The 72,089-nt window shown below is 33.5% G+C and overlaps 1 protein-coding gene, 1 long non-coding RNA gene and 3 other non-coding genes across 5 annotated transcripts; 3 read left to right on the plus strand and 2 right to left on the minus strand.

Annotated features, from left to right (window-relative positions):
* The first annotated feature begins 9,486 nt into the window (after positions 1–9,486).
* LOC121213391 (small nucleolar RNA R71) lies at positions 9,487–9,593 on the plus strand. Its single transcript, XR_005908772.1, has one exon. It is a non-coding gene; the product is annotated as a small nucleolar RNA R71 (small nucleolar RNA).
* A 5,526-nt stretch (positions 9,594–15,119) lies between these two features.
* Positions 15,120–16,815, plus strand: LOC107893103 (benzyl alcohol O-benzoyltransferase). Its single transcript, XM_016818029.2, has 2 exons — positions 15,120–15,638; positions 15,790–16,815. The coding sequence occupies exons 1-2, from the start codon at positions 15,189–15,191 to the stop codon at positions 16,723–16,725; spliced, it is 1,386 nt and encodes a 461-aa protein (XP_016673518.1). The 5' UTR covers positions 15,120–15,188; the 3' UTR covers positions 16,726–16,815.
* Positions 16,816–18,627: 1,812 nt separating this feature from the next.
* Positions 18,628–30,522, plus strand: LOC107893104 (uncharacterized). Its single transcript, XR_001682718.2, has 6 exons — positions 18,628–19,040; positions 19,139–19,206; positions 19,290–19,341; positions 19,757–19,843; positions 29,919–29,997; positions 30,427–30,522. It is a non-coding gene; the product is annotated as an uncharacterized lncRNA (long non-coding RNA).
* An 18,568-nt stretch (positions 30,523–49,090) lies between these two features.
* LOC121213061 (small nucleolar RNA R71) lies at positions 49,091–49,197 on the minus strand. The gene has a single exon (XR_005908430.1). It is a non-coding gene; the product is annotated as a small nucleolar RNA R71 (small nucleolar RNA).
* A 5,263-nt stretch (positions 49,198–54,460) lies between these two features.
* LOC121212962 (small nucleolar RNA R71) lies at positions 54,461–54,567 on the minus strand. Its single transcript, XR_005908332.1, has one exon. It is a non-coding gene; the product is annotated as a small nucleolar RNA R71 (small nucleolar RNA).
* Between the last annotated feature and the right edge of the window lie 17,522 nt (positions 54,568–72,089).

The following is a 72,089-nucleotide window of genomic DNA, read 5'->3' on the forward strand; positions in this document are numbered from 1 at the left end:
TAAAAAAGGTTCGACATGTTCTTAGGAAGAATAAAAAATAAAAAGTATGTTGGGCTGAGTAACCGGGGTTTGGTGCTTGGCTATCATCACTCTTTGCATCAAAAGGTTCAACATACATACGTACATAAATAATAAAAAAATAAAAAAAAGAGAAGAGAAAAAGAAAAATATATATGTAAATAAATAAAATTTGGGACTAAAGGAAGAAACAAAGAGGGTGTCTTGGTAGGTTTAGTAATCCACCTAATTTCCATGGAATAATTCAAATCGATTTTAATTTCTGTGTGTATTAATTGAAAAACTTTTTCTATTTTACCTAAAGCAAGCTAAGGGCTCTCTTTATTTTTCATATGCATTTTTAACTAATTCTTATAAAACTTTGGAGTGGTATTTCTTTTATGGCAGGATCTAACTTTCACGGTGGACAGGAACCATACTTGAGGGCAAGCATGGGCTAAGTAGGGGGAATTTGATAATGCTCCAGAATAACATATTTTTATGTATTAATCATGTGTTTATTCTGAGCTTGATCCTACTAATTTGATCTATTTATGTATTTTTATCGATTAGGGACTGATTTGGAGGCAAAAATAAAATTAAGGGACAAAAGTGCAAATTTGGAGACACAATGGGCTGATATACGACACAGGAATAAGATTGTGCCAAAAGTACGAGCATGGAAGACACAAGGACTAAAAACGCAAAAAGAAGAGATTTTATTTTATAAGACTCCATTTTATTTATATTAGGATAACTAATATTAAGATAATTATTAGGATTATTTAATTTTAGTATTTTATTTTAATTATCTTTAATTATATTTAATTAAATGTATTTATCTTTTTAGAATTTAAGTTAAATTAGACTATCTCCCTAGCACTATAAATAGGGGGTGAAGTGACTCTATTTGGTGTTCATCTTTTTCTGTAAACACTCTCCCCCTGAAAGTCTAGGCTTTTGTTTCTTCATATTTTCTTTCAATAAAATTCCCTTTTCCATTTTTATATTTATTTCTTTTTTCACCATTATCATGAGCCACTAAAACCTATCTAGCCGAAAGTTGTCAATATTCTCCAAAAAGAGTTCTTGAGGCCTAGAATCCGTACTTAGCCTTTTCGCCAAGTATTCATCATTTCTCCGCACTACGGGCTGATGCTTCCGTCCATGGCCCTTTAGAAGTAAGCTTTTCAGCATATGCAAAGGCGACCGTTTTGTATGTTTTGAAAGGATTGCATAGTCGGTTCGTTAACTTACTGCGTCAGAGGTTGGCGAGCCAAAGAGACGAAATGGCATGGTATTCGCCATTGAGAAGCATTGATCTAGCATAAATTACTGGCTAGAGTCAGGTTCCCTAAAAATCGTAAGTCTAATCTTCGGAGCTGGTGGTCGTAGGCGTCCTCTTCCACTATAACTGGCTTACTTGAGTTGAGAAGGGTCATTTAAAAGCCGAGGATCGAACCCAAGGTGGAATGAGACAACTGGAGGCTGGAATGAGACAACTGGAGGCTGGAATCTACCAATAAAAATTTCTTTTCCTTCAACTCTCTTTATTATTTTTATTATTTTCGTAATCACAATTTTAGTCAACTTTAGATTCTGTTTTTTATTTTTTCCAAATCAAATCTTTAATTCTGTTATTTTTTTATTTTTTTATCACGCAGGTTTTCTTGGGCACGATTCTGCCTAGGATTTCGAGAAACAAGCATTCGTATAACCCGATCCCTGAGGATTCGACCCTACTTCCCCTTTACTGTTCTTTTTCATTATTTTATAGGGAATAGGATATTTTTGGTGCTCTCAATCACCGCATCAACAACATTGATGCTGCTCTACAGCAGATTTGTCAGCACCTCCACATCTCATCGCCAGTCCCACCTCGCGAACCATCCAGCGATGAAGATGTTTAGAAATATTTATTTATTATTTTATGTCTTTAATTTTTATCGAAACAACTTTTTATTTTTTAGATTTTAGAATTTTATTTTTTATTATTAATTTTGGTTATTTCTTTTTGAGTAATTATTCTTCCTAATATCCACTAAAAAGTTCCTGATTTTATCACAGTTATATAGAGCTCTTAAGCTCATCATCACGTAGGAACTAAAACTCCACCGAGAAAGGTTCTCCATGACTGCCATGTCCTGCTCGACCACGACCATAGCTACCACTAGATATAATATTCTTTTGGCGCAGGACTTATGGACTAATGAACCTCTACGACCGCCGGAGTATCCTCCTCCACTCTCGAACCGATTACTCTCCAAAACTCTAGTTCGAGGAATTCATCAGACAGGAAGTTTCACTTCTCTCCCTATCTCATTTTTATTTTATAATACCTATCTTTGTACATTGAGGGCAATGTACATCTTAAGTGTGGGGGGAGGAAATCATTTCATTATCAGAAAAATCCTTGAATAACTGTCTTGTTCTCTTAAAAAACTCTCATATTATATTTAGGATAAATTTTAATTGATTTATTATTTTGATTGATATATCTTGAATTAAAACATAGGGATTTATGCTTTGATTGTTTAAACTTTAAGACATTAGAGAATCAAGCATGATAAGTTGATTTTTAAGAATTTAAAATCTTAGGCTGTTTCCCCAAAGTTTAGATATTACTTTGAATTGGAATTCACAAGTTTTTAACATCAAAAAGCCATAATTTTTGTGAGATTTTTAAGCCTTTTGAGCATCTTGTAATTATTTCATGCTCACTTTTATTATTGCTTTGAGTGCGTCAGTATTGAACTGTTATTCTAAAACTTGCTTGATTATGCATGTCGAAACCACACCATTTGATTTGATATATCAAAATGATTAAGGCACTTAGGATTAACCCACTCATGCCATGAAAAGCCTACCTCCACGATTAACCCTTAGTAAGCCCATTTGAGCCTAACAAGCCATTCCTTGTCTTAACCTCAATATTAACCCTTAACCCATTATTGATGAAATCCCCTAAATTAATTTGATCCCTATTTTTGTTGATATTTGAGTTAAAGAAATTGTTTAGCTACGTCTTGTTTGTAATAAGTTAGTTTTTGAATATTGAACTTGTTTATAAAAAAAAACAACCTATGTATACATATCTGTAATTTCATATTCTAAGAGAAGCTCTGTTGTACGCAAGTAAAGATTAACTCTTTTTCTAGTTAGGCAATTTTTCAATTCAATCTCGATTCTAACCCTTTCTTTCAGCTTGTGACCACACCCCCTAACCAAACCTCACTACAACCTTCTAAAGACCTTTTGATTGATGTATCATCTTAAATTATAGTGGTGGAGATTTGATTTTCATGCAAGCCTATGGTAATGACTTTTCATTATTGACTATTGAGTGCTTTATTTATTGTCCTTAAACCCCTCAAGTGATTTGAGTTAATCTTTAGTAAGGATGTGAAACTCTGTGATATTCCGAATCAACAGTAATTACTTAAATGATGAGAGACACCTATGTTTGCATGATTAAATACTCAACTCAGAATGTTTGAGACTTTGATGTTCTTTTAGTTGAATCCTCAATGTATGATTATTTATGGATTAATTTGAGATATTACCGATAGAAATTATAAGTTGAGAAGAATTTATTTTGATTATGAGTTAAGAATTTTGCTTGAGGACAAGCAAATGCTTAAGTATGGGGGTATTTGCTAAACCGTAAATTATACATATTTTTACCCCATGTTTAATGCATTTTATGGATGATTTCTCATTAGAATTGGTGAATTCGATGCTCCTAATGCTTTAATTTCATGTTTTATACTTAGGAGAGCATAGGAGATCGAAAGGAACGAGAAACGGGCCAAAAACAGAGAAAATGGGCCAAAGTACGAACTCAACACGGCCTGAACTTCCTCACCCAGGAAGCCCACACGGCCGTGTCAATTTGGCAGAATCGAAGCACGATTCACACGGGCGGACCACACGGCCGTGTCAATTTGGCAGGCTCGAACATGGCCTAAAGTAATCGCACACGGGCGAGTCCCTGCCAAGCCCAAGTTGGGTCCAATTCAGAAAAGGCCACTTTTGAGGGCTCATAGGCATTCCAAAGCATATAAATACACCCTAGAGGAGGAAGAAAAGGGAGACGGAGAAGGGGGAGTAAGGAATTACTCCAAGAAAGTCGATTGATCCATCTCGGAAGCTGGATTCATAGTCAAGACTGAAGATCTCTCCTCAATTTCCCTTCAGAAGTTTTGAGTTTTCTTTATGTTTTGTATTCTTTATTCTTATGAGATGTTTTCTTATTTAGTTATGAACTAAAACCCCTAAATACCTAAGGGGAATGAAACCTAAGACGAATCTTGTTATTATTTTCTGAATCGTATGATAAATATTTAACTTGTTCTTAATTATGTGTTCTTAATTCTTGCTTTGATATCCCAGGATACTGATTCAAGACATATTCTTATTCAGAGGAGGAATAGACCCTGTCTAAGAGTACTTTTGTCATAATTAAGCGGAGTTGATTGCGCGCTTAGACATACGGTGACAAGATTTTGCTGGATTAGGGTGAAACCTAATAAAGGGATCCATAGATCGAGTTAATGCAACCCTAGAATGTTAATTAGAGAAAAGTCTCAGTTATTCAATCTAGGGATTAGACGTTATTAGTCTTGAATAGGGATAATAACATAACTTAGGGATCTCTACAGAACAAGTTGAATGAATAAATTGTCTGATTCGGAGCCAGAATAACAAGTAAAGTCTAGGTGGATTTTTCCTTAGGTATTGTCTTAAGTCAATCGATTTTCCCCAAAAGTAATTCCCCAATTCTTTTCTCTATTCATTCTTAGTTTAGATAATTACTTAATTAAAACAAAACCTCTTTATTCTTAGGCTAGATAATAAAAAGACAATCATTACTAGTACTTTTAGTTCCTTTGGGTTCGACAATCCGGTCTTGCTAAAACTATACTACTGATCGATAGGTACACTTTCCTACATCGCTATAATAGTTAGTTCAAGAATGAGTAATTATAAATATTTAAAACCTATCACGAAATAACGCGATCAAGCTCTTTATAACTGTGATAGAATTAGGAACTTTTTTAGGAAATATATAAAGAAGAATAATTACTCGTAATGAAATAGCCGAAATTAAAAATTGTAAAATAATAATTATAAAAACTAATAAAAATAAGCTTAAAGAAAAATAAAAAGTAGTCTTGAAATATAATAAAGGTAAAAACATAAAATGATAAATAAAAGTTTTTAAACATCTTCATCGCTAGATGGTTGGCGAGGTGGGGGTGGCGATGAGATGTGAAGGTGCTAACAAATCTGCTGAAGTGTAGCATCAATGTGATCAAAACGCTGAAAACACTGCTGCTCAAATCATGTAAGGCACTTAGAGATGTCAGAATATGAAGCTGCCATATGAACTGGACGATGAGGAGGTGGTGGCTAAGTCGGTGGATCCTCGTGACGTAGAGGGACATCATCAGTAATGTTCTCTGGGCCCTTTTCCTCGGTGGACTGGGTTAGGCAGTACTGCAGAGGGTATGTGCCACGTCGTTTCTCGATTATCCTCATACTTAGCATGCTCGAGATGCCCTATGGGGACATCTGGCCGATGAGAGTGAGGGAGGATGATTGGGCTGCTGTGTTGAGGAGTCCGAAGTACCGAGCCAGTCAAGTCATATAGGGCCCGATAGAGATGACCCTTCTCTTGTGCCACTTCGTCTGGTGGCAAATGACTAAGACAATAAAGTAGGCGAGGTCGATGACGTGCCCATTTGCCATACTCCATAAGAAATAGGCGTCGTGGGTAATGACGATGTCGGTGCTCTCTCGTCTCCTTGTCAGAGTGTGAGCCAAGATGGCGTGTAGATACCTCAAGGATGGAGAAAGTGCCGATGCCTTAGAGCGGCTAGGATCGTAGGTGGCTGAGGCAGGGACGAGGTCCCTCCCGCATTTCGAGAGGAAGTAGTGGATGTGGCGGTGGAGGGTGTCGAGTTCATTATCGTCTATGAACTCCTTCGTGTACAGTCCTAGTGCAATCTCGAACTCGGATACACTCAACTGGCGTACTAGGCCACCGAGGCAGAACTGGATCATTCCAGGATTGTCGAAGTTGGTCATGATGGTCTGAAGATGGAACGTCAAGCTGAGTTCTAATGTGAACTCGAGATACGTCAGCTCGACGATCTCAAAGAAGAGCCCCCACGGTTCAGTCGTCAGGAGGGCTCAGACCACGTCAGATAATTGAATCTATTCAAGTGCGGTCCAGTCAATGCAGCGGCCCACACCTAGGGGTCGGACCCGTAATATCTGATATAATTCCTCCTGGGGTCCCAATGGAACCTGGAGAAACGGGTGCCTAATTTCCGTGGTAGGACCCGAGGATGACGCTGCTCCTTTCTTCTTCTTCAAGGCAGGAACAACAGTCTTCTTACCACGTGAGGATGACATTGTACTTGCATTGAAAAATCGAAATTCAATCAATATGCCCCAAGAAGAGTATGGAAAATCAAGACTAGATATGAATATTGTACGAGATGCTACAAACTAAAACAACTAAATATATCAAGTTATAGGATTATGGGAATAATGAATGAATGCATGTGGGTTAGTATACATTTCATGGAAACAAGGAAAAATGGAGTATAGCATAATGTAGTAACTAAAATGAAAATTTTTTTATAAAACAAGCATAAATATTTTAATATTCTAACTATGAATATTAATTCAAAATAGTTTAATAGAACAGAGAAATCATGAAATAATTAAAATATTTAAAGAAAATAGAGAGAAAAGAGTAAACAAATGCAAAAGGAAGGAGCTTGGGGCATCGAAATAGGTGTTGTAGGCGACGCATAGGCGTGGGGGATAGGGCGTGTGGAGTTGCAGCGGCTAGGGTTATGGATTTTTGGGGAGGGAGATGATGAATAGTGAGAGGTTTATATAGATTTTAGGGTACGCGGTCGTGGGACAAGCCCGTGTGGCCTAATTTTTACCTGTGTGTTTCGCGAATTTTGAATTTGGGCGCGTCTGACATTCAGCCCACGCCTGTGTTCTTTGGGCGTGTTGGTGCACACGGCCGTGTTGCATGGTCGTGTTTTTCTTCGTTCGCTTCTCCCACGCCCGTGTTTCTTTTTAACAGTGTCGACCACGGGTGGATGGCACGGGCGTGTCACACGCCCGTGTTACATTATCAATTTTAACCATGGTTTTAAGGCACGGGCATGTCTCACGCCCGTGTTGTTTTAGTAGTTTCACCCACGTCTATGTCGCACAGCCATGGCAACTTATCGCATCCTATGTTAGGGAAAAATCTTGTCTTGTTTTCACACGGTCGCATCGCACGGTCGTGTCTCATCCTATGGTGTGAGCATGGTCTAAGGCATGCCCGTGTGCCTGGCTGTGTGGATGGGAAAACCTTATGTTTCAAGTCTCAGTTAGTAGGTTAGATGTGAAAAACTAGAATTTAAATAAGTCATTATTGTTAGTGCTCGGGTTGCCTCTCGAGAAGCGCTTATTTATAGTCTTAAGCTGGACTTACCTCTCTTCTGCATGGTCAATGTGGTGCGAGGAGTTTACACCCCTTATCCCTGCTATCAACTTTATCAATGTAAGGTTTAATACGGGTATTGTTTACCTTAAAAGTGCCAAATTTGGGATGAACTACCTCGATTGTACCATATGAGAAAATACTGAGTACCGTAAGAGGAATTTCTTCATTAGGTTTAGAAGTGGTAATGCGAGGATCTACTGCATCTAGTAATACTTTGTCTCCAGACTTAAGTTAATTTGGTGAGGTATTGAGCTCATCTTGGCTCGGTTTCAATTTATCGGGTGTTCTCAGTTTTTGTGTCTACCATTCATCTAAATCCTCGATTTGTAGCCTTTGTTCTTTATAAATAGGTCCTTTGTTGTTGTTTGAACACGGCTCATATGCGTTCTTCTTAACTATTTCCTGCATAGAGGATTTCACCACATGATCACTACTAGTAGAATGATTTATACAACCACATTCAATTTTCAATGTGTTACTCGAATTACGAGCTTGAAGGGTGATTGTTTCGTCTCCCACACGAAGTGTGAGTTCACCTGTGCCAACATCAATAATGGTTCTAGAAGTCGCTAAAAAAGGGTCGTCCTAAAATTAAAGGTGCGTTACTATCCTCTTTTATGTATAGAACAACAAAGTCTACTAGGTATATAAATTTATCGATCTTAACAAGAACATCTTCAATGATACCCCTAGGAAATCTAATGGTTTTATCAGCCAGTTGAATGCTCATCCTAGTTTGTTTGGGTTTCCCAAGACCTAGCTGTTTAAACATTTTATAAGGCATAACATTAATGCTTGCCCCTAAGTCAACCAATGCATTATAAACATCTAAACTACCAATTAAACAGGGAATCATAAAACTCCCTGGATCCTTCAATTTATTGGGTAGCTTATTCTGTAATATGGCTGAGCAAACTGCATTCAATTCCACAGGCGACGCCTCATTCAACTTTCGTTTATTTGTCAAAAGCTCCTTTAAAAACTTAATTGTGTTTGGCATCTGTGAAAGGGCTTCAATAAACGGTAAGTTAATATGTAGTTTCTTTAAAAGTTTAAGGAATTTACCAAATTGGTCATTTAATCAGTCTTTTCTTGTCGCACTGGGGTATGGGACATAAGGTTTATATTCTATACTCACCGACTTTGGGTCATCTTGGCCTACCTCATTCTTACCTTTGCTTATCACCGTTTCTGGCCTTGGTTTTGCAGCTAACCCTTCCTCATCTTGAACGGCAATTGTGTTGAGTTGTTCCCTTGGGTTAGATTCAGTGTTGCTTGGTAGGCTACCTTGTGGTCATTTGAAAATCAACTTGGCGAACTGTCCAACCTGAGTTTCGAGCCCCTGGATTGATGCTTGCTGATTTTTGAGTGTCGTCTTGGTGTTCTGAACACGAGTTTCTGACACCAAGATGAATTTGGTTAGCATCTCCTCAAGGTTTGGCTTTTTCTCCTGCTGGTAAGGTGGTTGTTGAAAACCTGGAGGATGTTGTGACCTTTGATTTCCTTGACCACCCCACGAAAAATTGGGATGGTTCTTCCAACCTGCATTATAAGTGTTATACGGGTTATTTTGGGGTCTAGAGTTATTGTTACCCATATATTGGACTTGTTCCTCCTCGATACTAGGGCTGAAAGGTTGATATTCTGTGCATGCTCCTCCTCCATTCGAATCGCACCTCATCACTGGATGTACCTTAGTAGAACCACACAAACCGTCAATCTTTTTATTTAAGAGTTATACTTGGTTGGATAGGATAGTAACCGCGTCGAGGTTGAAAACACCGGCTGCTTTTATTGGATTTGTCCTCATAACTTGCCACTAAAAGTTATTCAGTGACATCTCAATAAATTCGTAAGCCGCCTTAGGTGTCTTCTCATTGATGGTTCTGCCAACGATTGCGTCAATCATCTGTTGAGTCGAAGAATTCAGGCCATTATGAAACGTTTGAACCTATAGCCAAAGCGGTAACCCATGGTAAGGGTACTTTCTCAAAAGGTCCTTGTATCTCTCCCATGCGTCGTAGAGTATTTCTAAATCCATCTGTACAAAAGAAGAGATATCATTTCCTAATTTGGCTATTTTAGCTGGCGGGAAATATTTTAATAAAAACTTTTCGGTCATTTGTTCCCAAGTAGTGATTGACCATCGTGGTAACGAGTTCAACCATTGTTTAGCCTTATTCTTTAACGAAAAAGGGAATAAACAAAGGCGAATAGCGTCATCAGAAACGCCATTGATTTTAAAATGTCGCAAAACTCTAAGAAATTTGCCAAGTGAGCTTTGGGATCTTCGTCCTACAAACCATCAAACTGAACAAACTGTTACATCATTTGAATTCTGTTAGGTTTTAGTTCAAAATTATTTGCAGCAACAGCAGGCCTAACTATGCTCGATTCAGTTCCTGTTAAAGAGGGTTTAGCATAATCATACATAGTGCATGGAGTAGGATTCTGATTTATTGGATCAGCAGCAATTGCAGGAGGTAGCGGATTTTCTTGGTTTTTAGCCATCTCTTTGGTTGTGGTTGAAGTATCGTCTTTTTGCTCATCCTATGTGTATCTTAGGCTTCGCCTACGAGTACTAGTGTTACTTCCTTTTTATTATCTAGCCTAAAAATTAAGAGGTTTGGTTATCTAAACTAATTACAAACTAAGAATGCACAAAAAGAAAACTTGGGAAAATACTTTCGGGAAAATTCGATTGATTGAAACAATACCTAAGGAAAAATCCACCTAGACTTTACTTGTTATTTGACTCTGAATCAGACGATTTATTCATTTGACTTGATCCGTAAAAATCTCTAAATTATATTATTATCCCTCTTGAGACTGATAACGTCTAACCCTAGGTTGAATAATTAAAATCTCTTTCTAATTAACACCTAGAATTGAATTATATTATTATCCCTCGATCTTCAGTCTTGATGATGAATTTGGCTCTTGAGATGGACCAATCGGCTTTCCTTGAGTAATTCCTTGTTCCCTACTCTGCGTTCCCCTTCTTTTCCTCCTCTAGGGTGTTTTTATAGGCTTTAGGATGCTTAGAAGCCCTCAAAAGCTCCCTTTTCTGAATTGGACTCAACTTGGGCTCGACAATGACACGCCTGTGTGACACGCCCGTGTGCGAGTACTCCAGCCTGTGGTCAAAGCAGTTAAATAGGCACAGGCGTGTGGCCTACCCGTGTAAGTGTGCTTCGATCCTGCCAAATTTACACGGCCGTGTGACATTCTCGTGTGAGAAAGTCCAGGCCGTGTTGTTTTCCTATGTTGGCCTGTTTTTCTCTGTTTTTGGCCCGTTTCTCGGCCCTTTTACTCTCCTATGCTCACCTAAGTGTAAAACATGAAATGAAAGGATTAGGAGCATCGAATTCACTAAATCTAAGGAGAAATCATCCATAAAATGTGCTAAGCATGGAATAAAAATATGTATAAATTACAGTTTATCACTAATTCACATCAAGTCCCTGAAACTTTTATCATTTTGACAATTTAGTCCTTAAACATTAAAATCATCAAAAGCTACTTTACAAAATAGTTCTATTTAACAACAAAATTTAATAATCTACCATAAAAATTCAATAATATCCAAAACTCATCAATAACACAATTCCTAATCTTTTGCCATTTTGAAAACGGAGATATAAGTTAGTTGGACCTAGTTACAACAATCTCAAAAATATAAAAATTACAATAAACATGTTAAAATCAACTTACCAATTTGAAGAGCAAGCTTGGCCGAAGCTTCCTCCAAGTCTAAAAATGGTGTTTAGGCCTCAGGAAGAAGAATCAAGAAGATAACACATTAATTTGACTTTTATTTTAGTTATAAATTACTTATTTACCTAAATATAAATTTAACCTTTACATTATGAATTATAAAATAAATAAAATATGTCCATATTTGTCCATCATATGAGAATAAGGTGTAATTACAATCTAAGGAAGGTTTAATTCCATAATTGGTCCTTCAATTATTTTAAATTTTAACTAAACAAACTTAATTTTCAATTTAATCCTTACTAATTAGGACTAAAAGAGCAAATAGCCCAAAAGTTAGTGGATTTAATCATATCCACCACCGCTTGGACTTTTTGACCATAGTTTAATTACCATTTTGGTCATTTTAGCATTTTAAATCTATAGCGATTAACTTTTACCTCTTTTACAATTTAATCCTTTTACCTTAATTAAGCAATCAATCATCAAAATTACCAAACCAAACTTCAATTCCCCTATAATATGACTCTATACATATTTAATAAAAATATTTACAACACTAAATTACGGAGATGAGGTCCTAATACCTTGTTTTCAATAACCACTTGACTTTTGAACCAAACCACTTATACTAACTTTTAATTCAATTAGTTAAATTCATCAAATAAAAATTAAATATAAAAAATTATTATTGAATTGTATAATTTAAATACTAATTATACGAACTTACTTGTAGGATTTATGGTTCCGAAACCACTGTCTCTGATACCACTGAAAAACATGTATTACAAATCGAGTTGACAATGACTTCGTCATGTACTTACTCTCTAACCTGAGCTACAAGCCGAACACGATGGTCTCTTTGGCTACCTCTTATAAGACTTCATTGCCTAAACATAGAAGGATAACAATATGGGCTTTCTCTTGTAATAGCCCAATTCTAATGCACTTATAAAATAATAAGATAACTATCACATATAAAGATGTAAATTATTTGGAGTAACTAATGTCATTATAAAAGTAAATGACCAAATTATGTTAAATTAAAATATAAAGATTAAATATCAAATATCAAATATTAACATAGTAGACAAATCGAGACTGCGATTTTACTATTATCTTATAATGGCTAAAAAGGGGGGAAAGGGTCATGCCATTAGTTAGCCCGAATAATTAGCAATGTTAATAGTTTTTTTGTTAGAATAGTAATTTTTTTATATCCATGTAAAAAGTTAATCATAGTAACCAACAATATTAACAATTTGGAGTAAACATTATTGAAAAAAAAATTAAATTATTGTATAAATTCAAGTATAAAGATTAGGTTTTAACTTTAGATACAGTAGAAGGACAAAAAATGATATTTGATCATTTTTCTATAAAATGCAAAAAATGGTAAAAGTTCAAGTATAAAGATTAAATCTTGATTTTAGATATAGTACAAAGACAAAAAATGATATTTAACCATTTTTTTAATAAGTCATAGATATTAGTATATTTCGACTTTTTCAGGAATATGATCCTATAAGTTTCAAAAATTATCAAAATGATCTAATTTCAAGATTAATTTTGGGAATGATCTGATTTCTACAATAGAGTTGGGTGCCGCCACTTTCCCAGGTGGCACCACCCTAAATATATATAAAAAATTATGTTTATATAGTTTAAATAAGATTTTTATATAGTTTTTTAAGTTTATTGTTTTTAAAAGATTAAAAAAAATGAGAAGAGTTTATTTTTGGTATTCTTAAATCTTTTAAGGTTATTTAAATTTAATTTTAAAAATAAACAGACTTAACATGCAAATAGATCAAAAGTTTAATTAAGTGCTGTCATGCTCTCATGTAGCACTCTTTTTTCAGCCAATCTAAAAAGATTAATTACTTCATCAAATCCCTGAACATTTTATCCCTGCATGCTTCAATCCAGTGTCATCAATTTATTAGGCGACACCATAAAAATTATTTTTTGGGAGAGAGAATTTTTACGGTGATGTTACCTGGGCACTCTATGTAAAAATTAAGTCATTCCTATAATTTATTTTAAAATTGAATCATTTTCATAATTTTTTAAACTTATAAAGTCAAATTCTTAAAAAAAAAAAGCCATATTTTCCCCCATTTTCGCCTAGGGAAATCCTTTGATATTTTTTTCTTAAAATTATACAAGTAATAATGATTTATATCAAAAGTAATTAATATCAATAATAAAATATTAATAAATTTCATTCAAACATTTTTCATCATTTGTAATTTTTATTATTTTTAGTAATACTTTATCCCCAATTCATTTACAGTCAACATATTGCAATTAAATTCACAACAATTTTTGAAATAAAAAATATCAAAAAAAAATTTATTAAATCAAACAACAAATGATAGTGAAAAATATCAGAAATAAATTGTTTTAAGTCAAATAATGATTATCATCTTTTTAATATGGTTAAATTTAAAATTTAAAATTTAATATCTATTTTTTAATTTGATATAATTTGATTCCTCTATATAATATTATTAGTTAATCGAAATAGTTTATACCCTTAATTATTCTAGTCAAAATGTTGAGTTCAATTTTCTTTTCTAGTAAAAAAAAACACACTAATAATATTATATTAACATGTTAAATGGTTTTGCAAAATTTCATTATGTGTTTCCACTTCTATTGTGCTTATGATAATATTTTTGTTTATTGTAAGCCCTTCTAAGCTTATTGCTAATTATGAACTCTTTGTTTATTCTCCTTAGATTTTGTAATAATATTGAAGAAAATGTTTTTAATACTTCTGGAAGTTTTTCTTTTCACCTTTTCTTTTTATTGGTAAAACTATCAGCAACTCCAGTTTTTAACAGTAAAAACAGAAAAAAAATCAATTTACTCATTAATCTAATACACCAAGATTAATTTACTCATTTTTTTAATAAATAGAGAAAAATGCAATCTGACTCCTAGTACAAGTGTTTCTATAGTACTTTTATATCCTGTTTTTGGCCATTGATAAACTTGCATGATGATTTACTCCTAAATAATGAAGAAGAGTTTTTGGAGGTACACTGGTGTGTACTTGTGTATTTTGTTTGTTTTTTCTTGTATGTATCCATTACTGTTGTGCTTGTGATGACTGATAACATTATTGTCTATTAGACTTTGTGGTCCTTTATTGCTTTCAATTTAAGATACCATGTTCTGCACATATTTTATTTGACAAGGTTGTATTATATGCGTCCAAAGACATTTATGATTGCCTCTCTTGAGTCTCGATTGACTGTAATTGATCCGTTTTCGTGCTGCCATTAGTGTGTTTTTGCGAAGTTGTGATAATGGTGCCTTGTGTAAATGTTTGTGTAAATGTGTGTGTTAGAAAGGTGTTTTAAAAAGAACTTCATATAATTATGTTAACATGTGGGTATATCTTGTGTATGCGCTCGTGCATGATAATCCCAAATATGAACATAATATATCGAAACTGCAAATTTAACATTTTATTATAATGATAAAAAATGCTGCGGCATTAAATAGACCAAATATTTAGCAAACTTGATTTTCTTTTGCAATATTTAGCACGCTTGATAGTTAGGGCAAACATTAATTTAACATTTTTATGGAAATAAATGAATCTTTACCTTTCGTACTGGGATTGAATTCATGAATGTATTAATGACGGATGGCTCTGAATACGGTCCAAAAAGCCCTTTCAGAATAGCCACTAAAATTTTGTGGTCGAGGTTCCACTAAATTTTGCATGTGAATCATGAATCCAACAAGAAATAAATTCACATTAAAATTGGGTTTCTTTTGTTCAATTTTATCTCTTTCTTCATTACAATTTACATATACGATGTAAAATAAACTTCAAATTTGTACACTTTGGTTCCTATATAAATTAAACATTTCAGACACTTCATTAAGACCAAACACTTGCTATTCTTTTTCTATTATCTCACATCCTTGTGTCATGGCAGCACCTTCCAGCATTCCCCTTAAGTTCACTGTCCGACGTTGTGAACCACAACTTGTTGCTCCTGCTAAGCCTACGCCATATGAACAAAAACTGTTATCGGACATTGATGATCAAGCGAGTTTGCGGTTTCAAGTTCCGCTAATCAACTTTTATCAATATGAACCTTCCATGGAAGGAAAAGATCCAGCTGAGGTTATTAGAGAGGCACTTGCACAAACCCTAGTGTGTTATTATCCATTTGCAGGTAGATTAAGAGAAGGGGCTAATGGTAAGCTTATGGTGGATTGCACCGGTGAGGGTGTGATGTTTATAAAAGCCGATGCTGATGTTACACTTGAACAGTTTGGTGAACCACTTCGCCCACCATTCCCTTGCTTCGATGAGCTCCTTTATAATGTTCCTGGTTCTGAAGGGATGCTAAATTGCCCATTGTTGTTGATTCAGGTAATTATGTTCTAATTAATTATGCTATATGACAATATGTATGTGAGAGTTTTTCTTTTTTAATTCAACAATCTTCTTATTTCTATTGTTGCATTTTTCTGGGTTTATGATTCTTTCTAAATTTTAATTAGGAATGCTTATTGCTTAGTAGGTAACACAGTTGAAATGCGGTGGTTTCATCTTCGCTCTCCGTCTCAACCATGTCATGAGTGATGGTACTGGCCTAGCACAATTCCTGTTTGCCCTGGGTGAAATGGCACGAGGCGTAATCACTCACTTGATCTCACCCGTTTGGGAAAGACATCTCTTAGATGCTCGACACCCAGCACGAATGACATTTACCCACCGCGAGTATGATGAAGTGGAAGCCCGTGTCACCACCCCCATTACCATCTTGCCATTTGACAATCCGATTCAACGTTCCTTTTCCTTTGGCTTTGCAGAAGTTTCACTTCTTCGTAGCCTCCTACCTCCGCACCTTCGCCGTTGTACCACATTTGAACTCATAACGGCTTGTTTATGGCGTTGTAGAACCCTTGCTATAAATCTTGACCCTGATGAAGAGGTACGCATGTTATGCATTGTTAATGCACGTTCTAAATTCAATCCCTCATTCCCATCGGGATATTATGGGAATGTGTTTGTCTTCCCAGCAGCAATAACAACAGTTAAAAGTCTCCGTGAGAAACCATTAGAGTATGCAGTGGAATTAATAAAACAAGCGAAAGCAAGTGTGACAGAGGAATATGTGAAATCCGTGGCAGCTTTAATGGTGGCTCGGGGTAAACGAATCCATTTCCCGAATGTTATCGGTACATACATTTTATCAGATTTAACAAAGGCCGGATTGGAAGATATAGATTTCGGATGGGGTAAGGCTGTGTTTGGAGGGCCAATAATAGCGGTTGGGGTGATAAGCTTTTTAATGCCAACCAAGAATAAGAAAGGAGAAGTTGGAAGTGTGGCATCAATTTGTTTGCCAGCTCCAGCGATGGAAAGGTTTGCTAAGGAATTGGAGAACATGTTGAAGCAGCAGCCAAGTGAGGGTAAAAAGATTAAATCAAAATCAATTTCTTCTGCTTTGTAAAAGATATGATAGTGCGTACGTATTAGTGTAAGGGTGTTTAAAACAAGTAGGGATGAGAAAATAAAGGGAAAAATAGAAAATCGAATTTAATTGCAGCATTTAGTTTATTTCAATTCGATTTTTGTTAAATTTGCTCCCAAGTAATAACGAAATAAATTTGATTTGATTTAGAAGTTAAAAATCACCTTCCAAGTCGAGAAGCATTAATGGAGGATATGTTACACAGAAATTAAAAATAATAATTATTCAAATTCAATTTTTATTTAATTTTAATTATTTTTATTTTTAATAATATAAAAATATATTTTATATCTAAATTAATGAAGAAAAAGCTTTAAAAATTTTATTAATAACAAATAAATAAAAACGAAATTCTGCAATGAAAAAATCATGGAAGTCTGTCGTTAAAGATTTGACCAAACATGGAATACCCTAAAGAGATAAATAGCATTAAGAAGAGCAAAACGTTTTGCAAGAGACCGAAAGCATAGAATGTATTCAACTTATTCACTATCTATCTATCAAATATAAATTAATTTTGTTGATTCATTACATACTTTCTATGAATGTCAAGTGCATTAGCTTCACAAAAGCAATCAACTAGACGTTGTACTTGTTATAACACTTATGCTACCTTTAATCGAACTATTATTTTTTAGACATATTTTAGTATATAAGTTAGCAATAAACTAATTTAATTAGTAATATTTAGCCTTCCCTATGACTTGTATTTAGCAAAGAGAAAGAAAAATATTTACTTATTTTAAAGAGGCTTTATTTTCACTACAGAAAATTAAGTTTTTAGCGATGTTTGTAGTGGCGTTTGGACAAAAAATGTCACAAAAAGTAAACAATAATGACATTTTTTCATAAATGCTGCTAAAGATAAAGTAATAGCAACATTTTGCAAAATATCCTTTCATTTTTTGCTAGGCTTAGACCCGCTCTCCTTTGCTTCTCAAATGAGCTTTTGCAATAAAAAATACTTTTCCCTTAAAAGCATTAAAAAACAGACATCATTTCAAAAAAAATTTTAACTTAAAATAAATGCTTTTTTACATATGAAAAAGTAGAAAATTTTAACTTTTTTCTCAACCAAAAGTGCTTTTGGCTGATATTTACTTTTTTAACCTTATTTTTTCTTTTTTCAAATAGAGATTAGAAGACCCATTTTTTTCCCTTTTTTCTTTTGTCTAAACTTTACTTTTCCTCTGGATCTTTGTTCCTCTTCTCCACCGGTGAGTTTATCTTTTCTTCTTCTTCTTACAATGTCATTTGAGTGAAAATAATTGTTAACTACAAGGCAAAAGATTTTAATTTTTCTAACATGAAATTGCTCATATTATTTAGTAATTAATTTCAAATTTCAATTGCAACTTTTGTCTAGAAAAATTATTTAGCTAGAAAAATCAATTGGCATTGTAAATATGAGAGAAAGAAATAAACAAGCATAATTTAGCCAGATGAAGTGTGTATTAACAGATATACTTAAAATCTAGTTGGACTGTCACGTAGAATTACCGTTAAAGAGATAATAATAACATAAGTAACTAAAAACGTAAAATTACCATCAATATCTAATTACAAATATTTAATGATTATATTTAAATATAGTTTATATATTCTAATTAAATTTAATAAATAATTAATATTAATTAGTTAGAATTATTTAAAATTAATATTATATATTAAAATATTAACAATAAGTTATAATAAATTATTTTTTATATTATTGCTAAAATATGATAATATAAACTAATTTAAATATTATTTAAACGCATTTTTATTACTTTATAATATCATCTCTAAAATAAATATTTTATTTCTTAAAAGTATTTTTTAAGAATTATTTAATACTAAACACTCACATTTTAAACTAAATTTTTTAAAAGCAAACACTTTTTAGGAACATTGCCAAAATTGCCTTTAATTTTATCCCCAGATCCCTTATTTTTTTTCCCCTAGAATTTCTAATTTTCTCTTCCTCCTCTTCGATTGAGCAAAAAAATTTTCTCCAAATCCCTTTTTTTTTCCTAGCCTATATATTCGGGTTTCTTATTTGGGAACCTCGTTGATATTTCCCAAGTTTTTGGTGCTGCGATTGCTGTCAATACTAACATTTTTGTGCATTGTTGCGTCACTGAAGCTTTAAATTTCTGATAAGCTGAACCCTTTAGCGTTTCTGGGTTCTGCCATTTTGTCACCAATGTCACATGCTTGTAACTTACTTAGCGTTTGATGCCTGGCCGCATAGATGGTATTTATGATCGGTTTTTGGATACCCTTGCTGTTCATGGATTTTCTTTCTGTGCAAGGTTTCAGTTTTTTTTTCCTGTTCTGTTCTATTCACGGCTTTTTCCCCAGTACCTTTGTTTTAATGTTTCATCACTAACAGTTCTTTTTAACTAAGCAGGAATCGGGTACCAGAAATGAGGTATTAATTGGACAGCGGATCAAAGTATCGTCTGCCGTTGATAGCTGGTAAGTCAAAGGAATAGATCTTTCTGCAAGTTTTGCAATATATGCCGGTTTTAGTTTCATTTTATTTTATCTTTATTTTTCAGTTTCTATTCAGGCACCGTGGATGACTTCAACCCAGAAAACAACACTCACAAGGTAACTGCTTGCACATATTGTTAGTCAATGGAGTATTTGTTCTGTAATATAAATTTTAGATGCTCCTTGGGAACTACGTGAGAAATTCAGTTTAACTGGAGTTGTTGGTTTTATTTATTTGGTTGTCTCTAATGTCTTCAAGAAGTAATAAGGTTTTCTTGATTTTGAATTGAATATTCATTCTCATATTTTCTTTTTTCAGTTTATTTATATTTTCTTTCTGAAAGAGTTTGTTTTACTATTGTTGACTTTCTTAATTAGCTATAAAATGTGATATAAGTGCATTAACGAACTTCCACACCACACACAGAAAGAAAAAGGAAAGAAACTCTAATGAAAGAGTGTCATACTCTGCTTGGCTAAGGGTAAAACAATCCAACTCTTTTGATTAAATTTGTTTCCATGCAATTGACAGATTACATGTGATAGTGGGGAAGTTGAAATATTATGCTTGGACAGTGAGAGCTGGGAGACGATAAGTAACTGTTCTTTGATGGAGAGGGTAAGTGAGAAAGCTACAGTCTTTCTTTTGAGCTTTGAACTGTTGACTTAACCATACGTTTGTGTTTTGAAGATCTAAAGGAATTGGATTGTGTCCGGTCCCATAAATATGCCAGTCGAGTTAGAATTATATTTGCTCTTGCCTCTGAATAGAGAACTCAAATTAGTTCTAAATTCTATTATTCTGACTCTATTAATTGACGGTAAATTAGCCAACTTGGGAGGAGGGCTGGGTGTTGCAGTAGGACCTGGATATGGTGGCTGCCTTAAATGGCTGATTACCAGCAAACCAAGAAGTTATTGGCAAAATAATATTGTATCCCTGAAAATTAGAAACAGCATCAAAAATAAAGAATGTTCACAAAATATGGTGGAATATATTAAAAAGAAGAAAAGGTAAATCATATGGGAGATATAAAGGAATTAGATTTGAATGACAAATCTAAAGAAATTTTATCACAAGTTAATAATAAATTAAAACAGGTTAATAATAATAATAATAATAATATAGAATCAGATATAGATTTAGGTCCTTTGTATTATGGTAATAGTAATATAATTTTAACCTTATCTTATGAAGAAGAAACTTCTTCAAAAGAGTCATCTTCTACCATTAATAAAAATAAAAAATTTGAAAAACAAAGAAGAAAAATTATTACTCAACAAAAATGTGATTTTCAATCTTATAAAGAACTAATAGAACATTGGAAAATCAGATTTACTAAAAGTATTGATAAAAATGAGAGAATAGAATACTTAAAATTAATAGAAGAACTTTATGAAAAACATAAAGATCTATTTACACAGTTTAATTATCATTATATGTTAAATTATGATACTACAAAAAGTAGTAGTTCTAGTAATTCTGATAATCAAGAAGATTTAAATGTAATTAGTTATAAATCTGATGAAGAAAATACTTCAACAGATGAGGATGAAAATATAGAAATTCCAGAACCAATGGATACTGATCAAATAGATCTTTATGGTAAAAGAAAACTAGAACCAGATATTCAAAAAGATGATTATCTGAGAGCCTTAAATAAAGACTTTGAGACAATTGAAAATACAACTAGGATTTTTGGTAATCAAACCGAAAATATAGCTACTAATGAAATTAAAACCGAATATACAGGAGAATCTTCTAATCAAAAACCAAGTCAAACTATACCTATACCACATAGGATAGATGATTTAAATAAAAGAAATGTGGCTCAAGGTGGAATATATTTAGACTTAACTAATATTTCAATATCAGACTATGAAAAAACTATAGACGATTGGGCACAGTCAATGACAATAGTTGTAAATAACAACGGTACTTGGTCAAAAGAAAATTTTCTAAATGATTTTGTAGGAACTTTTCAAGGACATGTTTTACAATTTCTAAGACGGTGGGAAGAATCAGAAGTAGGAAAAGTCCAAAAAGAACAACTAATTAATCAAATAGGTACTCTTAAAGATCTTTTAAAAGGATTAACAAATATTCTAAAAACAGAATTTTGTGGTTATTTTGATAAAAAAGATCAAGATCAAGATAGTATAGTCAGTTATACTTTGTCAAAAATTAAACTATGTGATATAAGATATTTAGAAGAATTTTCTAAAAAATTTCTTCATGAATATCAAAAGTTAAAAAATGAAAATATAGAATTTTGGAAAAACCAATACTTTCATAAATTATCCCCACCATGGGACAAAATATGTGTCCTATTTAGATAAACATAGTAAAGAAGCAGGCATAGCAAAAGAAAATATAGATTCTATAGGAAATAGGATTAATTTTGCAAAAGAAAGAATAAGTTTACATTGTTTATAGACTAAAGCTGCTAAACAAGTAAAAAATAAAATAAGTTATAGGCACTGTACAAAAATTCTAGAAAATGAATAGGAATTTGGATGTAAAACAATACGTCCTAATACTTATAAAAAACATAGAAAGAAAAATAGAAAATATAAATTTATTAGATGGAAACCAGGAAATAAAAAATATACTGGTAATAATAAGAAAAAAAAATTGTTAGAAGAAATACTTCTAAAAACAAATATGTAAATGTTTTATATGTGATGAAGAAGGTCATATAGCACCAAATTGTCTTAATAAAGGAAAAAGTGCTAAAAAATGATTAAAAGTCTTGAAGAACAAGATTTAGAAATCTGTTATGAAGAGGAAATAAATCTTGAAGAAATATTATATGAATTAATATCAGAAACAGATTCTGATTCAGATGAAGAAGAATATATATTTATGTTTAATGTAGGTAGTAGTTCTAAAAATTAATTAGAAGAAATCCCTAAATCTAAACAACAAGATATTTATCCTTCTTGAATATTGTCAAGATTCCACGTTTCTATTTCGTCCAAGTGTAGAGATTCTGGTGATAGTCTTAGTGAATTCCAAGTCTCCCACATGTTCTTCATTTCCTCGATTATCTCTGAAGGAAAATCTTCTATTTCCATATCTGCTATTTTCTTTAGAAGTTGTACGGATTCTTCATCTCTTATTTAGAAAAGGATATGATATACCTACAATAGAAGTGTTTCTGATAAGGATAAAGACAAAATAAAGACCATGTGAAGATTCAAGAAGACTTTCAAGATTGGCAGTAAATTAAAAATCAAGGCATCCATGTACAAACAAAGATATGATGGGACAACTGACAATATACGTGGAAGCAACAATAAATACATCCTTATCAGAAACACTTTTCGGGATTGAAGAAAAATTAAATAGAGCTTTGAAATTCTACTATAAATAGCAATGTAAGAAGCCTAAACAAGGCATCGAAAAAATAGCTTAGAAATCTTTTCTTTTATTTTCAGTATTCTCTCTTTGTAAACACTCTCTCTTTTGTAAAACCCTTCTTTTTACTTTTAATAAAATAACTATCTTCCGCACTTATTAGTTAGAAATTGGTATCAGATGATTTTTCATTAGTAGCTATATTTATAAATATAAACAGTATTGTAAAGAAATTTTATCACAAGTTAATAATAAATTAGAACAGGTTATTAACAATAATAATATAGAATCAGATATAGGTTTTGGCCCTTTGTATTACGGTAATAGTAATATAATTTTAACCTTATCTAATGAAGAAGGTCATATAGCACCAAACTGTCCTAATAAAGGAAAAAGTGCTAAAAAATGATTAAAAGTCTTGAAGAACAAGATTTAGAAATCTGTTATGAAGAGGAAATAAATCCTGGAGAAATATTATATGAGTTAATATCAGAAACAGATTCTGATTCAGATGAAGAAGAATATATATTTATGTTTAATGTAGGTAGTAGTTCTAAAAATAAATTAGAAGAAATCCTTAAATCTGAACAACAAGATATAAAATTAAGAAATTTGATTGGAGAAGAAAAAGACTTTTCTGATGAAATGATAGAAAAAATAAATAAAAATCATATTTCTAAAGAAGAAATATATAAAATATCTAAGTTTAAAATATGGAGTCAACAACACATAGAAAAAATTAGTGGTAATACAGTCGCTAAGGATACTAGAGGAGGATTAACAGAAATTCCATTATTTACTAAAGAAAAAATTAAGAGAATTAAAAAGAAATACCCTCAAGTTAGATATATACATTTAGGTATAATTATGATAACAATTAGAGCCTTATTTAGAAAAGGACATGATATACCTATAATAGCAGTTTTATTAGATAAAAGATTTGAAAACTCAATAAAAGCACTTATTGGTGGTATTCAGTCTAATTTACACACTGGTGTAATAGGATTTAAGGTTAAACCAAACTATTTTACATCCATTACAGATCCTCTAATAGAAGAGTGTTTATGTTTAAGAATTCAGACAAAAAATTCTGAAATTAGTGATTTAGCAGAAGATTTAGCAATAAGTTGGACTTCTATTAATGAATATACCAACACGGCAGAAGTAGAAATTAAAGAAATTAATAATAAAATAATTGAGTTATTTGAACCCACTACAGAAATACAACCAAAATTATTACATCTAAAAGATCTGTCAATACCAAAAGATTAGATGATTGATAGAATAAGTGGTGCTAGTACTTCAAAACCAGTAAGTACTATAGAATATATGTGATCTGGAGATAGACTATACTTTAAAAATAATGCTATAACAAATACAAATGATAATTTAGTTTTACACTCTAATTCTCAGATAGAGGAAGAAGAAGATAATATTAGTACAAATTCAACAACACCAATAGGTATGAAAAACATATGATAAAGCTAATGGTTTATCACTATTATGTTATATTTGAGCTCTGATATCAATATCTAACTAATAAGTGCAGAAGATAGTTATTTTATTAAAAGTAAAAGGAAGGGTTTTACAAAAGATAGAGTGTTTACAAAGAGAGAATACTGAAAGTAAAAAAAAAGATTTCTAAGCTATTTTTCAATGCATTGTTTAGGCTTTTTACATTGCTATTTATAGCAGAATTTCAAAGCTCTATTTAATTTTTCTTCAATCCCGAACAATGTTTCCGATAAGGATGTATTTATTGTTGCTTCTACGTATATTGTCAGTTGTCCCATCATATCTTTGTTTATACATTGATGCCTTGATTTTCAATTTACTACCAATCTTGAAAGTCTTCTTGAATCTCCACGTGGTCTTTATTTTGTCTTTATCCTTCTTGAATATTGTCAAGGTTCCACGTTTCTATTTTGTCCAAGTGTAAAGATCCTGGTGATAGTCTTGGTGAATTCCAAGTCTCCCACGTGTTCTTGATTTCCTCAATTATCTCTGAAGGAAAATCGTCTATTTCTATATATGCTATTTTCTTTAGCAGTTGTACGGATTCTTCATCTCTTATTTTCTGTACTATGCCAGCGTCATCAGCTCCTATTCTTTTTCCATCAGTGGATAATTTGTATGTTTGTTGATGAAGTACATGTTAAGCTGTTGACATTAAATCAATTCCGGCTTGGATTTGAAAATATTTTGGATTATTGTAACACTTGTCAATGGTTTTTGTCAAGTGTTTTTTATCTTCTTTGGCTGCTGATAAATAAGGATTATCAATCATTCGTTGAATAATCCAAATTTGATATGGTTGATAAAATCGCTCTTTTTCAGCAATGCGAATAAGACTACTTATTTGGATATAAAAACAGTAATAAAAATCATCTTCATGTACTAAAAGTGATAATATAGCTTTTATAATAACAGGAAAATTTTTTAATAGATGAAAAGAAAAATTTTGTACTACTACTTCTTTAACAAAACCCCATTCAATACTATTTATATCAAATGGTTCATGATCTAGTCTTAATTTTATAGTAGGAATTTCTTCTCCTAACTCATTTAGAAAAACATATGCTTGTAAAAAGCATTCAGAAAGGATTTTTAAATTGAGCCTGCTGGTTGCAGATAGTTCTATTGATTTTTTCAAAAATTTCTCCTGGCAATATTTTCTTAGCTTTGTTATATAAACATATTTTGAACATTCTATTCATAATGGGACTATTTGTTCCTTTATGAATAAAATATTGGAATATATCAATAAGATTATTTATCTCATTGATATTTATATACTCTATTTCGAGTTCTTCCCAATCTCTGTATAAAATAGCTTTTAATAATAAAGCATGTGCTTTATTTTCTTTAGTTATTTTTTCAACTAAAAATTGCGAAAGCTTTGTAAGAGCTCGTCTAAAATTTGCTCTTTGTTCTAAAATATGAGTTTTCCATATTTCATTAATGTATTTATAAGTTTCACTTGGTAAACCTGGATTATAAAAATCTTTTATCTCTGGAATTTGTTGTTGTTTCAACAAATTTTCTGCTCCTTTTATAACTTCAGAATAACTAGGTTGAAATGCTAAATTCGGATCTTGAGACTAAGGAGATTGGCTTACTGTTCTTGCATGGTATTGGCTTACCATTCTTGATGCATATGATGAAGGAGATCCAGTTGGTTGTCTTACCGTTGGATAAGGAATATAATATCCATGATTAGGATAGTATGATGTTAATATAGGAGTAAATCCTTGATTAGGATTTATTTTCTTTCCTTTGTTGGGTTTTTTATGGACAGTAGTCCATTCCCTGACTTGTTTTAGAGGTTTTTTACCTCTATCCATAAGGCCTGCTAAGATAATCAGCAATAATATTATCAGTGCCTTTTATATATAAAACTTCAATATTAAAACTACTTAATTCATTGTACCATCTAATTTTTCTAGGTACATTTTCTAAACTATTATTAGTAAGAAATTGTTTAACTACCTGATTGTCAGTTTTGATAATAAAATTTTCAGATGCTAGATATATAAGAAAGGTTTTTATTGCTTTTTTAATAGCTAATAATTCTTTTTCATATATAGCATAATTAATTTCAATTGGTTTAAATTTTCCGGAACTATATTCACATATTAGTTCTTCATTTTTTGCTGTTTTAGCCTTTAAAATACATCCCCAATAATTTTGTGATGCATCTGTTTCTAAAATTAATCTATCACATTATTTTGGTAAATAAACTTTTGGGGTATAATTTATTTCTGATTTTTTATTTTTAATAATTTCCGAGTCTCTTTTAGACCAATTAAAAATTTTATCTTTTTTTTTAATTTTTCATATAAGTCACCTATTTTTTGAGATAAGTTAGGAAAGAAGTTTCTTCCATAAATAACTATTCCTAAAAATTGTTGAAGTTGTTTTTGATCTTTAATTTCTTCAGGAAATTCTTTTATTTTTACTATAATATGATCTTGTAGTTTAAGACCATCAGCAGATAAATTTAATCCTAAGAATTCTATTTCCGTTTTTCTAATTCTATTTTCTTAGGACTCAGAATAATTTCATGTTTTATGAATTCTTGAGAGATAATATTTAAATGTTTTCTATATTTTTCTAGTGTTTCTGAAAATATTAAAATATCATCTATATAAACTACACAAAATTTTTTATATTTATTGAATATAGAATCTATCCATCTTTGGAAGATTTGAAGTGCATTAAATAACCCAAATGGCATTACTCTCCATTGATAATGACCATTAGGTGCACTAAAGGCTGTTAGTGGTTTAGATTCATCAGTTAGCATTATTTGCCAAAATCCTGATTTACAATCAAATTTACTAAAATATTTTGCTTGTTTAGCTTGATTAATCAAAACATCTTTTCTTGGTATAAAGTATCCATCAAAAATAGTATTTTGGTTTAGTCTTTCATAATTAATTACCATCCTAGCTTTTCCTCTTTTTATTTCAGCATGGTTTCTTACCATAAAGGCCGGACTTGAGTGTGGACTATTAGTTTTTTCTATTAATCCTTTTTCTAATAATTCATTGATTTGTATATCAAATTCATCTATATCTTGTTTAGTATAGATCATAGGTTTGATTCTAATAATTTTATTAGGATTTTTTAATTTTATTTCACAATATCTTGGACTATTTTTCCATAATTTTAATGGTTCTTCACTAAAATTATCTTCTAGAATTTTAAACAACCAATGATTTGTTTCTAGTTGTTTAATTTGTTCCTTTCTTATTGGTCTAAATCCTTTATCACATATAAATTTATGATTTTCTATTAAATGTATTTCTACAGAAGTTTTTTCTGTTGACAATATTACTAAATTTTTATCTATAGAAAACGGTAAATGATGATATATAAAATTATTTCCTAATAATATGTCTCCATGCATTTTAGGAAAACACAATATTTTAGGAATTACAAATCTTACATTATTTATGTAAATTTGTATTTTTCTAGCCTTAAATTGAATTATGGTTTCTTTACCGTCTATTCCTATAGCTCTAATTGGGTTTTTCATTAATTCTTATTTTTCTACAAGAATGGCATTTTCTCTACAGCTACTTGTGGTAGCTCCAGTATCTAATAAGGCATGCAAAGAATATGTTTTATATTCTCTAAATTGAAATGTAATTTCTATATATGTATAATATTTCCTAGGTTGGAAATTTGAAAATGTAATAATATCATTTTTTTCCCATTTTCATTTGTTGAATAATAGTAGCAGATTGTATTTCTTCCATTCTAGTATTTCTAGAATTTCTACTAGGTTCAGTTGGAAAAATAGGTATTTGAACTGTTTTCATACCTATTGGTGTTGTTGAATTTGTACTAATATTATCTTCTTCTTCCTCTATCTGAGAATTAGAAGGTAAAACTAAATTATCATTTGTATTTGTTATAGCATTATTTTTAAAGTATAGTCTATCTCCAGATAACATATATTCTATAGTACTTACTGGTTTTGAAGTATTGGCACCACTTATTCTATCAATCATCCAATCTTTTGGTATTGACAGATCTTTTAGATGTAATAATTTTGGTTGTATTTCTGTAGTAAATTTATTAGGTTCAAATAACTCAATTATTTTATTATTAATTTCTTTAATTTCTACTTCTGCCGTGTTGGTATATTCATTAATAGAAGTCCAACTTATTGCCAAATCTTCTGCTAAATCACTAATTTCAGAATTTTTTGTCTGAATTCTTAAACATAAACACTTTTCTGTTAAAGGATCTGTAATGGATATAAAATAGTTTGGTTTAACCTTAAATCCTATTACACCAGTGTGTAAATTAGACTGAATACCACCAATAAGTGCTTTTATTGGATTTTCAAATCTTTTATCTAATAAAACTGCTATTATAGGTATATCATGTCCTTTTTCTAAATAAGACTCTAATTGTTATCATAATTATACCTAAATGTATATATCTAACTTGAGGGTATTTCTTTTTAATTCTCTTAATTTTTTCTTTAGTAAATAATGGAATTTCTGTTAATCCTCCTCTAGTATCCTTAGCGATTGTATTACCACTAATTTTTTTTATGTGTCGTTGACTCCATATTTTAAACTTAGATATTTTATATATTTCTTCTTTAGAAATATGATTTTTATTTATTTTTTCTATCATTTCATCAAAAAAGTGTTTTTCTTCTCCAATCAAATTTCCTAATTTTATATCTTGTTGTTTAGATTTAGGGATTTCTTCTAATTGATTTTTAGAACTACTACTTACATTAAACATAAATATATATTCTTCTTCATCTGAATCAGAATCTGTTTCTGATATTAACTCATATAATATTTCTTCAAGATTTATTTCCTCTTCATAACAGATTTCTAAATCTTGTTCTTCAAGACTTTTAATCATTTTTTAACATTTTTTTATTAGAACAGTTTGGTGCTATATGACCTTTTTCATCACATATAAAACATTTACATATCTGTTTTTTAGATTTTTTAGAAGTTTTTCTTCTAACAAATATTTTCTTTTTCTTATTATTACCAGTATATTTTTTATTTCTTGGTTTCCATCTAATAAATTTATATTTTCTATTTTTCTTTCTATGTTTTTTATAAGTATTAGGATGTATTGTTTTACATCCAAATTCCTATTCATTTTCTAGAATTTTTGTACAGTGACTATAACTTAATTTATTTTTTACTTGTTTAGCAGCTTTAGTCTCTAAACAATGTAAAGTTATTCTTTCTTTTGCAAAATTAATCCTATTTATTATAGAATCTATATTTTCTTTTGCTATGCCTGCTTCTTTACTATGTTTATCTAAATAGGACACATATTTTTTTATACATATTTCGTCCCATGGTGGGGGTAATTTATGAAAGTATTGGTTTTTCCAAAATTCTATATTTTCATTTTTTAACTTTTGATATTCATGAAGAAATTTTTTAGAAAATTCTTCTAAATATCTTATATCACATAGTTTAATTTTTGACAAAGTATATCTGGCTATACTATTTTGATCTTTTTTATCAAAATAACCACAAAATTCTGTTTTTAAAATATTTGTTAATCCTTTTAAAAGATCTTTAGGAGTACCTTTTTGTTTAATTAGTTGGTTAATTATCATACAAGAAATATTATATGAGTTAATCCTAATGTAAATAACATTAGGTGCACTTATTTGTGGTATCAGATAATTTCCATATGACTTTATTGCTGTCGAACCCTACATGATTTTTCATCCAAGCATATGATTTTTGCAGCATCACTTTCTGATCATTTTTTTTTGAGGAAACACTTTCTGATCCTTCATTGTTTGTCTTTCTCTGTGACTTGATCCTAGTAATCTTGTTCTGTCCATTTTTTGCATGAAAGGAGGTTCAACCATCAGATGAGCAAAACACCTTGCATTTGCGGCAATGGTGAGTTGATCTGTAAAACAAATCGACTATAATGACATGCATCTTGCTTTTTCCACCTCTATGAAATTAGTATTGGACATATTGCTTGTATCATTTCCTTTTGTTAAGTTTATATACTTCATCATGCAAATCAATCTAGTTATTCGGTACTCCAATTGTTACTGTTGTTTAGCAATGCCTCAACTTTGTTACTTTTCTCCTTTCGTTGAACTTTGTTTTTGGCACGAGATAGAAAATATAGTCTTTGGATTTTAGGGAAATAAACTTTTTAGTATTTGAATTTGATTTTAATTTCAAATTAGTACTTATGTTTTTTTCTTTTGTTCATATTGGTACTTGAATTTGACTTCCATTACAAATCAAAACTTATGGATTTTATTCCTCATTGCTGTTTTCTGCTTTCCTTTTGTTGCATTCTGGTCTCAATAGTGTCAAAGACACAGTTGATAAGTTAAGAAGTGATGCCAGGCAAGAGTCTAAGACAAAATTAAATCTGGAGGATAGTAAGCTTCCTTGCACAGGTAATTTATCTGTTGCATTTATTATCTATTTTCCTTTTCTTTTTTCTCATTTGCAACTCTTACCTGTTCTTTACGTGTGTCGGTCATTAAAGGGCTTTTGTGATATTTTAAATTTATAGAAACGTTATTTAATTTCTATAGATTTTAATTATTATTGAGGCTTCAAATGACAATTAGTCATTTTTAATATGTAGTGTTCGGTGGTGGAGTGGGTGAGAGTGTATGGTCTACGTTTGTTTTAATTAAAGTAATATTAAATATTAAATAATAATAATAAAAAGATGGAAAAAAGAGGCTTCTTCTTTCTTTTAACCGTATGAACAAAAGAAAAAGGAGAGACAATTTGCATGTTGAAGGAAAACTAAGGATTTAGTTTGTTTAAGAGTTGTATCCTCAAGCTCGGTAATTTTTTTTCTAAGCTCTCCTCTATCTTTAACTTTGTTGTAAAGAAAAATGATGATGGATTGTGGGTGGTAGGCGTAACTGTGGGTTGTAGAGAAGAAAAACTCTTTGATTAGTTGTAAAATTTTTCTTTGATGTTAGTAAAATTTGGTTATTTTTTATTATATTATGGTTGACTATGTTTAGCTAACAAGGAGGCAAAAGGTCTAAGCAGCCAGGGGAATGCCAGAATTGTGTAGATAGATTTGATCTTGGGGAATTTTCTTGTGAGTTTTCTTTAAAGTCGTTTTGTTATTTTTATGCTAAAATAAAAAAAATATTAAATTAGCATTGATGTTTCGGTTTCGATTTAATGGTTGAAAATGTTTACGGTCTAGCATTAGTTAGATTCGTTTATTGTAAGTCTAAATGCTGCTCGGAAATAGTGTAAAAATTAATGCTGTCTAATTTTGTGCCCCTTTTTATGCAGTCCAAAATTTGAACAAATTAATGGTTCTAATTTCATGCCAACTGGGGGCTGTAAAGACAGTCATTATGCTGTCCAGTTTTAGGACCAATTAATTGAGTTATTATAGGATTAAAAAGCATGGATTTTTTATGTGATGAGCTAATAAATTTTAATACTATTGAGTGTGTTCTTGCGGGATACAAATGCCCAGCATGTTTGCTGTCTTGTGCTGTCCAAAATAGGACAAATTGAATGTGTTTGTGAGTGAGTTTTTCGAAGGAAACTTTGTAAATTCTCATGCTAAATTCTGATGTCTACATGCAGGTAAGTTGTGGTTATAGGGGTTGATAAATCGAGTTTAGTAGCTAAAATATTATGTTATTCTTACTAAGTTTCGGTTGTTAGTAGTGAAGTAAAAATTTGACAATTAAATGCTTAAATGGCTGCTAGAAACTGCAGCTTCAAAACTCATTGTTCCAGCATGTAAATGCTGATTAGAATGTGTTGTAATATGTGGAGGAATTGGTCTGCTGCATGTTTGAAATAAAAGAAAACAATAGTTGTTAAATATTAGTTTTTGTTGCTGATTGAATGAGTTAAATTCATTGTTCAAGGGGCTGTAAATTGTTGCTAATTACGCTGTTCGGATGGGTCTAATAAAACAGTTTGAATGAGATGTTATTAAGCTGATTTGATGTTTTGCAATGTTGAAGATTTGTTGATGTCCAAAGTATAAATCAAAGCTAAACAAAACTGAACCTTTGTAATCCGAATTGGATGCTGGAAATTCAGTATATTTTTTCTTTTGTTTTAAATTCAGTATATATATTTTCTTTTGTAATCCAAAGTATAACTTAAAGCTATATAAAATTGAACGCTGGAAATTCAATGGTCTTTTTCTTTTATGCAGAGTTTGCTATATTTGTTGGGTAATCGCACTAATATTGGATTAAAGAGAACGGGAGAGCTTGATCCAAAGGCTTTTAATGACACTTGTAAGTTACGATTTCCTACTGACGAAGCGGAAATTCAGGCCACTACTCTATGCTCATCATGGCAGGAGAATCTGAAGAATCCAGATTGACATCCAATTTTCAGGAGAAACTAACAAATCTAAAGCTGGAATGGGGTGAAGAGATTTATAATGCAGTGGTAACAGCTTTGAAAGAACACTTTTGTAGTAACTTATTGTAGTATGCTTGTAGTTGAAGTTTCTTATAGTGGACATCATGTTGTTTATTCGGCAGAAGTTTCGAAGATTTTAGTTTTAGAAGAAAGTATGTACTGTAGTCATTAGATTGGGTTTTCAAAGATGATTATGTTAACATTTTGATCAAACATTATGAACAGTTCTCTTGTTAATGTTTTTGAACTCAAAAACAATTTAAAATGTGTCCATTGTTAGGTCATTTAAATTTTGTATGAACATTTAAGGTAAGAATGTAAATGAGATGATTAAAACAAAAGTTGAATTTGATATGGTCTTTGGCGTCAATTTTTGGGGAAAGCGTCGCTAAAGGTCATGTCTTATAGCGGCGCCGTAAAATTTAACGGTGTTTTTTGTGGCACTTATCAAAATGCCGCAAATTGCTTTAGCGGCGCTCCAAAAAAAAAAGCCGCTAAAAACCTGTTTTGTTGTTATGTTTTTACAAAAGTTTTTACTATCTTTTTAATTTCAAGCTTAAATTTGTACTAGCTACTCTTTATTTTAGGTCAAACTATTGTATTACATATGTAAAAATAAGCTTTTTCTTTATATATTACACTAGTCACCAAAGAATCTTTAATGTTATACAAAGTATCGAATGATACAATGGCATTTCACACCTCGAGTGGTGTGGAGAGTCGCTAGAGTGGGAGCATTTACATTGTGAATGGTTTACAAAGCTACAAGGATTGGTGGTTTGAGAGAATTTTTTTAGTTAGGTTCGTGCAAAGTATATATTATATGGCTGGTTTCCTACTTACCTTGGTATTAAAAGAGGTATCCATATAGGGATGTTGGGCAAGGGTCTTGGCCATTAAGTTCTCTACTCCATGAATGTTGTGGTAAGGTGCCTAATGTTAGCCTAGGGCACTGTTGGAGTTTGACTTGAAGGGACTAGACGAGGCATTTGCCAAATCTCGAATGTGATGGGTTGACAAATGTTGTTAAATACCCTTCCTAATATATCTTTTATGGATTGTGCGGGCTCGTTTGGTGCTACAAGATGTTTAGGCGAGGCGTGATTCTTTCTTGGTGAGGCAATGGGCTTTGTGTTGTTAAGTTTATGTATATAACACCTCTCGCCTAACCCGATTGTTGGGTTCGAGCTACAAGATGCTACATTCATTGTTGGAGCAACTATAGTCATTTTACAACAAAACATTCATATGCACATGCAATTCAATGATAAACACACTCATTTATGATCAAACAATTAAAACTAGGTCTTAATCGAGACTACGGAAGCTCTTTTGTTAACCCGGGATCAAAATAAGACTAAATTGTAAAGTTTTAAAAGTTTAGAGCCGACATCGTCGTCAATTCGCCAAAACAATATGGCATGTCATGACATCACTTACTATCGGTCGATGTTGCGATAAGGAAAGTTGCTCATTGAGACGAGGACTCTGTTTTTGGTAAAAATGAACCACTTGGTACCTATTTCAAAGCTCCTATCCAAACCCATCAAAAAAGCATTCAATTTGGTCACTTAAAACATGCCAAATACATAAGATTTCCTGCCAAAACATGCCATTTACCAATTCAAAACAAGGCCAATTCAAAATGAGTTCAACTATTACAAATCATCCATTCGACTAGACATCAATTATTTTCATTTCATTCATTTCAGATTTTCATACCAATACCAAAATTCAAGTCACCACAAAACAAGTTCAATACTTTTTCATATGCCATTTATATGGTTATTAGCTATTATATCACTAAGCATGGGATTGATATGTATTCATTTCCATATATGAACCATGATATCAAATCATCAAAACATTTTATACTTCAAGGTATACACCAGACACTTATATACATGACACAATTCCTAGACTCAAGATAATCAAAATAGCTACTAAAATAAAGATAGTGTGAGGTTCGAGTCGGTCTAGGTTAACGCGTTCCGCAAGATGATGATCAAGAAGGGAAGAGAGAACAAACGAGGTAAGCATATGCGATGTGTAGTAAGTTCATCGGCATTAAACAAAACTTACCTTATCATTTAGTCAAATACAATATGCTACCACAATTTAACAAAGTTAGCTAGTCATGGCAAAACGCAACATCAACAAGGTCAGTTTAACATATAATCAAATCATATGATATCTTAATTATGCATCAAGTAGAATCATGTCATTTTGGATAGCAACTCTAAAAAGCTCATTCAATTCAAGAGCAATAAGTTAATATACTTGATCTAAGTCATTTATACTCAACTTATTAAATATTCATTCATTTGAACTTCAATTACATTTCATCTCATTTCCAATTCTCATTTCATATAAACTATTTCACTCGATAACCCTAATAAACGGACTCGGATACACAAGTATTACACCACACCTATTGCTCATTTGAGCTAAGTATATTCGTGTCAAGTTACCAATCCAATCTACATCTTTAAAATGAAACATTCAATTACTTGTCCAAGTTGAATATATACATGTTAGGTTACTCATCCAGGCTAAATCTTTAAAACGGCATTGAGTTACCAGTCCAGGCTAAACCTGTGTCACATGTATCTTCAAGTCCGCAAAAAATGTTAGATCTCAGTAATTACTTGTAATCAATCCATATAAGGTTACTCGTTCGGGCTAAACCTATAAAATGACATCAGGTTACTTGTCCGAACTATACCTTTGTCACATGTATCTTGAGTCCGCAAAAAATGTTGGATATTGGAATCATTGAAAATCAACCTAAAATCATGTGTAAGATACATTTACGAGGTTTCATTGGGGGAAATTGTATCATGTAAGTTCATATTTTACCCTTTTTCAATTTAGTCCAAATCTCACCATTTAGTATTAAGTTATAATTAATTCAAGGTTAAAAAAACATACATCGGTCCAAGATATAAAATTCACAAGGATTTAAACATAATTATACCACATGAACTTACCTGGCAAAAATAGTAACTGATAAGGTGTTAGGGACTAATTCGTAATTTTTCCTTTTCTGCGAATTTCCTCCGATTGGGTTAAATCCTGATCTAAATAATAATTTAATTCAATTATCAATTCCAAACATAATTTAACAACATACTATTACTATATATCAATTCAACTTCATTTATCAGATATTCCTTGTAATGACCCCAAAACTTAAATTTTTATTTTTGCAAATTTGTGACACAATTGTGTATCTGCTTTAGTAGTTAAGTGTTTTTAGTGTGTGTGAGAGGTCCCAAGTTCAAGCTATGACTTGGGTAAATTTTGGTATTTTTGTGAATAAAGCCCAATCTTTGGTTGATAGGCCTTTAAATAAAAGATGGTAAGTAATTGATAAAATGGGCTTGCTAGTTTGGTGGTTAGGTGGAGTGTTGGTGTGTTGAAGGTCTTGTGTTCAAATCCTTGCGTGAGCATGGATGATGTTTTTGCTCCAAATTTCAGCTAGAGTTGTGTAAAATTGGGTTTCTGAGTAGTTGGAGGTAAGTGGGAGTAGTCGTGAGATAATTAAAGGGATTTTGGGAGTCTATCAAAATCTTTTTGCTAATTTCGATTCATCAAAAATTTATATTTTCTCTTCCCCAAATTTTTTTCCATCATTCTGATGTTTATTCATCCTTAATTTTTAGTTCCTTAGGAAAGTTAGGCATGCATGAAAGTTTAAGTCTCTAAAATTGACTTAGTAGTTTCTTGAGGCGAAATCCTAGGAAGCATGAGAAGTTGAAAATGATTTAGGCAGCTTTTGTTTGGAATGTTTGAGCCTTTCAAGCCAACCATGATGAATTTTTATCCCTTGAAACCCAATTTTTAGACTATATGGCCTAATTTTATTTGGACCCTTGCAATATTTAGCCATCACTTCTCTCTTAATTATCTTTAGATTATCCCAAATACCAAACTCAGTACTATTCAGAACATTCTTTGAAAATAAGTTTAGGGGAGTTGAAAAGAAGTATCGAATGCTTAAAAAAATTGCAGTACAGACAATAAAATACTCATGCAAAAAAAAAAAGCATGTGCGCTTAAAAGAGAATAGATGTACAAAAGAGCATGTGGAAACAAAGTAAGTTGGTGTATTGAAGGTAAATATTCCAAAGGTCCGATTGACGCTGAGTCTAGGGTTTTTCTTAGCCTAAATTTATCTATATTTTGCCTACCTCTAGCCTAGCCACGTTACAACCTATTTAAAGACCTATTGATTCAAGTTTCTATGCTACCTACATTAGTAGAGAGAAATTGCTATGTTCAACATATGAAGACATAAGTTAAACTTCATGATTGCAGCTTAATCTTGAATAAAGGAATAAAATCAAATTGGTAGGGATTTAACATGTCTTTATTAGGAAGCATTTAGTCTATTTTGGCTATCATAAGAATGATTGAGATTAACTTCAATGATATGTATACATAAGTAGCATAAATATCGAATGAGATTAACTTGAATGATATGTAACTTGAATGATATGTATACATAAGTAGCATAAATATTGAATTTCTTGTTTTTGAGCATAAGTATACCAAATTCATAATTTTGGGAAGAATGTTGTTCTGAAGGAATTTTTAAAAGGTGTTTCTGAGTAACTATTTTCAATTTATGCATTACTCGGGACAAGCAATGAATTAAGATTGGGGGTGTGGAAACACGAAAATATACACACTTTTTCATGCCCTTTTTAACTTAAGTTATGCAGTTTCGGTAAAATTATTGTCGAAAAATATATAATTATTATAAAATAATTATTTTGGACTTAAATTATTAACATAATGAATTTTAAATAATTTTATAATAAATTTTGATTAATTTTGATCATTTTCGACAGATTTGCACAAAGGGTTAAAATTGGCTCGGCAGACACTGCTAGAAGTGCAAAATCGAGAAGCGATTTTTAAAGCATCAAGACGAATGAATTTTTTTAGCTAAAGAGGTACAAATTATGTGTATTAATTCATAATATAATTAATTTTAATTTTAATCCAATTTAATTTGGGTTAAATAAATTATTATTAATTAAATTATGAAAAGTGGTCTAGTTGAGCTGAACCGAGAGAACCGAACCGATCAAGCTTTGGGCAGCCCAAAATCGTTGAGCATGCTGACCCAATAAGATTTCTTGGCTGATTAATTGGCTTGGAAAAAGGCCCTTGAAGAATTCATCAAACTGCAAACGGACCCCTCCACTATTTGTGCCTTTTTTTATTTGCCCCCGCCTTAATATAGCAAGTTTGAAGACTTCAAACTTGCCACATGTGTGGCCTGCCACTGGAGGGATCTTTGGTTGATGATTTTGGATATTTTTAGCAGCCCTCTCACCCTATAAAAGCCCCCATTGGCTGCTCATTTCAACACACCTCAACTTTTCTCATCTCTTTTCTTCTCTCTCAATTTTCTCTCTTCATTTCCATCCATTTTTCTATATTCTCTTGCCAATTTCAACTCTTGCAAAAGATTCATTCATCCACCATTAGGAGTAGCATTAAGGGGTTCATAGCAGCCTCGGTTAAACAAGAACAAGAGGAGAAGGAAGAGTGGAGCAAACCAGTCAAGCCACGGAGAAACACTGGATTTGATTCTTGTTCCCTATCCTTTTAATTTTTGTTGTTGTTATGATGAACATGTCTATGAATATTTGTGATGTTGAAATGTTTAATTTAATTTATATGGCTTGAATTTAATTCGTGTTAGGTTGATTGCATTTCATCTTCTTAATTTATTAAAATTGTGTTTGTGTTGTTATAGGCCACGGTAAGATGTTTGATTAAGTAAAACCATGGCTTTGATTAGGTAAAACCATGAATAAGTTATTCTTGCATTACAATTTAAGTTAACTAATTAATTAATTATTTAAATAGATTGAAATTGTAATTAATTGACATGATACTTAATCAGTGCATGTTTAATCATCTAAGGTAGCTGAAGGTTAAATTAGCAACGGTATCGAGCGATACAATTACCTTGCATAACTTGCAAGATTATTGTGATTAAACTATTTCAAGGTAGAGATACATTGTTACCTCACGTAATCTTTTATGTGCTTATGTGATTGAATTAATTGTTTGAATTGGCATAGAGATATGTACAAGAGATTATTTTAATTTCATAAGTATGTATGTGCATTTACACATTTGCCTATTAAAGTTTGTTTAATCAGTTGAATTGACATAGAGATATAGTTAAGAGATAAATGAATTTTTATAGGTGAGTATATTCATAAGTTAGCAAATTACCGAGTTGCCATGAATTTATTCGTGACAACATAAACATGAGTTTAGTAATTCTAAGTTAAGAAATGTAATTAATCTAACACAACTATGTTATCTTGATTAAAATCACCTTTTGAAATCATGCATTAGAACTTTATCTTATTTTATTTACTTTGTTTTATAGTTTTTAATCACTTTTCAAAACAAAATATTTTCTCCACCAAAGTGTTTTAAATTACATTCATAAATAATTCTTTTCACAGTCCCTGTGGATTCGATAACTTGACATTTATTTGTCACTTTATTAGTTGTTGCGATTGTGTACAGTTGCAAATTTTCATCGTTCCACATGACATAGGAATGGAAGTGTTCAGAGATACTTCAACCACGAGTCGATGAGACACTGGGTGTCAATTTATTACTTCGGATAAATTTGATGAGGTACTGGGTGCCAATTTACTTTGGCATGGCTGATGAGACACTGGGTGTCAACTTATTGCTTCGAATAATCTGATGAGGCATTGGGTGCCATACTGGTGTGTTTTGGTTGAATCCATGTATCCGCCAAAGTCCGAGTCATGTTAATAAGGGTAAATAAATAAATTGGCAATAAGACTGATATTGAATTACAATGAATGTGAATTTGAAATTGGATATTGATTTGGATTGTACAATAGTGATACATGGATGAGAGTTCATGAAAAGAGTATTATTATTTCCAATTGATATGTGAATCAAAGTGAGAAAACTATTGATAAGAAATGAAAGCAATAATAAATGAATTGATTTATTGATTAGTTAATGTTTATGTGTGGTTAAAGTGTATATTTTATACAATGTTATTTATTTAAAGTATTCAGATTATAGAAATACCACTAAGTTTATACTCAATGTACAGTTTGTTTTTTGTGCACAGGTTAGGTTAAAGTTCGAATGTTGAATCGGCATCCAAGGCTGATCCTGAACTCAAGTGGTGAAGTATATTTCTTTTTGATAAATGGCATATACCTAGGATGTTGTATTTGTCATTTTGGGAAATGTTTGTGAATAATGTTATAATATGAAATGAGTTTAATATATATGTGAATATATGTTTCATGTTAAAAGCGATTAAGTGATGTGTTTTGGTTGAAATTGGCATAAATTTAGGAATGGTTTAAATGATGTTTAATTGAAATGTTTGAACATTGTATGTGAAATATTGGATAGTACTTAGAATGATTAATTTGACATGTATTATATGCATTTGAATGTGTTTTGGATTGATTGAATATTGGTTATTGAGTTGTTTGTGGTTTAAGTTTGTAGGGTTGGTTAAACTTGATGTATAAGGCTCATTTTGAGTCCACACGTCCTCGCACACGGGCGTGTGACCAGACTGTGTGAGATACATAACTTATACATGGGCGTATGGATAGGCCGTGTGTCCCTCTGCATCATTTAAATTTAAAACAGACTGCTAAGATATTACCAAACGGGCAGAGGCACGAACGTGTGTCTCAGTCGAGTGAAGCACATGGCCTAGCACATGGACCTGTGGTTTGGCCGTGTGAGGTAAGTCAGAGAGTTACACGAGGTAGACACAACTTGAAGCACGGGCGTGTTTAGGGTCACACAGGAGTGTCCCTGAACCACATAGGCGTGTGAGCCCTGCACTTAAGAAAAATTTTGAAATTTCACGAAATTTTTTTTAAACTTTCGATTAAGTCCCGATTTTCTTCTAACACATGATTTGAGCCTCGAGGGCTCAATAAAGGGACACTATAACTAAATTATGATGTGTATATTGTAATATGATATGATTGTTCGTATTTGTTCTGAAATGTCTAGTAATGCTCCGTAACTTTGTTCTGGTGACGGAAAAGGGTTAAGAGGTGTTACATTTAGTGGTATCAGAGCTATTTAGGTTTAGCCTATTCTCAGACTAAATCGAGCTCAGAATTGAGTCTAGAGGTACATGTCATAATTGAGTCAAATTGAGTTGGGATTGGATGTTGATATATTTGTTTGTTGTTGTTTTATAGTTAAAAATGTCAGATCAATATATTGAAGATACTGATCAAGAAATGTACACTGGAGATGATGAATCATATAAAAAGGAGATGAATATATTGAAGATACTGATCAAGAAATGTACACTGGAGATGATGAATCATATGAAAGGGATGAAACCGAGTCAGTAACACCTAGTGTAAATCTAGTAAGAAATTAACCACCTAAAGTCGAAAGAGGTAATACTAGAGAGAGAGAGATGATTCTCAACTACTTAGGGTTATAGCTGATGCCTTTCAAAGAGTAGCAGGAACTGTATCTGCCACGACATCTGCACCTACTACCCGACGAGCCTCGATTAAAGAACTGCGTAAGTATGGTGCCACAGAATTTTTGGGCTTAAGGGGAGTCAATCCATCTACTGCTAAAAATTGGATGGAGTCTACAAAAAGAATTCTACAACAGCTTGAATGCACTCCTCGGGAAAGTTTATTGTGTGTAGTATCTTTATTACAAGGTGAGGCTTATGTATGGTGGGAATTGGTAATTCGACATATACCAACAGAATAGGTGAACTTGGATTTATTTCAAAGAGAATTTCAGAAGAAATTTGTGGGTGAACTGTACATTGAAGATAGAAAATAGGACTTCTTGATGTTAAAACAATGTGAAATGTCAGTAGTTGATTATGAATGAGAATTCTGACGACTTAGTAGATATGCAGCTGAATTTGTACCAACAGAAGCTGATAGTTGTAAGAGATTTCTACGGTGATTACGTGATGAACTACGTGTGCAAGTGGTATCTCTCAAAATTACAGAATTTACAGATTTAATTGAGAGAGCAAAGATGATTGAGCAAGTACTATGTCTTGACAAAAAGCTTGAAAATACTCGTCTGATTGGGAAACAAATTGGAACTACTAGTTCAACTCCTCAACCTAAAAGATCGAAAGAATTTTGTGGTAACTGGAGACCGAGTTTTAGATCAGATAGAAGTGAAAGAAATCATGGAAGGCAGATGACAATTTCTACTAGAAGTGTACGGGGTCCATCACGAGATATTTATACTGATCATAAAAGTCTCAAGTATCTTTTATCTCAAAAGGAGTTAAATTTGAGACAACGTCGGTGGATAGAGCTTTGAAAAGATTATGATTGTGTTATTGATTATCATCCTGCTAAAGCTAATATTGTAGCTGATGCATTGAGTAGAAAAGCAGCAATTGAATTACGAGTAATTTTGCACAACTTAGTATTAATGATGATGGAAGTCTGTTGGCCGAATTGAGAGTTAAACCGATGATGTTTGATCATATTAGGTCAGTACAGTTAGAAGATGACAAGTTAATGAAGAAGACAAAAATGGTTCAGAATGGAATGTCAGAGAAATTCAACATTGATGAACATAATTGCCTGAAATTTCGTAATCAAATTTGTCTTCCAGCTGTTTTTGAACTAAAAGAGTTGATACTTCGTGAAGCACATGATGATTTTTTCGTGATGCATTCGGGTGGAACGAAAATGTACCGTAATCTACGGGAATCTTATAGGTGGCTAGGTATGAAAAGAGATATAATTGAATATATAGCTAAATGCTTGACTTGTCAATGAGTTAAAGCAGAGCATCAAGTTCATACTAGATTACTTCAGCCTATTAATATTCCAAAATGGAAATGGGACAGTATTACGATGGATTTTGTAACGGGGTTACCATTATCAGCGAGTAAGAAAAATGCTATTTGGGTGATTGTTGATTCTCTTACAAAATTGGCTCATTTTATAGTAGTTCAAACTAATTGGTCACTTTAGAAACTTGTTGAGGTTTACTGTAACACCCCCTACCCGTATTCATTGCTGGAATAGGGTACGAGGCATTACCGGAGTTTACTGAAAATTTTCAGATAATTTTGAGTCATTTATTATTCATATTTTGAAATAATCATAACGTCTCTCTATTGGGCTCTCGAAGCCCAAAACATACATTAGAAACCAACTGGAATAAAATCGAGATCATAAAAATTTTCGCAAAATCTTAAATTATATTTTCATCTAAGTACTTACCATTTCAACGCTCCTTATAATTAAACATGTTACCATTCAATCAATAGCTCGGCACTTGTCTAAGCGTCAAACAACAACATTATTAGTATACTTGCACATATTTCATATAAATTCAACATTGATATACCTATTTTCTCAACATATCACACTTGAATTTAATAATAGTCTCAACTTACATAATTTCCTTGTATCAACATATCAAAGATAATTATATATGTACATGTCACAAAATATATTATTCTCTTACTGTTTCTTCATAAGCATATATCATTCATTTTGTTATGTCAATATTTCATGCACCATCATTTCCTTATATCTTGTATATATTTATTTCAGTAATAGTTCGTATTAAACTTAACATAAATTAAATTCCATGTACCCATACTTATTTCATTTATCTATCTTCTTAATTATTTCATACAACTATTTTGTACATATATTTCCATATGACCAATTCCTGTAAACATTTCATACAACCATTTCATATAACCATTCCATCTTATACATATTACCTGAATATCGATTGTTCAATAAATATCTTGGCGTTTCTCTTCCTCGGTCTTATTTATCTTTGACATGATGTCATAGTATCTTTCAACTATGGTTTTACTCGTTTTCTGTCATGTTGCCATGGTATCTTTCAACCATGGTCTTATTCATTTTCCCATCATGTTGCCAAGGTATCTTTCAACCATGGTCTTACTCATTTCATGTCAGGTTGCCATGGTATCTTTCAACCATGGTCTTTTCCATTTCATATCACGTTGCCATGGTATCTTTCAACCATGGTCTTACACATTTCATATCACGTTGCCATGGTATCTTTCAACCATGGTCTTACACATTTCATATCAGGTTGCCATGGTTTCTTTCAACCATGGTCTTACACATTTCATATCAGGTTGCCATGGTATCTTTCAAACGTTGCCATGGTATCTTTCAACCATGGTCTTACACATTTCATATCAGGTTGCCATGGTATCTTTCAACCATGGTCTTACACATTCTATATCAGAGAGCACACTCCCGCGAACCTCATCCTTACAGTGGGATTACCAGTCCAGGCTAAATCCCCTGTAATATAAACTCATAGAGTATTGTCAGGATTACCAGCCCATGCTAAATCCCCTGCAACGACAATTACTCTAATGAGCTTGGATCTGAATTACCAGTCCAGGCTAAATTCAGACCCTAATTCCAATTACCCGTCCGGGCTAAATCCATTTTCCACATATTCTTCGGGAGGGCTATATCAGGATAGGATCATCCGTCTAGGCTAGATCCTTTTTACCGTCAATTCCTTTTCAGAGATCCATAGAATTTTCCTTCCATTCAACCGTGATTTTTTTTCCTTTTTTTTCAAATATATCAATGTTTCATAAATTTCCATATAATGAACATTCAAATCATATTCATATAAAAAAAACATGCATTTCAAGCATTTAAGAATATAATTCAAGTTACACGAACTTACTTGGCGAAATTGCAGAAATATCAAGATTAAGGGGCATTTTGGTAATTTACCATTTTCCCAATTTTCACCCGATCTTAAATTGAAAATTTTATTCAATTTATTAATTTAGCTAATAAAAAAATTCAATCCCTTCAATTTGGTCATTTTTGACATTTTTACAAAATTACCCCCTGAAGTTTTACTTTTATTCAATTCAGTCCTTAAACCTAAAACATGCAAATTAGCCATGCTAGCTGGATATTCATATATATTTTCCTCCTCCTACTCTCCATTCCACATCCTTAATGTGTATAACACACTTGTAAGTAACATTATCTATAATCTTTATTATTTACTTTTATGAATATTCAAACTGTCCATCTGTGTCATAGTCACTAAATTATTTATATCTGGAGCTATATAACTCAAAATTAAGATCCGATAATTTTTCCTGAAACTAGATTCATATATCTTCTAACCATAAAATTTTTAGAATTTTTGGTTTAGCCAATAAGTACAGTTTATTCTTTAAAGTTACCCCTGTTCTGCTGTCTAACAGTTCCAACTCTTCTTCACTAAAAATTAATTATATCCTCGTACAAGATTCAAATGATGTTTTCATTTGTTTCTATGGAATATAGGATCATTAAGGATTCTAAACATATAAATTTAAGCCCGTAATTATTTTTCTCCAATTTTTTTATGATTTTCCAAAGTCAAAACAGGGGAACCCGAAATCATTCTGACCTTGTCTCATAAAATTTATTATATCTCATGATTCACAATTTCATTGCTTACATAGTTTCTTTTATAAGAAGATAGACTCAATAAGCTTTAATTTCATATTTTATTCATCCTCTAATTCGATTTATATAATTTTTGGTGATTTTTCAAAGTTACACTACTGCTGTTGTCCAAAACAGTTTTAATGAAAAATGTTGATTTCCATTTTGCCCCAAATTTCACAGTTTATACAATTCAGTCCTTGCTCAATTAACCCCTCAATTGAGCTAATTTTTCTCAATTAATACTTTAGTCTATCATTTTAAACTTCTTCATAACCCCTAAAAATCAGAACTTTAGCATTAGACATTAATTCCAAACTCTTTCTTAATTAGGTCCTAAAATGAATTTTCCATCAATTTTACTTGATAAAATCATCTTATACCAAAGTAAAGCTTCAATTCTATGATTATTCATCATATTATTTCAGCACTCATCCATAAAAACTTTAAAAATTAGCCATGGAATCAAAAGCTAATGAAATAGTAAGTTGGACCCAATTGTAAAATTCCAAAAACATAGAAATTTCAAGGAGAAAGCAAGAATTAAACTTACATGAAGCTAGAGCATGAAAACCAGCTTGAACCCCCTTCCATGGCTGTTTTTCAGCTGATGAATATGAAGAGAAATGAAGAGAATTCTAGATATTCCAATTTAGTCCCATTTTTATTTAGCAAATTTTGGCAATTTTCCAATTTTGCCCTGATTTCACCCATTTCCTGATTTTTCTCAGCTATTGCCGCCCAAAATATCTCCTTTGGGCTTATTTTCACTTTAGGTCCTTCCTCATTTGACAATTGAGCTATTTAATCCTTTTAGCAACTTTTACACATTTTCCAATTTAATCCCTTTTATTTAATTGACCACCCAAACGTCAAAATTTTCTAACAAAATTTTAATACTACCTTATTGACATTTCGTAAATATTTATAAAAATATTTATGGCTCAGTTTATATCATCAAGATCTCAATACCTCTTTTTCTCAATTTCTTGACCAAATAAATCTTTATAAAACACAATTTACTATTCCAAAAATCTTTTAAAAACTACATTTGGCTCGTAAATATTAAATAATATAATCTACGAGTTCATTTGTCGGATTTGATGGTCTCAAACCACTATTTTCGACATCGTTAAAATTCAGGCTATTACATTTACATTTGGAAAATTGTGAGATTGCATGGTATTACTATGTCAATAGTCTTTGATCGGGATCCGCGATTTACATCAAGATTTTGGAGGCAGTTGCATGAATTTCTGGGTACACGACTTAATTTTAGCACAGCTTTCCATCCATAGACTAACGGACAATCTGAGTGAGTCATTCAGATTTTAGAAGATATGCTTCGGGCTTGTGTCATTGATTTTGAATCAGGTTGGGAACGTTATTTACCGTTGGCTAAATTTGTATATAATAATAGTTCCAATCAAGTATTCAAATGGCTCCGTACGAAGCATTATATAGTCATGGATGTCGGTCAACTGTGTGTTGGATGGAATTGAATGAAAGAAATATGATTGGACTGGAGTTAATTCAAGAAACAGAGGATGCTATTAAGAAGATTCGAGATAGATGGAAACACAAAAATTTATATGCTTTTTCATAACCATTTTTACTTAAATTCGTGCAAATCTGGTTAAATTCTTGTCGAAAAATAATTAAATTGCGTTAAAAATATGAACATGATGAATTTCAGTTAATTTTATACTTAATTTTGATTAATTTTGACTATTTTCGACATAGTCGCGCAAAGGGCTAAAATTGACTTGGTTGACATTGTTGAAAGTACAAAATCGAGGAGCAATTTGAAGTATCGAGGCACATTAATTTCCAGCCTAAGATGGTCCAGAAATGTGTATTAATTCATAATTTAATTAATTTTAATTTATTCCCCATTTAATTGGGTTAAATAAATTATTTTTAATTAATCATGGAGACAGGGTCTAGTTGAACCGCACTAGTCGAACCAAATTGAGTGAACCGAACCAGCCACTAATTGGGCAGCCCAGAACCGTCTATATGCTAACCCAAATCAGAATTTTAGCTGATTAAATATGCTTCCAAAAAGGCCCTTGAAAGACTTCCAAATTGCATTCAAACCCCACCTTTAATTGTGGCTTTGTAGATCTGCCCCAGGCTATTTTTAGCAAAATTGAAAGTCTCAAATTTTGCCAAGTAGATGGCCGGCCATAGGGTGGCTCTTTCGCTGCTGGAATTTGATATTTTTAGCAGCCACAATCAGCTATAAAAGCCACCCCTTGGTGATCATTCAAACCATCCCTCAATCCCACAACATTCTCTCATTCTCTCTTTTCCTCTCTCATTTTTCTCTCCATTTTTTTCCATCCCATTTCCCTTTTTTGTTCAAGTGCCGATTTCTTCTCTTGGGAAAGAGGCTCTCATCAGCCATTTTGGAGCAGCAATTAGGTGTTCATAAGCTACCTTGATAGTCAAGGGCAACGAAGAACGAAGAACGGAGCAACTAGTCAAGCCACGGAGAAACACCGGATTTGCTTCTTGTTCCCTATCTCTTTAATTTTTGTTGTTGTTTTGACGAACATGTTTATGAATATTTATGATATTGAAATGGTTATTTTAATCAAGTTAACTTAAATTAAGTTTGTGTTGGGTTGATTATATTCTGCCTGCTTGAATTGTTAAAATGATGTTTATGCTGTTATAGGCCTCGGTAAATTGCTTGGTTAAGTAAAATCATCCCTAAGTTATTTTTGCAATATAATTGTTAAATAACTAATGAATTAATTATTAAATCGTATTGAAATTATAATTAATAGACACAATGCTTAATCAGTGCATGTTTATTCTTCTAAGGTCGTTGAAGTTTAAATTAGCATTGTATTCAGCGATACATCTACCTTGAATAACTTGCAAGATTTTTGTGATTAAACTGTTTCAAGGTAGAAATACCCTGTTACCTCACTTAATCTTTTATATGCTTGTGAAGATTAATTAACCGCTTGGATTGACATTGAAAAATGATCAAGAGATTGATTAATTTAATAAGTATGTGTGAGCAGTAGTTAGCAAATTACCGAGTTGCCGTGAATTTATTCGTAGCAATATAAACATAAGTTTAATAATTCTAAGTTAAAGAAATGTAATTAATCCAACTCAAGTATGTTATCTTGATTAAATCTTATTTTAAATCATGCATTAGAACTCCTTTGTTTTATTTTAATTATTTACTTAGTTTTTAAATAGTTTTTTTTATCATATTTTAAAACCAAATTATTTTTACCTTGCCAAAGTGTTTTACAATTAATTTCACAAATAATTCTTTTTACAGCCCCTGTGGGTACGATAACTCAACATTTACTTGTCACTTTATTACTTGTTGCGATTGTGTACACTTGCACATTTTCTGTCGTTCCAAGTTTTTGGTGCCGTTGCTGGGGATTGTTTTAAAAAAGCCATTATTTGTGAATTTATTAGTTTTACATTTTGGTTTATTTTCTTGTTTAAATTTTTACTTAATTTTTCTGTGATTATTACAATTGTTTATGAGTATTGACCAGATTATTGACTTACTCCCTGTAGACCCTGAGATAGAACGAACCTTTCGACAGCGAAGAAGACAAGCGAACCAGAGAAGGACTGAAGGAATGAATTTCGAGAATATGAATCAAGGAAATGGAGCAAACCCTGCTCAAAATGCTATCCTTATTGCTGATGATAGGGATAGAGCCTTAAGACAATATGTTGTGCCAGTGTTTAATGATCTTAATCCGGGCATTAGGAGACCTAAAATTGAGGCACGACAATTCAAGCTGAAGCCAGTCATGTTCCAGATGCTTCAGACAGTGGGCCAATTCAGTGGAATGCCTACCGAAGATCCTCATCTTCATTTAAGACTATTTATGGAGGTGAGCGACTCTTTCAAATTAGCTAGAGTACTCGAAGATGCATTACGATTGAAGCTATTCCTGTACTCACTAAGGGACAGAGCTCGATCCTGGTTGAACTTATTGCCACCAAACTCAATTTCCACATGGCAAGAGTTAGCTGAAAGATTCCTCATGAAGTATTTCCCACCAAGCAAGAACGCTAAGTTGAGGAATGAGATCACTGGCTTCCAACAAATGCATGATGTGTCCTTGTATGAGGCATGGGAATGATACAAAGAATTATTACGGAAATGCCCTCATCATGGAATCCCACATTGCATCCAACTTGAGACATTTTATAATGGTCTCAATGCTCACACAAGGATGGTAGTGGACACCTCTGCTAATGGTGCTCTTCTTTCTAAGTTTACAATGAGGCTTATGAAATCATCGAGAGGATCGCCAGTAACAATTATCAATGGCCAACCAATCGAGCTGCGTTAGGAAGATGAGTCACTGGAATACATGAAGTGGATGCTCTCACTTCACTCGCATCTCAGGTATCTTCAATATCCTCAATGCTTAAGAATGTTACCACTAATGGGTCTAATAGTTTTGCAGCCCAACCACCTCACCAATTTGAGAGTATAGCCTGTCCTTATTGTGGGGAAGGACATTTGTTCGAAGAATGTCCATCGAACCCCGAATCCGTATATTACATGGGTAACCAGAACCAAAATCGAGGAGGACAAGGAATACAATCCAACTTCTATAACCCATCGTGGTGAAACCACCCGAATTTTTCCTAGAGTAACCAATGGGCTGGAACCAGTAACAACTACGCCCAACCTAGACTGACCTAGTCGCCTAATTTTTCCCATCAAGTTTAAAGACCAGTTCAAGCTGAATCATCCAATAGCTTAGAAAATATACTGAAAGCTTACATGGAGAAGAATGATGCCTTAATTCAAAGCTAAGAAGCTACATTGAAGAACTTGGAGAACCAGATGGGCCAGCTTGCAACTGAACTCAGAAACTGACCACAAGGTGCTTTACCTAATGATACAAAAAATCCAAGAAATTCAGGGAAGGAACATTGCAAAGCGTTAACATTGAGGAGCGAAAAGACAGTGAGCCCAACACCATCGAAGCTAAAAAGGAGCCAGCTGACACTCAAGACTCAGAGGAACTTCAACCGAGTGTTGAAATTCCAGTTTCACCAGAACTAGAACCTGTAAAATCTGATAAGGTAACCTCAGAACCACCTAATTCTGATAAACGAATAACTGCGTTAGATGTAGGATTGCCACCAAAGACAAATCAACCAGAACCAGTTCCAGTAATGAAACCTTCACCACCCTACCCTCAAAGACTTCAGAAGTAGAAATAGGAAATTTAATTCAAGAAGTTCTTTAATGTACTCAAGAAACTTCATATCAATATCCCGTTGGTAGAATCACTTGAACAAATGTCGAACTACGTCAAGTTTATGAAAGATATCTTGTCCAAGAAGCGAAGACTTGGAGAATTTGAGATGGTAGCTCTAACGAAGGAATGCAGCGTATATCGTCAAGACAAACTACCCCCAAAGCTGAAGGATCCTGGATGTTTTACTATACCCTGGAGCATTGGAACAACATATTATGGTAAGGCACTATATGACTTGGGTGCAAGTATAAACTTGATGCCTATGTCAATATTTAGAAAGTTGAGGATAGGTGAAGTTAGACCTACTACAGTTACGCTTCAACTAGCAGATCGATCCTTAGCACATCCAGAAAGAAATATTGAGGATGTATTAGTATGTGTAGATAAATTCATCTTTCTTGCTGAGTTTGTGATTCTAGATTTTGAAGCAGACAAAGAAGTACGAATTATCTTAAGAAGACCGTTCTTAGCAACAGGAAGGACCCTTACTGATGTGCAAAAGGGTGAGCTTACGATGCGTGTTCAGAATGATCAGGTTAGATTTAATGTTTTTAAGTCTATGCAATTTCCTGACGCGGTTGATGATTGTTCTGCAGTATCCGACTTAGAGGATTTAATAGTGGAAAAGGAACTCAACTCTGTTGAGGATCCATTGGAAAGAATTTTGACATCGGACCCTCCAAATGATGAAGAGGAGGATGAGTACTTAGCTTTGCTAGAGGCTAACCAAAGGGGATTTAATCCACAATCCCGTTTTGAATCTTTGGAGTTAGAGAAGAGGGAGTATGCCTAACCAAAATCGTTTATCAAGGAACCACCTAAATTAGAACTCAAGGTATTACCTTCACATTTAAAATACGTTTATTTAGGTAACGCTTTTACTCTGCCTGTGATTTTTTCAGCAGAATTGACTATTGAGCAAGAAGAAAAACTTATCTTAGTCTTGAAATAATTCAAGAAGGCTATTGGATGGACCATAGCCAATATTCACGGAATTAGTCCATCTGTATGCATGGACAAGATTATTCTGGAAGATGGTGAAAAAGGGATGATTGGTGGATAACGAAGACTGAACCCCATCATGAAGGACGTGGTGAAAAAGGAGATTATCAAGTGGTTAGATGCGGGTATCATTTATCCCATCTCAAACAGTTCATGGGTAAGTTCGGTCCAGTGTGTGCCAAAGAAGGGAGGTATCACAGTTGTAGAGAACAAGAATAATGAGTTGATATCGACTAGAATAGTTACGGGATGGAGGATTTGCATCGATTACCGGAAGCTAAACAATGGGACTAGGAAAGATCACTTTCCTTTGTCGTTCTTGGACCAGATGCTGGATAGACTCACGGGGCGAGACTATTATTGTTTTCTCGATGGATACTCAGGGTATAATCAGATTACAGTAGCACCAGAAGATCAACACAAGACGATGTTCACCTGTCCGTACGGTACATTGGCATTCAGACGCATGCCATTTGGTTTATGTAATGCACCTGCTACATTTCAAAGATGTATGATATCTAGTTTTACTGACATAGTTGAAAAGTACTTTGAAGTTTTTGTGGATGACTTTTCAGTATTCGGAGATACTTACGATGATTGCTTAGCCAATCTAGCTAAGGTACTAAGGCGATACGAAGAAACGAACCTCGTACTTAACTCGGAGAAGTGCCATTTCATTGTATGAAAATGAATTGTTCTAGGGCATCGGATAACGAGACATGGGATCGAGGTAGATAAAGTGAAGGTAGACGTTATTGAGAAGCTTCCACCGCCAACATCTGTAATGGTGTTAGGAGTTTTTTGGGCCACGACAGTTTCTATCAAAGATATATCAAGGACTTCTCCAAAATTGCTAAACCCATATGCAAATTATTGGAGAAGGACACGACATTCAAGTTCGATGATGAACGCTCAAGAGCTTCTAAGGATTTGAAGAGTCGATTAGTTACGGCACCCATAATCGTCACACCAGATAGGGATTTTCCATTTGAACTGATGTGTGACGCAAGCAACTTCGCGACAGGAGTTGTTATGGGCCAGCGAAGAAACAAAGTTTTTCATCACATCTACTATGCAAGCCGAACTCTTATAGGAGCTCAACTGAGCTATACGGTAATAGAAAAAGAGTTACTTACTATTGTATTTTCTTTTGACAAGTGATAAACCATAATTTATACATATTTTTACCCCATGTTTAAAGCATTTTATGGATGATTTCCCATTATAATTGGTGAATTCGATGTGCCTGATGCTTTAATTTCATGTTTTATACTTAGGAGAGAATAGGAGAGCGAAAGGAACGAGAAACGGACCAAAACGGAGAAAATGGGCCAAAGTACGAAACCAACACGGCCTAGACCTCCTCACACGGGAAGACCATACGGCCGTGTCAATTTGGCAGGCTTGAGCACGGCCTGAAGTAATCATACATGGGCGTGTCCCTGCCGAGCCCAAGTTGAGTCCAATTCAGAAAAGGCTAATTTTGAGGGCTCTTAGGCATTCTAAAGCCTATAAATACACTCTAGAGGAGGAAGAAAATAGGGCACATAGAATAGGGAGTAAGGAATTACTTTAAGGAAGCCGATTGATCCATCTCAGAAGCCGAATTCACCATCAAGAGTGAAGATCTCTCCTCAATTTCCTCTTCAGGAGTTTTGAGTTTTCTTTATGTTTTGTATTCTTTATTATTCTGAGATGTTTCCTTATTTAGTTGTGAACTAAAACCCTTAAATACCTAAGGGGAATGAAACCTAAGACGAAACTTGTTATTATTTTCTGAATTGTATGATAAATATTTAACTTGTTCTTAATTATATGTACTTAATTCTTGTTTTGATATCCTAGGATACTGATTCAAGATAAGCTCTTATTCAGAGGAGGAATAGACCCTGTCTAAGAGTACATTTGTCATAATTAAGTGGAGTTGTTTGTGCGCCTAGACATAGGGTGACAAGATTTTGCCGGATTAGGGTGAAACCTAATAAGGGGATCCATAGATCGAGTTAATGCAACCCTAGGGTGTTAATTAGAGAAAGGTCTCAATTATTCAATCTAAGGATTAGACGTTATTAGTCTTGAATAGGGATAATAAATCGTCCGATTCAGAGCCAGAATAACAAGTACAATCTAGGTGGATTTTTCCTTAGGTATTGTCTTAATTCAATCGATTTTCCCAAAAGCAATTCCCTAATTCTATTCCCTGTGAGTTCTTAGTTTAGATAATTAGTTAGTTAAAACAAAACCTCTTTATTCTTAGGCTAGAAATAAAAAGACAATCATTACTAGTACTTTTAGTTCTTTTGGGTTCGACAATCTGGTCTTGCTAAAACTATACTACTGTTCGATAGGTACACTTGCCTACATCACAATAATAGTTAGTTTCAAGAATGATTAATTATAAATATTTAAAACCTATCACGAAATAACGCGATCAAGTTTTTGGCGCCGTTGCCCGGGAACGAAGATATTAGGAACGCTCAATTTTTATTACTTTAGCCATTTATTTTTCTTGCAATTTAAATTTAATTTAATTATTATTATTTATTAATATACTTTTTTTTCTTTCTCTTGGTAGGTTTTTATAGTTTATGACTATAAGAAACCTGTTAGGACCATTACTTTTTGACAAAGAAATCGATCGCACAGTTCGCAGAAAGCAAAGAAGAAATAAGGCGAAGCTTAAGATACACAGAGAACGAGCAAGAGGATGATACTCAACCCCCAACCGAAGAGATGGCTGAAAACCAAGACAATTGGCTACTTCCTGCAATTGCTGTTAATCAAAACCCTGCTCCATGCACTATGTATGATTATGCTAAACCTTCTTTAACAGGAACTGAATCGAGCATAGTTAGACCTTCTGTAGTTGCAAATACTTTTGAACTAAAACCTAACACTATTCAAATGATACAGCTATTTGTTCAGTTTGATGGTCTGCAGGATGAGGATCCCAACGCTCACTTAGCAAACTTCTTAGAACTATGCGATATATTTAAAATTAATGGTGTTTCTGATGATGCCATTCATCTTCGGTTATTCCCTTTTTCATTGAGAAACAAAGATAAACAGTGGTTGAACTCATTACCACAAAGATAAATCACTACTTGGGAACAAATGACCAAAAAATTTCTATTAAAATATTTTTCGCCGGCTAAAACGGCTAAACTACTTAATGATATCTCTTCGTTTGTGCAAATGGACTTAGGAACTCTTTACGACGCATGGAAGAGATACAAAGACTTACTGGGAAGGTGCCCTCACCATGGGTTACTGCTTTGGCTACAGGTTCAAACGTTCCATGATGGTCTGACTCCTTCAACTCGACAAATGGTTGACGCAGCTGCTGGCAGAACCATCAATAATAAAACACCTGAAGATGCCTATGAGTTTATAGATGAGATGTCACTGTATAACTATTAGTGGCAAGTCATGAGGACTAAGCCAACTAAAATAGTAGGCGTTTATAATGTTGATTCGGTTACTATGCTGTCAAACCAGGTAGAACTTCTAAATAAAAAGATTGATGGTTTACTAGGTTCTACTCAAGTACATCCAGTAATGAGGTGCGAGACGAATGGAGGAGGAGTATGCACAGAGTATCAACCCTTCAACCTTAGCATCGAGGAGGAACAAGTCCAATATATGGGTAACAATAACTCTCGATCCCAAAATAACCCATATTGTAACACTTACAATGAGGTTGGAGGAACCACCCCAATTTCTCGTGGGGCGGTCAAGGAAATCAAAGACCACAACATCTTCCGGGTTTTCAACAACCACCCTATCAACAGGAAAAAAAGCTGAACCTTGAAGAGATGCTCTCAAAGTTTATCTCAGTGTCAGAAACCCGTTTTCAGAACACTGAGACAGCACTTAAAAATCAACAAGCATCGATCCAAGGGCTCGAAACTCAGATAGGCCAACTTTCCAAACTAATCTCTGAATGACCACAAGGTAGCTTGCCAAGTAATATTGAACCCAACCCAAGGGAACAGCTCAACACAATTAATATTCAAGATGACGAAGGAGTCGTTGAGCCTGAACCAGAACCAAGACAAGAAACTGTGGTAAGCAAATGTCAAGGTGAGGTAGGTCATAATAAAAACAAATCAGTGAATGTCGAATATAAACCTCGTGTGCCATACCCCAACGCGACAAGGAAAGACCGCTCAGATGAACAATTTGGTAAATTCCTTAAACTCTTAAAAAAATTACGTATTAACTTACAGTTTATTGAAGCTTTATCGCAGATGCCAAACACAATGAAATTTTTAAAGGAGCTTTTAGCAAATAAGAGGAAGATGGACGAGGCATCGTATGTGGAGCTAAACACAGTTTGCTCAGCTATTCTCCAAAATAAACAACCCAACAAACTAAAAGATCCAGGGAGTTTTACGATTCCTTGCTTAATTGGTAGTTTAGATGTTAATAATGCATTAGCTGATTTGGGGGCTAGTATTAACGTCATGCCCTGCAAAATGTTTAAATAATTAGGTCTTGGGAAACCCAAATAGACTAGGATGAGCATTCAATTAACAGATAAAACTATAAGATTCCCTAGGGGTATTATTGAAGATATGCTAGTTAAAATCGATAAATTTATATTTCCCGTTGACTTCATTGTTCTAGACATAGAGGAGGATAGCAACACTCCTTTAATTCTAGGAAAGCCCTTTTTAGCAACTGCTAAAAAAATTATTAATGCTGGAATAGGTGAACTTACACTCCGTGTGGGAGATGAAACAATCACCCTTCAAGCTCGTAATTCTAGCAACATATCGGAAATTGAAGGTGATCGTCTAAACCATTCTACTAAAACTGACAATTTGGTACAACCTACTTTGCAGGAAATAAGTCTGAAGAAAGCACATGAGTCATTCTCAAGCAGTAGCAGAAGACTTATTCATGAAGATCAAAGGCTACAAATCGAGGAACTAGATGAATGGCAGACGCATAAACTAAGAACACCCGACAAATTGAATTTATGATAGAACGAGCTCAATACCTTTCCAAATCAACTTAAAGTTTGAGATAGAGTCTTATTAGATACCGTAGATCCCCACATTGTTGCTACCGCACAAAATGAAGAAATCCCTATTACAGTACTCAGTATTTTCCCATTCTGTACGGTCTAGGTGAGTCATCCCAAGTTTGGCACTTTTAAGGTAAACAACACCCGTTTAAAACCTTATTTTGATGAGATTGATAGCAGGAATGAGGAGTATAAACTCCTCAAGCCACCATGATCATTCAACGGAGAGGTAAGTCAAGCTTAGACTATAAATAAGCGCTTTTCGGGAGGCAACCCGAGCATTAACTGTATTAACTTCTTTAAAATTTAGTCTTCAACACCTAACTTACTAATAGAGCTCTTGAATACAGGTTTTCCACAGAGACACGGCCAAGCACACGGGCGTGCTTAGGGCCATGTGAAAATAGGGCAAAGATTTTCCCAAACACAGGCTACGATAAAATGCCACGACCATGCGACATGGCCGTGGTCGAGCCTGCTAAAACAACACGGGCGTAGGACACGCCCGTGTTGAAGAATCGTGGGTGAACTTGTTAAAACAGCATGGGTGTGCGACACGTTGGTGTCTAGCACCTGTGGTCGAACCTGTTAGATTGACACGGGTGTGGGCCTTCATACATGAGCCTGGGAGAAGTGAACAACACCAGACATGGCCGTGCAACACGACTGTGTGCACCCACACGCCCAAGGAACATGGGCATGTACTAAATGTCAGACGCACCCAAATTCAAAATTCGCGAATCACACGGGCTAAAATTGAGGAACACGGGGGTGTTACCTAGCCGTGTGCCCCAAAATCTATAAATACCCTACACTATTCATTGTCTTTCTCACTCAAAAACCCTAACCCTAGCCACTGTAATTCCATACGGCCTCCCTGCCAAACTCGTGCGCCGAGCCCCAACTCTATTTTTGACACTCAATCCTCCCTTCCTAGTGTTTGTTTACCCTTTCTAGTGTTTGTTTACTTCTTTCTTGTCTATTTTAATGATTTCTAAGGTTTTTTATCATAATAATATGCAAGTTTTTATGTTATTTTCATACTTTTAAATGTCATAATCTAGAATAATTTTCATTTTTTTTCATGTTCAAGTTTTTTTTTATTTCATTACAAGATTTCTTTACTCCATTTGATTAGTAAAAAGTAAAATATTCATGGTTAGGATAGGTGAAATACTCATGCCTTTTTCAAATATTCTAACTTGATCCTCATACTTTTCAAATGCTTCTTGTTATTTGCCACAAAAGTATTAGTCACAAAAGTATCATGCTATTATCATGCAATGCCACAAAAGTATGCTATAAAATGGATTAGTTTGATTAGAATTGTTAAGTGATGATAGTTGTGGCTGATGTATTAGTCATAATCTATGACATTTTGAATTTAGATACATTCTTTCTTATCCACTTATCAAACCAAAGTAATGGTTTTGATTGCAGGTTCAGAATGTCGTCTTCACGTGGTAAAAAGGCCGTTGTCCCTACTTCAAAGAAAATGAAGGGAGGGTCATCTTCCTCGAGTCCTACCGCAGAAGTTCGTCACCCTTTCTTGAGGTTCCCCATCGGGTCCCAAGAAGAACTATTCCAAATACTCTGGGCTCGACCTTTAATTGCAGGCTGCTGCATCGACTGGGCTGCGGTAGAACAAGTTCAGTTGGCTGAAGCGATTCAGGCCCTCCTAACCACTGACCTTTGGAAGCTGTTCTTTGGGATCATCGAGCTAACATACCTCGAGATCACGATGGAAATATGCTCAACATTCCATCTCCAGACCATAATGACGAACTATGATAATCCCGGTATAGTCCAATTTTGCCTAGGCGGACTAGTTCGCCAGCTCAGAGCCCCAGAATTCTGTACGGCGCTGGGTTTATATACGGAAGAATTCAAGGAGGAGAATAACTTACATGCTCTCAACCGCCACATCCATCGTTCTCCTTCATGGTGCTGGGACGCACTAGTACCAGGTAGGGCCACCTACAATCCTAGCCGCTCCAAGGCATCGGCTCTCCCTCCATCTCTGAGGTTCCTACACGCCATTTTGGCTCACACGATTATAGGACGGCGAGAGAGCACTGGCATCGTCAACATTCATGACGCTTACTTTTTATGGTGTATGTTGTACGGGCACGTCATTGGCCTTGCCTGTTTCATCGCCCTCGCGATTTAGCACCAGATGGAGTGGCATAGGAAGGGGGTCATCTCCATTGGCCCCTATGTTACTCAGTTGGCTCGACACTTCGGGCTCCTCAGCACCGCAACCCAAGAATCATCTTTAGCCCTCATTGGCCAAATGTCTCCACAAGGCATCTCGAGCATGCTTAGCATAAGGATGATCGAAAAGCGCCAAGGAACTTACCCTCCTCAATATCGTCTCTCCCAATCTACCGAGGAGGAGGCCTATGAGGACATTCCTGATGATGTCCCTCCACAGCATGAGGACCACCAACTCAGCTATACCACCCTCTCGTCTAGTTCATGCGACGGCTTCATATGCTGACATCTCTGAGCGCCTCACTTGATTCGAGCAGCAGTGTTTTCAACGATTTGACAACATTGATGCTACTCTACAGTAGATTTGTCAGCACCTGCACATCTCATCTCCAATCCCACCTCGCGAGCCATCCAGCGATGAAGATGTTTAAAAACATTTATTTATTATTTTATGTTTTTAATTTTTATTAAAACTACTTTTTATTTTTATTAGATTTTAGAATTTTATTTTTAATTATCAATTTCAGTTATTTTTATGAGTAATTATTCTTCCTAATATCCCCTAAAAAGTTCCTGATTTTATCACAGTTATATAAAGCTCTTAAGCTCATCATCGCATAGGAACTAAAAACTCCACCAGGAAAGGTTCTCCACGACTGCCATGTCCTAATCGACCATGACCATAGCTACCACTAGATATAATATTCTTTTGGTGCAGGACTTATGGACTAATGAACCTCTACCATCACCAGAGTATCCTTCTCCACTCTCGCACCGATTACTCTCCAAAACTCTAGTTCGAGGAATTCATCATACAGGAAGTTTCACTTCTCTCCCTATCTTATTTTTATATTCTAATATCTATCTTTGTACATTGAAGGCAATGTACATCTTAAGTGTGGGGGGTATTTATTTCATTATCAGAAAAATCCCTGAATGACTGCCTTATTCTCTTGAAAAGCTCTCATATCGCATTTAGGATTGATTTATGATTTTGATTGATATATCTTGAATTAAAACATAGGCACTTATACATTGATTGTTTAAACTTTAAGACACTAGGGAATCAAGCATGATAAGTTGATTTTTAAGAATTTAAAAATTTAGGTTGTTTCCCCAAAGTTTAGGTATTACTTTCTGTGAGATTTTAAACATCAAAAAGCCATAATTTCTGTGAGATTTTTGAGCCTTTTGAGCATCTATTAATTCTTTCATGCTCACTTTTATTATTGCTTTGAGTGCATTAGTATTGAACTGTTATTGTAGAACTTGCTTGATTATGCATGTCAAGACCACACCATTTGATTTGATATGTCAAAATGATTAAGGAACTTACGATTAACCCACTCATGCCATGAAAAGCCTACCTCCATGATTAACCCCTAGTAAACCCCCTTGAGCCTAACAAGCCATTTCTTGTATTACCCTTAATATTAACCCTTAACCCATTATTGTTGAAATCCCCTAAATTAATCCCTATTTTTGTCGAGATTTGAGTTGAATAAATTGCTTAGCTATGTCTTGTTCTTAATATTTAGTCTATGTTATTTAACTTATTCTTAAAAAAAACATTTATACATATTAGTAGTGATCTTCTGTTTGTAAGCTTTAGTATTTAAATTCCATAGTCAGAGAAGGAGTTATATTGTACGTAAGTGATGATTAAATATTTTTCTAGTTAAGTAATTTTTCAACTCAATCTCGATTCTAACACTTTCTTTCAGCTTGTGACCACACCCCATAACCAAGCCTCATTACAACCCTCTAAAGACCTTTTGATTGATGTATCATCTTAAATTATAGTGGTGGAGATTTGATTTTCATGCAAGCCTATGGTAATGACTTTTCATTATTGACTATTGAGTGCTTCATTTATTGTCTGCTTCATTTATTGTCCTTAAACACCTTGAGTGATTTGAGTGAATCTTTAGTGAGGATGTGAAACTCTGTGATATTCTGAATCAAAGGTAACTACTTAGATAAGGAGAGACACCTATGTTTGCATGATTAAATACTCAACTTGGAATGTTTGAAACTTTTATGTTATTTTAGTTGAATTCTCAATGTATGATTACCTATGGATTCTTTTGAGATATTATCGATAGAAATTATAAGTTGAGAAGAATTTATTTTGCTTATGAGTTGAAAATTTTGCTTTAGGATAAGCAAATGCTTAAGTGTGGGGGTATTTGATAAACCGTAATTTATACATATTTTTACCCCATGTTTAACGCATTTTTATGGATGATTTCCCATTAGAATTGGTGAATTCGATGCTCCTAATGCTTTAATTTTATGTTTTATACTTAGGAGAGCATAAGAGAGCGAAAGGAACGAGAAACGGGCAAAAAAAGAAGAAAATGGGCCAAAGTACGAAATCAACACGGATTGGACCTCCTCACATGGGAAGACCACATGGCCGTGTCAATTTGGCAGGCTCGAGCACGGCCTAAAGTAATCGCACAAGGGCGTGTCCCTGCCGAGCCCAAGTTGAGTACAATTCGGAAAAGGCTAATTTTAAGGGATCTTAGGCATTCTAAAGCCTATAAATACACCCTAGAGGAGGAAGAAAAAGGGGCACACAGAATAGGGAGTAACGAATTACTCCAAGGAAGCCGATTGATCCATCTCAAAAGCCGGATTCACTATCAAGACTGAAGATCTCTCCTCAATTTCCCCTTCAGGAGTTTTGGGTTTTCTTTATGTTTTGTATTCTTTATTATTCTGAGATGTTTTCTTATTTAGTTATGAACTAAAATCCCTAAATACCTAAGGGGAATGAAACCTAAGATGAATCTTGTTATTATTTTCTGTATTGTATGATAAATATTTAACTCGTTCTTAATTATGTGTACTTAATTATTGTTTTGATATCCCAGGATATTGATTCAAGATAAGCTCTTATTCAGAGGAGGAATAGACCCTGCCTAAGAGTACATTTATCATAATTAAGTGGAGTTGTTTGCGCGCCTAGACATAGGTTGACAAGATTTTGCCAGATTAGGGTGAAACCTAATAAGGGGATCCATAGATCGAGTTAATGCAACCCTAGGGTGTTAATTAGAGAAAGGTCTCAATTATTCAATCTAGGGATTAGACGTTATTAGTCTTGAATAGGGATAATAAATCGCCAGATTCAGAGCCAGAATAACAAGTACAGTCTAGGTGGATTTTTCTTTAGGTATTGTCTTAATTCAATCGATTTTCCCAAAAGCAATTCCCTAATTCTATTCTCTGCGAGTTCTTAGTTTAGATAATTAGTTAGTTAAAACAAAACCTCTTTATTCTTAGGCTAAATAATAAAAAGACAGTCATTACTAGTACTTTTAGTTCCTTTGGGTTCAACAATCTGGTCTTGCTAAAACTATACTACTGTTCGATAGGTACCCTTGCCTACATCGCAATAATAGTTAGTTTCAAGAACAATTAATTATAAATATTTAAAACCTATCACAAAATAACGCGATCAACAAGTTTTGATCTTATCTTGTAGTTACCAAATTGACTATCTATACACACCAGTCGGTAATTAAGTACTTACTTGCCAAAAAGGATGCTAAGCCAAGACTGATCCAACGGGTGCTTCTACTTCAAGAGTGCGATCTAGAAATTCAAGATCAAATGGGAGTAGAAAACCAAGTAGTAGATTACTTGTCCAGATTGGAGCCACAAGAAGGGAATTCTCCTATTATACCAATTTAGGAAATGTTTCCAGATGAACACATACTGAAGGTAAGTCATGTCCATAATACCCTTTGGTTTGCTGATATTGCTAACTATTTTGTTTGTAGTTTGATGCCAATTGATAATACGTATCAACAAAGGAGAAAGTTTCTTCACGATGTGAAGTACTATTTCTGGGAAGAGCCATATTTGTTTAAAAAGTGTGCAGATCAGATGATTGGGAGATGTGTGGCAGAAGATGAAGTACAAAAGATTTTATACCATTGTCACTCAGATCCGAGTGGGGGACACTTCGGAGGTACTCGTATGGCAGCCAAAGTATTGCAAGTCGGATTCTTTTGACCAACACTATTCAATGATGTGTATGCGTACGTAAAGAGCTGTGACCGATGTCACAGGGTCGGGAATGTCACCAACAGAAATGAAATGCCTTGAACAAACATCCTTGGGGTAGAATTGTTTGATGTATGGGGTATTGACTTTCTTAGTCCTTTCCCTCCGTCTTTTGGTCGCAAGTATATATTGGTAGCAGTAGACTATGTGTCCAAGTGGGTCGAGGCTGAAGCTTATCCGACGAACGATGTGAAGGTTGTAATGAAGTTCTTGCAGAAAATGTGTTCACAAGGTTTGGAACCCCAAGAGCTATCATTAGTGATAAAAGGTCCCACTTTGTGAACAAGTGGTTAAAATGGTTATTAGACAAGCACGGAGTGAAACAAGGTTGCAACAGCTTACCATCCGCAGATGAATGCGCGAGCTGAACTGGAAAATAAAGAGATCAAAGGCATACTTGAGAAGGTAGTTATTGGTCTAAAAGGCTGGATGATGCTTTTTAGGCTTACAGAACAGCATACAAGACACCTTTAGGGATGTCACCTTACAAGTTGGTCTTTGGGAAAGCATGTCATCTACCCTTGGAGTTAGAGAACAAAGCTTACTGGGCTCTTCAATAGCTTAATTTGGATCTTAAGCTAACGAAAGAGAAATAAATGTTCCAACTTATTCAGTTAGAAGAGTTCCGAATGTTCTCATATGAAAATGCCATTACTTAAAGAAAGACTCAAGAAATGGCATGACAAACACATTCGAGTTCGAGAATTTGAAGCAGCTAAGCAAGTTTTGTTGTTCAATTCCAGATTAAGGTGTTTTCCAGGTAAGTTAAAATCATGTTGGTTCGGTCCATTTACGATTCATCAAGTTGATCCATATGGATTTGTTGAACTCCAAGGTAAGGGAGGTAATTTCCGAGTTAATGCTCAGTGCTTGAAACATTATTGGGGAGATAAAATTGAACGAGATAAAATCTCGTTCATTTAATCGGATACTTAATTTCTCATTTTTATTTTTGAATAAATGATTTAGGGTATATTTTCGGGTATAGTATGTTTAAATAAATTCTATCTAGGAGACTGGAACTTAAGCGGGACCGCTTGTGACCCCTCCAATCTTTCCGGGGAATTTATTTTGACATAATTTCCTAAGAAATTATTCCCTAAATGGAAAAATAAATTTTTATTTTTTCAAATAAAAGGGTCAATTTTGATCCACGTTCTAAATTGCAACTCAATTTCAAATTTTCATTAAGCCTAAGGACTTAATTGAATTCATTTTAAAATTTGGCTGCTCTTTTTGTAAATATTAAAACTAGATGCCTCTTTTGTAAATATTTTCAAAAGGCTTCTAGAATAAATGTTTTTAATTTAATAAAAAATGATAATTATTAATATATATTTATATCCATTATAATATATATTAATTATTATCAGCTTTATATAGAGTTAGGATTAGTATTAATTTAATCATATTTTATTTGATAAGTTTTTAATAATAATAAGATGATAATCTTTAGTATATAATTATATCTCTTATAATTTATATATTAAATTTTATCAATTTAGCATAGAATTAGGATTAGTTTTAATAATATTTTATTTTTGTTTTAATAAATTAATAGCATTAATAAATTAATATGCATTTATTTAATTATTAATTGTTGTTAACTTGTATAAGATTAGAATTCTTTATTGATTAAACTGCTTTAAGAATTTTACTTTAAGTCCTATTCCCTTTATTATAAATACCACCTTCTTCATCATTCATCATTCAAAATCCCAAGCACCAAATTCCCTAAGTGTCGTGAGCCCCTAGCCACAACAGCACATTGCTCAACCAGCAGCCCCAGCTTCATTGCACACTTGCTTCGTCCAAGCTCTAGCAGCTGCTCCTAGGCGCCTCACCTGCGTGCTACCTTGCGTGCCTAGCCTTGTTCAGCGCCTACTGCTCTAGCCCTAGCTGCCTAGGCCGTGTCCCACATTTGCGCCTAGCACCAGGCCTATACGACGAGGCCCCGCATGTTGCTCGACCAGCTTCCGCGAGCATTGTTACCTTGCGCACCCTAGTGGCACCACCCATTCACCTAGCCTTAGCCAAAAAACTCTCACCCTCTCTTAATTCACCATCTTTTGATTCTCATTTATTTGTTTATTTATTTTAAGAGTTCTTAAGTGAAAGGTGGTAAGACAATTTTTTTCTCTATTAAATTTTTAATTTTATTCAATTATTTAATTTTTCAGTTTATTGAATTATTAATAATTTTTGTGAATTAAATTTTTGAGAAAATAATTTTCCCCATCTTTTGTTCAGGTTAATCATGCCTCGTAAGAGAACTCGTGCTTGTGCCCATGTAACGCCCTAAATTTGGGCCTAAAAGTATTGGGCCTTGAGTATGGGTCCGTAAGGAGGTTGTATATAAGTATTTAATTGTGTAAGGAAATGACAAAATTAAATGTCTGCTTTGGTGGTTAATGGACCTAAGAAGTGTTGGAGAAATCTTGGGTTCAAATCTGGGCTTTAGCAAATTTTGGTTTTAAGTGAATAAAACATTGGATGCTTGGATGAAGGCCTTTTAAATTATTGTGTTAAATAAATGACATAAGGAAGCATGTGGTCTAGTGATTGTGGCATCATTAAGGTTGCAAGGGAGCCTGGGTTCAAGTCTTGGCTCTTACAAATTATTTTAATTTTTGCTCTTAAGTGAATCTGGATGTTGGTATGTAGGGCTTATATTTTATTACGACTGATTGATGACACAAGTGAGCTTGTGGCCTAGCAGTGGTGGTATGGCATGATTATTGTGAGAGCAAGGGTTCAAATCCCATGGCAAGCAGGGAGTAATTATTTTGCTATAGGGGATGGCAAGAGTTAGTGTTGGATTTGAACTCTGGTGATGGAGAGTTTGAATTGGCCTTGTGGTTGGTTGTGGAGGATATCAGGGAGAGAATCAAGGGGATTTTCAAGGAGTTTGAGTGGGGAAGAGTTATAGCCGAAATGGGCAGCTTGATGATGCAAAATTCAGCCAAGGGGTTTGGGGGTGTGCATTTTCGGCAAATGGTATTGAGTAGTGGCCGAATTGCATTTTAGGCATTTTGGGGTTCTCCGTTTTTAGCTTCTTTTCTCTCTAGTGCCGACTTCCTTGGCTATCATTTGTGTTTCTTCAGGATTTGTATACTGCAAGTGTTTTGTGTCAATATAATGAATATCTTGTGTTGTTCTAGTCAAACCTTTTTCCTCTCTCCTTTGTTTCTAAAGCTGCGAAATCTCTCATTGGCCAAATATTGACTACCTATTCTTTTCTTTCTATCCGAACCTATTACTCTTTTGTCTTCAATATTTCTTCCTTTGTTTCTAAAGTTTGTTTAGGCCGAACACAATTACTTCTTGCTCTTTCATTGCTTCTTTTCTCTTCAAAGAAGCCGAATACTCTGCATTCCTAACCGTTGCTTCATCCTTTCGATTTTTGGGTAAGTGGTTACTCTAGCCGAAACTTAGGTCGCTTCTATTTCCATGCTCAGTTTTTGGTATCTCGTGGGCCGAAAGGCTGTCTTCTTTTTGTTTTCCATATGAATAAGTTCATCTAAGACCTTTCTTCCTCGTTTGAATAATGCTAGGGATTCATTTTCCTTAACCAGAGTGTAGGCCGATTACCTTTCTTCTGTAAGGGATCTTTCGATTTGTGGTAAGTGTTTTTAGCATAGCATAAATGTATTCTTTTGGGATTGTGGATTCATATAAGATGGTTAACGGTTTTTGCGAAAGTTATAGCATTAAAGAGAGTATGGGGTTTTAAGGGCTGGAAGTGGTTGCGGTTGTTGACTGGTAAGTAGCATTAGTTTGTTAAAACATTTTCAATATTATGGTGATAATTAATGAGGGGCTGAGGCTATTGATGGGGTTTTTGTTAACATAAGTGCTTAATCTTGGAAGCGGTTCAACTACAATCCATAATAGGTGTGTAACTGTACGTCGTGAAACGTTCTGTCAGAAAATCTTAGAATCGACTGTCTTAAGTCATCATCATTCGGTACGCAGATCTGTCCTCAGAAACACAGTACCCCATCCTCATTAATCCCAAAATCTGTAGTATCTCCACTCTCAATCTTATGGAACCTCAACTCAATGGACTTATCCTCCATCTGCTTTTCCCTGATCTGATCAATTCATGTTGGTCTTACTTGTAGCTCAGCCAATAGACTCCCATCATCGAATAAACTGAGTCGAGCGAACATCGCTCTCAAATCGGTCATAGCCCTACGGCTTAATGCATCAGCCACCAAATTGGCCTTACCAGGATGATACTCAATACTGTAGTCATAATCCTTAAACAGTTCAACCCATCGACCCTGCCTAAGGTTTAACTCTTTCTGAGAAAGGAGATATTTGTGGCTCTTGTGATCAGTGTAGATGGTATACTTCTCACAGTACAGATAGTGTCCAGAGCTTAAGAGCAAAGACTATTGTTGCCAACTCCAAATCGTGCATCGGATAATTAGCTTCGTGAGTCTTGATGTAACACCCCTTACCCGTATCTATTGCCAGAATAGGTACGAGGCATTATCGGAGTTTACTAAACATTTTCAGATAATTCTGAGTCATTTATTATTCATATTTTGAAAATAATCATAACGTCTCTTTATTGGGCCCTCGAAGCCCCAAACATACATTAAAAATCAACCGAAATTAAATCGGAATCATAAAAAAAATTTCGTAAAATCTTAAATTTTATTTTCATCTAAGTACTTACTATTTCAATGCTTCTTATAATTAAACATGTTACCATTCAATCAATAGCTTGACACTTGTCTAAGTGTCAAGCCACATCATTGTTAGTATACTTGCATATATTTCATATAAATTCAACATTGATATACTTATTTTCTCGACATGTCACACTTGAGTTTAATAATTGTCTTTACTTACATAATTTCCTTGTATCAACATATCAAAGATAATCATATATGTACATGTCATGAAACATATCATTCTCTTACCGTTTCTTCATAAGTATATATCAATCATTTCATTATATCAATATTTCATGCTCCATCATTTCCATATATTTTATGTATATTTATTCCGGTAAAGTTTATATCAAACTTAACATAAATTATATTCCATGTACTTATTCTTATTTCGTTTATCTATCTTCATAATTATTTCATACAACTATTTTGTACATATATTTCCATATGACCAGTTCTTGTAAACATTTCACACAACCATTTTATATAACCATTCGTCATCTGATGTATATTACCTGAATATCAATTGTTCAATAGATGTCATCGCGTCTCCCATCCACGGTCTTATTTATCTTTGACATGATGCCATAGCGTCTTTCAACTATGGTCTTACTCATTTTCTGTCATGTTGCCATGGTATCTTTCAACCATGGTCTTATTCATTTCATATCACGTTGCCATGGTATCTTTCAACCATGGCCTTATTCATTTCCCTTCATGTTGCCATGGTATCTTTCAACCATGGTCTTATTCATTTCATATCACGTTGCCATGGTATCTTTCAACCATGGTCTTACACATTTCATATCAGAGAGCACACTCCCGCAAACCTCATCCTTACAGTGGGATTACCAGTCTAGGCTAAATCCCTGTAATATAAACTTATAAAGTATTGTCGGGATTACCAGTCCAGGCTAAATCCCCTGCAACGACAATTACTCTAATGAGCTTGGATCTGAATTACCAGTCCAGGCTAAATTCAGACCCTAATTTGGATTACCCGTCTGGGCTAAATCCATTTTACACATATTCTTCAGGAGGGCTATATAGGATAGGATCACCCGTCTGGGCTAGATCCTTTTTACCGTCAATTCCTTTTCAGAGATCCATCGAATTTTCCTTTCATTCAACCGGGATTTCTTCTCATTTTATCAAATATATCAATGTTTCATAAATTTACATACAATGAACATTCAAATCATATTCACATCAATAACATACAATCTCAAGCATTTAAGAATATAATTCAAGTTACATGAATTTACCCAGCGAAATTACAAAAATATCAAGATTCAGGGACATTTTGGTAATTTACCATTTTCCCAATTTTCACTCGATCTTAAATTGACAATTTCATTCAATTTATTAATTTAGATAATAAAACAATTCATTCCCTTCAATTTGGTCATTTTGACATTTTTACAAAATTACCCCCTAAAGTTTTACTTTTATTCAATTTAGTCCTTAAGCCTAAAACATGCAAATTAGCCATGGTAGCTGAATATTCATATATATTTTCCTCCTCCTCCTCTCCATTCCACATCCTTAATGTATATAACACACTTGGAAGTAACATCATCTATAATTTTTATTATTTACTTTTATGAATATTCAAACTGTCCATCTGTGTCATAGTCACTAAATTATTTATATCTGAAGCTATAGAGCTTCAAATTAAGATCCGCTAATTTTCCCTGAAACTAGACTCATATATATTTTTTCCATAAAAGTTTCATAATTTTTGGTTTATCCAATAAGTACAGTTTATTCTTTAAAGTTACCCCTGTTCTGTTGTCTGACAGTTCTGACCCTTCTTCACTAAAATTTAATTATATCCTTGTACAGAATTCAAATGATATTCCTGTTTATTTCTATTGAAAATATACTAATTAAATATTATAAAAATATAAATTTAAGCCCCTAATTATTTCTATCCAATTTTTTTATGATTTTCCAAAGTCAGAACAGGGGAACCCGAATTCATTCTGATCTTGTCTCACAAAATTCATTATATCTCTTGATTTACAAATCCATTACTTACACCGTTTCTTTATAAGAAACTAGACTCAATAAGATTTAATATAATATTTTATTCATCCTATAATTCGATTTCTACAATTTTTGGTGATTTTTCAAAGTTAGACTACTGCTGCTGTCTAGAACTGTTTTAGTGCAAGATATTAATTACCATGTTATAACACCCTTATTTTCTTTTTCTACACCATTTCTCATCACTTTCTCTTATTTTCTCTTCACTAACATATTAAGAATATAGAACCTTATGTAAGAAAACTCTACTATAACATTATTTCCATGCTTTTTTAATAATAACAAACTTAAAAACATATTGAAATCTTGATGTACTTACCTTTTCTTATTGACTTCAATCTTTAACTTGATTTTTATCTCTCCTCTAGCTTCTATTTCTTGAATCCAACTTGATATTCTTGCTCTCCATCATCTCCTTGCTATCTTTGTCTCTTGATGGCTATGGGAATTCTTTCAATTTTTAGGTGAAAATAATGAATTTTTGGAGGAAGGACTAAATTGTAAGAAAAGAAAAACTTTCTTTCTTCTTCTTCTTCTCACGTTAGTTGCATGAGAAAGGTGATCATATCATATCATCCTCCCCTTTATTTCCTTGCATATATATATATTAAATAAAATAATAATAAAATAATAAAATATCATTTAAAAATCAATTTTAAAGTATTAAAAACTAATATTTATTTATTTAATTTATCTAATATATCTCCAACATCATCATTGTCTCTAGATTTCTCTCTCTTCCAATTGACCATTTTGCCCTTTGTGATCTTTTAAAATTCCATTCTTGAGTCATCACTTAATTTGGTAAATTTGTAATTTAGTCCCTCATAATTCTTCACCTATTCAATTTGGTCCTAATTCATCAATTTTCCTTGGTTTCTAGATCATTCCACCCTTAAAATATTTGCACTATTAGTCCTTCAAATTTTCATATTTACACTTTAATCCTTCCAATTTTGAGTATTTACTCTTGGGCCACAAAACTTTTCTCACTTTTACAATTTAATCCTTTCTTGAATCAATATGTCATAATATACTTCCCAGTATTGACATAACTCAAAATTTCCCTTTTTGTCACTTTATTTCCTTATTTTACTATATCACGGATAACATTTTACTATAAAAATTTTCGAGGTATTACACTTGAGCTGACGAGATGCATAAGCAACAACTTTACCATCTTGCATCAGAACACAACCCAGATCCACATGTGGCGTATTATTGTATACCATGAAGTCCTTACCAGGCTCAGGCTGAATCAGAACAGGTGCCTGAGTTAACACAATCTTGAGATTCTCAAAGCTCTCCTACTGTGCATCGGTCCACATGAAAGGAACTCCTTGTGGTCATCCGTGTGGCATCGACAGAATGCTTTTCGCCTTTCGCTGAATATCGTTTTCTGTGGAATTGGAGTACACACCTGGTTCAATTTCGACACGTAATCACTCCCGAGCACTCCAAAAACTTTAATCAAAATGCGAAGTTCACGCTCTCAACCCGTTAATGGGAATGATTTGCAGACTATAGATCGATTCCAACTAATGTCGAAAGGAAAGAAGAGATGACAAAGGCTAACGAGCGATGGCAAACAGAGAAAGAAATATGAGACTGTAGCAAAATAGAGGTCGGCATAGGGAAGAGGAGAGAAATGATTGAAATTTTTAGGAAGAAAAGAAATTTTCGGTTATAGGAGAAAAAACAATAAAGACTATCCTGATAGCCACTCCCCTAAAATCTCCTCAAATCTCTCTATACAATCTCCCCACTAACTCTACCACTCAGAATCCCATCCTATTCCAAACTCTCACATGGCTCAAGCAGCAAAATAAATCCCTCGCTCGCCACAGGGATTCGAACTCCAAACCCTTAGTGACTTCACACCCCACTTAACCACCAGACAAGTAGGCCCATTCTTATAAGCTTTTACACATAAACACATATAAGCCTAATAACCAAAGACAAGGCTTTATTCAAATAAAAACCAAAATTTTTCCCAAGCTAAGGCTTGAACTTGGGACCTTTCGCACACACCCAAAACACTTAACCACTGAAACAAATACAAATTTTATGACAATTAACTACGAAAACATATTTATTAAATTTGGGGCGTTACAAGAGCATCCCAACACCTAATTAAACTTTTTATGTATTTGTAATTTAAATAGCCTTAAAAGATATAAGAATACCAAAAATAAACCCTTCTCATTTTTTATGTTTTAAAAACAATAAACTTAGGAATCTATATAACAATCTTATTTAAACTATATAAACTTAAAAAATATTTTTGGGGTGGTGCCGCATGGGAAAGTGGCGGCACCCAACTCTACCGTAGAAATCAGAACATTCCCAAAATTAATCTTGAAGTTAGATCATTTTCATAATTTTTAAACTTATAGGATCATATTCCTAAAAAAGCCGAAATATACTAATATCTATAACTTATATAATCCAAAAAGGACCTTCCTACATTGCCATGTGTCATCCTTTCTTTTTTGCATTTTATAAAAAATGGTTAAATATCATTTTTTTATCTTTGTATTATATCTAAAATCAAGATTTAATCTTTATACTTGAACTTTTATCATTTTTTGCATTTTATAGAAAAATGATCAAATATCATTTTTGGTCCTTTTACTACTATATCCAAAATTAAGATCTTATCTCTATATTTGAATTTTTACAACAATTTGGTCTTTTTTTAATAATGTTTACTCCAAATTGTTAATATTGTTGA

This window comes from Gossypium hirsutum, chromosome A13 (assembly GCF_007990345.1).
Source record: "Gossypium hirsutum isolate 1008001.06 chromosome A13, Gossypium_hirsutum_v2.1, whole genome shotgun sequence".
NCBI classification, from domain to species: Eukaryota; Viridiplantae; Streptophyta; class Magnoliopsida; order Malvales; family Malvaceae; genus Gossypium; species Gossypium hirsutum.

Excerpts from the sequence above, each read along its gene's own strand:
- LOC107893103 (XM_016818029.2), top strand. The coding sequence starts at position 15,189 with ATGGCAGCACCTTCCAGCATTCCCCTTAAGTTCACTGTCCGACGTTGT. Across the intron at positions 15,639-15,789 it reads GCCCATTGTTGTTGATTCAG|GTAACACAGTTGAAATGCGG; the intron begins GTAATTATGTTC and ends ATTGCTTAGTAG.